At 42.7% G+C, this 68450-nt stretch overlaps 3 protein-coding genes across 5 annotated transcripts in view; 1 reads left to right on the forward strand and 2 right to left on the reverse strand.

Moving 5' to 3' along the window:
• dsg2l (desmoglein 2 like) overlaps positions 1 to 8751 on the forward strand; it is a 9907-nt gene extending 1156 nt beyond the window's left edge. Inside the window, exons 2-15 of one of the 3 annotated variants that reach the window (XM_052087820.1) lie at positions 190 to 303; positions 1078 to 1233; positions 1325 to 1466; positions 1552 to 1715; positions 2959 to 3093; positions 3165 to 3350; positions 3605 to 3879; positions 3967 to 4109; positions 4343 to 4564; positions 4836 to 5066; positions 5376 to 5497; positions 5582 to 5890; positions 6259 to 6846; positions 6907 to 8751. In XM_052087820.1, the coding sequence (XP_051943780.1) occupies positions 190 to 303; positions 1078 to 1233; positions 1325 to 1466; positions 1552 to 1715; positions 2959 to 3093; positions 3165 to 3350; positions 3605 to 3879; positions 3967 to 4109; positions 4343 to 4564; positions 4836 to 5066; positions 5376 to 5497; positions 5582 to 5890; positions 6259 to 6846; positions 6907 to 7386 (3267 nt within the window). In that variant the 3' untranslated portion in view covers positions 7387 to 8751. Of the gene's footprint in view, positions 1 to 189; positions 304 to 1077; positions 1234 to 1324; positions 1467 to 1551; positions 1716 to 2958; positions 3094 to 3164; positions 3351 to 3604; positions 3880 to 3966; positions 4110 to 4342; positions 4565 to 4835; positions 5067 to 5375; positions 5498 to 5581; positions 5891 to 6258 lie in introns of all 3 variants that reach the window. The other 2 variants (XM_052087819.1, XM_052087818.1) reach the window with 2 other exon arrangements.
• A 2509-nt stretch (positions 8752 to 11260) lies between these two features.
• On the reverse strand, positions 11261 to 17319 carry LOC127616315 (tubulin beta chain-like). The gene is made up of 4 exons (XM_052087839.1): positions 16954 to 17319; positions 15848 to 15956; positions 14197 to 14307; positions 11261 to 12850 (listed from the first exon to the last, which is right to left on the reverse strand). Exons 1-4 carry the CDS (start codon positions 17008 to 17010, stop codon positions 11778 to 11780), a joined length of 1350 nt encoding a protein of 449 aa, XP_051943799.1. The 5' UTR covers positions 17011 to 17319; the 3' UTR covers positions 11261 to 11777.
• Positions 17320 to 20402: 3083 nt separating this feature from the next.
• slc22a23 (solute carrier family 22 member 23) lies at positions 20403 to 60231 on the reverse strand. Its single transcript, XM_052087822.1, has 10 exons — positions 59129 to 60231; positions 47140 to 47243; positions 46884 to 47038; positions 37202 to 37370; positions 34068 to 34195; positions 31427 to 31529; positions 29557 to 29792; positions 28310 to 28342; positions 27918 to 28041; positions 20403 to 25166 (listed from the first exon to the last, which is right to left on the reverse strand). Exons 1-10 carry the CDS (start codon positions 59570 to 59572, stop codon positions 23993 to 23995), a joined length of 2670 nt encoding a protein of 889 aa, XP_051943782.1. The 5' UTR covers positions 59573 to 60231; the 3' UTR covers positions 20403 to 23992.
• Between the last annotated feature and the right edge of the window lie 8219 nt (positions 60232 to 68450).

Genomic DNA, 68450 nt, shown 5'->3' on the forward strand with positions numbered 1-68450 from the left:
CTAACTTAACATTTCACACACATGTATAGACTGTGATGCAAAGTAGTTATAATCAAGGCAGTGTATTTTTGTGGATTAAAATGTGATCTATTGCAGGCATTGTATTTGAAATACCACACTTGTGACACACATTTTATGAATTTTTCTTCCCACTCCCATCCCCTACCCCATGCTTGTGCATACCTGCAGGTTGTTGCCGTGCGGGCAGAGGGAAATGGGCTGCACAGGCAGAAAAGAGATTGGATTCGTCATCCTAGGCAGCTGAAGGAGAACCACGACTACTCCGGCATAAGCATTGGCAGAGTGAGTGCTACTTTTCAGACAGAAGCAAAAAAGTGCAAAAGGATTGTGGTCGTGTACCTCCTTAAGACTCGGGCTGCAATTTATGATTATTCTAATTAATTAATCTTTCAATTATGTTGATGAATCTGAAAAAAAGTGTTGATTTCCATCCCCGTATTTTCCTAAAATAGGGCATAATTTCAAATTAACGGTGTAGAAATTGAACAAACAAATTAATCATGACATATGTGTTATGTTAAAGTTGGTCATTGTCAAAGCAAATGATTTAACACAAAGTTGATCTAAAATAATCCATTACTTTGATAATCGATTCGTTGTCAATGAATCTTTGCAACTCCACTTAAGACAAAAGCTATTTTGTTCGAGCATCTTATTTGTATGTTGGGTTTGGGTAACTATAGTGTTGGCGCCAATGGTACTGAAAAGAGTGGCTAAAAAATTGGATGAAAGACGTGTATGTGGGGTTTGATGCTTAGTGGTCGGTTAATCATCGTCATCATGGTATAAATTGAAAACCACCGTAACCGCTTAGATACATTTAATGTCACATTTGCTCCCATTATGGCAACATAATAGCCACGGTGAACCTATATTTTAGTGTAAAGTTGGGCCGTAGCCTGTCAACCTCTTGGCTTTGTGTTAGCACTGAATGCTAATGGTACTTTTCAGAGTCGTCACCAAAGAAAGGAGCCGTCATATCTAACAACTGGCTCGCATTTGTTCATGTCATTGAGAAGAGTGAGCTTTCTTTAACGTATTGTGTTTTTATTACAGATTCGCTCCGATAAAGAGAACTTTACGACCATACTGTATTCGCTCAGGGGGCCCGGTGCTGACGAGCCTCCCATTCGCGTATTCGGGGTGGACCAAAGAACTGGCTTTTTGAAAGCCTATAAAGTCTTGGACCGAGAGGAGATCGCCTTTTATGATGTAAGATCGCTTCGACCTACGAGCTTTTTAATGCAAACCCAGACACTCTGTCAAGCCCAAGGTTTCTTTGTTTTTCTTTTGTTTGTTTCAGTTAAAAGGAGTGGCAAAATATGAAGACGGGACTCGTGCTGAAAAGGACGTCGACATCAGAATTACTGTGGTGGATGAAAATGACAATACACCTATAATTAAAATGGGACAAGTGGGATCTGTCAAAGAATCATGCGCCGCAGGTATCCAAACGACGTCTGCTTGCTTCAACTTATCGCAAAGTTTTTGGGTTTTTTTTTCTGAAACCATGGATCGGTCGGCTCGCAGGGACACTTGCCATGAGTGTGGTCGTCACCGACGCAGATCAAGAGGGCACCATCAACTCCCAGATCTTCTACAGCATCGTGGAGACGAGCAGCACTGCCGGCATGTTTGCCATCCACTCTCAGACCGGAGATGTGTCGGTTCTGCGAAACACACTGGACAGGGAGGTGAGGCGCTTCAGTGGAAATCCGCCAATGATTTTTGGCTGAGTTTGTTTCTTGTGTTACCAACATAACGAATGACCTCAGCTCATCGAAGCGCATGTTCTCTCACGGACATGAAAGACTTGGCTGCTGAGCCGAGTTGGAATCCCTTGGTAACTAAAACTGCAGCACTAAAGCTCCTAAACAGTTACCATGTGTTACAAAAAGTGGCTGGTTGGAATTAGCAGTACTTGCATGGCAGGTCAAATTTATAGGCACTTTCTGCCATGTATGCAGCAAGTGATTCTTGTAAATGCGCTCATTGTTGACTGAAGTGAAGCGTTAATGACTTTGGGTTAATTGGATTGTGATGACCGGGTAAAAATCACATCCACATGATGATGTTTTTTTTAGGGTTTTTTGTTTTTGTTTTCAATGTTCTGTAAATATTAATAGTCGAATGGTTAGCATATCGGCTTCACAGTGTAGAGGTATCGGGTTCAATTCCAGCTGCGGCCTCCCTGTGTGGAGTTTGCGTGTTCTCCTCATGCTTGCGTGGGTTTTCTCCGGATCCTCTGGTTTCCTCCCACATTCCAAAAACATGCATGGCAGGTTGATTGAACGCTCCAAATGGTCCCTAGGTGTGAGTGTGAGTGTGAGTGCGGACGGTTGTTGGTCTCTGTGTGCCTGCGGATTGTCTGGCAACCGGTTCAGGGTGTCCCCCGCCTACTGCCCGAAGACAGCTGGAATCGGCTCCAGCACAACCCCCCCCCCCCCCCCCCCCCCCCCCCCCCGCCACGACCCTTGTAAGGATAAGCGGATCAGAACATGGTTGGATGGATCCTCAACATGTCACTTGCAGTAACTCGTTGTGTGCGTATGGTACTCAGAGGGAAAGTGCTCTATAAATACTGTTGACTTACTTGACTTGACTTGACTTAATAAGCTCTGGATTGCTGATGATGTTTCTTCCAGCAGGTCAAATTTAGTGGAGAATAACTGAAGACCTTGTTGCTAAGTGCTGCACGATCAAGTTAAAGCGGTTTAGAAAATGAATGAATGAATGTTCTGTCAATGCCCGATGCTCTTTTACTATAGCTGAAACAGAAACGTATTCAAGGATCTTTAAAAGTCAACAAACACATTTCTATTTCGAATCAATTTCAGGAGAGTTAAATTACCGGTAACCCTGAGGATAAAAATAAAAATGTTTGGAACTTTCAAGCTTGCAAAAGTGTTTTTTAATGTATGCGCTGTATTCCTTCAGACACAAGATACATACAAAGTGGTCATCAGAGCTTCGGATTTGAACGGACAAGTTGGAGGAAACGTGGTAATGGGTGAAGTTGAGATCAAAATCCTGGACATAAATGACAACATCCCCACTCTGGAAAAAGAATCGGTACGTCAAGACAACATCACGATAGGTTTGAAACAATCCCTTGGGCGTACTTCAGTTCCTGTTGTGTGCAGTATGAAGGCAGGGTGGAGGAGAACACCATCAATGTGGAAGTGCTCAGGATCCAGGCCATCGACTTGGACCTGGAATACACGGACAACTGGCTGGCCGTCTTTCAAATCATCTCAGGGAACGAAGGAGGCTATTTTAGCATCACCACCGATGCGCAAACCAACCAGGGGATAATAATGATTCAAAAGGTAAGCAATGTGAAAGATGTACATTTCAAAACAAATAACACTGGGTAGGTTCAATTCCCACTTGGTTACAGTGTGAATGGTTGTCTTTTCTGTGTGCCTGACTGGCCACCAGTCCAGGATGAAGCCAGCTTTTCACTCAATGTCTGCCAGGATAGACTCCCACTCACCCAGGACCTTAACAGGATGAGCGGTTCAGAAAATAAATGGATCAAAACTGTAAAAATCAACCCTGTACTTATGCTTTGCCATTGCAGGAGCTGGACTACGAGGAGATAAAGTCCCTCAATTTGGGGGTGGTAGTTTCTAACAAGGCCAAGTATGATTTCGGAAGCTCGACCTCCACTTCCATAACCTCAAAGTCGTACTCTGTGAAGATCAACGTGATCAATCAGAAGGAGGGTCCCCGCTTCCAGCCGTCTGTCAAAGTGGTGACTCTGTCCGAGGATCACACCTCCATCTCCATCAACTCAATCATCACCACCTACACTGCCATTGACAGCGACACACACCAGACTGCCACCAACGTGAGGTCTGACTGACATCTTTTTGTCCAAACACACATCGCATGCAGTTGGAGCGCCTGACTAACACTCAGGAAAAAAATGTCTTGTTCTAGGTACGTTAAAATCCGCGACGACGACAACTGGCTGATCGTGAATGAGAAAACTGCCGAAATTAGGCTGAATAAACTTCCGGATCGAGAATCCAAGTTTTTAATCAACGGAACATACTACGCCCAGATCATATGCATTAGCGAGAGTGAGTTTCGTACAAATACGATGTTTTGTGTCTTCGTGTTTTGTGTGGAGGCACAAATATCAACCTAATTTTCTTCACTGAAGCCTCTAAATTGCCCCTAATTGTAGATGTGAGTGTATCTTTTTTTTTTTTGTCCCCAGTCTTGCTCAACCCACAATCATACAGCTAACGAAAAATTGGACAGAGAAATGTTTAACGATTGACTTTGAGCGTTATGCTTCCTTGCGTTGTAGAAGAGTCCTCAAAAACCGCCACGGGGACCATCGCCATTCAAGTGAAGGACTTCAACGATAACTGTCCCAGAGTGACCACCACAAGTCACACCATGTGCTTCGGCGAAAATGTCATCTACGTCACGGCCGTAGATAAAGACGAGTTCCCCAACTCGGCTCCGTTCGAGTTCACGGTGCATTCGACGAGCAGCCACGGGAAGTGGTCAGTGGAGCATCTCAATGGTAAGACCGAGTACCGAGACCACTTTTCGTTTGGCATTACAAGGGCCACATTTGCAGTGCTCAGTGCTCAGCCATTGATACAGCACAGTCGTTAAGATGGCCAAACACACATGCCAACATTAGCTTGCACTCTGACACTCGTTTGTGTAGACCAATGTTATGATGAGTGTTCCTTCACTGACAACTATCTTCGCTCCATCTCACGCCAGACAAAATATGTGATAGTAAAGTTTCGTGATTTTTCAAATGTGTTCGCTGTCTTCGATTTCAGAGACGACGGCAATTTTTCGAGATCAAGAGCACTTGTGGGCGGGCATGTACAAAGTGGCTGTTGAGATCAAGGACCAGCAAGGAAAGTCGTGCGCCGATGTTCAGATGCTCGACGTGGTTGTGTGCACGTGCGAGGCAAACACAAGAACGTGTACGGCCCACATCGAAAGGCGTTCGGGTTTTGGCGTTTCAGGAATTCTCCTTTTGCTGTTGGGGTTACTCCTACTGCTCTGTAAGTAGGTTTACCTCTTTTTGTTGACATTGAATGTGGATTATGGTTGTCTTTCCATCGAAATAATTTCAATGAAATGTCATAAACCTTTATTACCTGTACAGGCAATTAATAACATTTTAGTACTTTCCGTATAAGTCAAAGAATATTATTGAGGTGTAACAAATGCCTCTTAATGGAACCTGATCCATGATGGCTGTTTAAAATGAAAACAACCACAAATGCAACGTCATATGTTCAAACTAAGGCTTTGCTAGCACTCTCCTTCCAATGTGTACAAATGCATCACCTGTCCTGTTGTTGTCTTAGTGGTGCCTCTTCTGCTGCTGTTCTGCCTGTGTGGAGGAACCGCAGCAGATTTCAAGACCATTCCGTTTGATACCAAACAGGAGCTCATCTCCTATCACACAGAGTGCCAAGGAGAAGATCGGGTAATGGGATTTTTGTGGTTAGTCAATAACAACAAGAAAACAAAAAGCCTCACGTGTGACAGGTTTTGGGCTTTTATCCTGTAGGAAGTCCCACTTTTCCACATACCAGATGCTGGACAGGTGACTATTTCCAAGAACACCTTTGGAGGAAACGCCTACCTCGGGGGACTGGCTGAAGGGGGCGGAGCACTCATCTCTGGCAATGAAAACTGCATCTTAACAACAGACAATGTGCACCTGTACAATGAGTACAACCGGTTTTCTGGCCATGGAGGGATGAACAGCATGGATGGCGGGATGATGACGGGACAAGGTCACTTCTCCCAGTACAGAGGCGGGGCCTTTGACGACTTGGCGGTGTCTGATCACTTCCTGGAGGAATACTATTCCAGTGTGAGTACCATACAACCTCGGGAATTGCAACAGGGATGGAGTACCTTTTCCCTCTGACGACTACACTGAAGGTTTGACAAAATGTAATATGCCAGTCACTAATAATAGTGCTACACATCGCTGTGAAGACCTTCTCGAAATGACTTTGCTTCTAACTTGTCCTAGAGACAGACAAAGACGAACTTGATTTTTAGCCTTATGCAAATTAGAACCTCACATTCCTTTATTTTTCACTGCACCACCTGGTCTGTTTTTGGAGTTGCACAGTGGGCCGGATATGGCCCACGAGCTTTCGCTTGCCTACCGTTGAAATAAAGCATGCTCAAGTTGAACTCAACTCTCTAAATGATTGTTGTGTTTCCTTGCAGAAGTCCAACCATGCTGCCCAGCAGTCCCAGGAGAAGGATGCCATACTAGTCTATGACTACGAAGGCGGAGAGTCTCTGTCGGGTTCGGTGGGTTGCTGCAGCCTCCACGAGAATGACAACGACTTCTCCTTTCTCGATGACCTGGACCCTAAATTCAAAACGTTGGCTGAGATTTGCAAGGGGTCAGCTCAAGTGGACGCAGGCATATGTATCCATCCTACAGTTAGACCCGTGTCTCCAGTCAGGCCCTCCACACAGAAGCAAGTCCAGACTCACACTGAAACCGTTAGAGACAGGGATCAAGTCCATGTCGACACTCTCACCACCTCCAAGGTAACGTCTGGAACGTCCACGATTGTCCAAGAGGGTTCATCCACACTCTCCAAGGTGCATGTCCAAGACAACGTCGTGATTCCCAGTCAAACGCTGCTCGTGCAACAACCTGCCTTGTACTATGCCGCCGCGCCCATGTATGTCGTTGAGCCCCAGTCCCAAATGGTGCTTGTTGCCGGAGGCACGCAGCAGGGAGTGGGGCAGGTTGGACTGACACAAGGTCTGGTCCAAGTCGGGCAGCAGGGAGTGGGGCAGGTGGGGCAGGTTGGACTGACGCAAGGTCTGGTCCAAGTCGGGCAGCAGGGAGTGGGCCAGGTGGGGCTGACGCAAGGCCTGGTTCAAGTCGGTGGCCTCCAGGGATCTCAAGGCATGGTGCTTGTGGAAGGGCAGGCGGCTCAAGGAACCTTACCAAGACAAGTATTGGTGGTGGAAAATGCGTCTACTGGTGGGGGTCACAGTGCACAGGTGGCCCTTGTCCAGACCGGTCAGGGATCTCACGGGCAAGCAACCTTATCTAGACAAGTTGTGGTGGTGGAAAAGGGGTCTTCAGGCGGGGGTGCGCAGGCAGCCTTTGTCCAGACGGGTCGGGGATCAAGTGAGCAAGGATTGGACGTCAGGGGTCAAAGTGTACAGGCTAAGAGTTTCTCACTGCCTTCTCAAGATTCCACAGGGTCAAAGGAGGACTTTGTCCCGAAAGCCACACCCAAGTCGCAAGTCGGCCAGAGAGTGGTGGTGCAGCAGCGGAAGAAGGTGTCGGTCACAGAGAGAAATATAGAATCTTCATCGAGAGCTTAAACTTCATGTTTGCTATCGGCATTTTCACTGGAAACACTCTAATTCACTGTATTCATTCTTGTACACCCTACTGCACATGTCAGTCCATGTCCTCCATTCTTGATGATTAAAATGCGTCTTTGGGAACGTAAAAAAAAACATGAACATGCACTAGGGATCTTACGCAGTTCCAGTGTTGATATTTTTGGTCTTGAACTAGTTATCTCGTGACTCGATATATTGAAAGAAATATTGGATACATTGGAAGAAACCATCAAGATTACATTTATTGTACGCAGTCAATAAGGGAAAATCTATAGAAATAATTTGGGGTGGGGGGGGTTGCACCTCCAGCTAAAACCAAGAAATGGGCTTTGTCTCATTTCACAGCAAAGCTAGCTAGCTAACGCCTCCCTCAAATCGACACCTTCTTTTTTTGTATCAGTGGAAAGAAGATTAGGTAGTTTCTTCATGGGCAGACAATTGCTGAGCCCTTTTTGAACCCTGATGATAGTCAAGCAGCACTGAAACCCGGTCACAGGTCAATTAAAACGCATCGTGGAACGAGTTCTCTGCACAGTATTCTGATCCTCCATTCTGCGGAGACGGTGACTTTGTCACTGTGGTTGCTCCATAGTATTGTGTGCATCCGTGTTTACATTGCTGATTTAGTTTTAAACTCCAGTTTCACCCAACATCCATTTTGAAAGACAATTGTTTAAAATAATAATCATATTTTGAAAAATCCTTTTCCAATACACATTGTAAGGCCATTTAGCACAGCACAGTAGGATGAAAATAATGTGCTTGGTTTTTTTGATTCGTTTTTTTTTTTTGTTCTGAATTCTGAAAGGCTTTGAAGCAGAATCACCCCTGTGCTGCAATTGCGTTTTCAGCTTGAAATACTCACCACCCCAGATTCTGTTAACTGCGCCTTTGTCCACTGTCACTGGTTTGGTGTGATTCTGAAAAACGATCAATTTGTAATAGATCAACTTCCTGGAGTTGACCTTGTGCGTATTGAGCGGTAGTTATAGTGCAACTAATCACTTGCGGTAAAATACTGGAATAACTGAACTGTATTAACACAAGCACTTTTGCAAACAAAACAAAAAAACGTTTTAAAAACAAATGATTAATCAAGCAATTAAACCTGAGTAATGAATGCAGTACATTTAGTTTTCTTTTGCACTCCTTCCTAGTTTTATGCTGTTTAAAGTTTGTATGTGTTTTGGTTTAATTGTTTTTCCCAGCGATGGAGAAATATTTCTCTCCTTGCTTTTGATACGCAAATATTTGATACAAGTTCTAACATTCTAAATGTAAATAGCCTGTATTGCGATAAAAACCTGCAATTTCTGTCATAATAAAATTGAATGGACAGCAGTTTGTTCCCTCGGCCTCTTCATTTCTGACGCATGAGAGACTATGCAGCAATGCTTTGTTCTTACAAGTGTCTAAGGTTGAAATGTGGAAATATGTAGTGGACAACTGCTTCCTTGTCTGAAGTAGAACATGGGCAGGCGGCCATGCCATAAAGCAAAAGAAAGGTTGAGGAGATGAAATCAGATTGTTCATTCATTTCTCCCGTTGAATTGATCGTGCAGCACTTAGCAACAAGCTCTTCAGTTATTCTCCACTAAATTTGACCTGCTGGAAGAAATATCATCAGCAAGCCTGAGCTTGTGGCACAACAATGCATTATTTCCCTCGAAGTACCATACGCACACAACGAGTTATTGCAAGTGACATCTTGAGGATCCATCCATCCATTTTCTGGGCCGCTTTATTCTCACAAGGGTCGTGGGAGGGGGTTTGGGGGTGGGAGGGGTGGCTATCCCAGCTATCTTCGGGCAGTCGGTGGGGGACACTCTGAACTGGTTGCCAGCCAATCGTGGGTCAGAGACAAACAGCCATCCGCACTCAAACTCACATCGAGGGACAATTTAGAAGGTTCAATCAGCCTGGCATGCATGTTTTTGGAATGTAGGAGGAAACCAGATAAAACCCACGCAGGCACGGGGAGAACATGCAAGCTCAAAACAGGGAGGGAGGAGCTGGAATCGAACCTGGTACCTCTTCACTGTGATGTCGACCACACCAACCATTGGATCACCGGGCCGCCCTTTGCAACAATCCGTTCCAATCATTTTATTTCCAATTATCATAGAAAAGAACGGATCCGTTTCTACTTCCTTGTTGACAAGTCTCACGCCTCAAATGTTTTAAATGAAAGGCGTCCTCGCTTCTTGAGGTAACCTGACGTACAAGGTTTCGAGCAGGGGTGCTCAAACCTTTTGGACCGAAGATCGATCAAGCAACCTCCCGCGTTCAACACGTTCCCGCGCACATGCACGCACATACCCACGCACACCATGATGAGCAACAGCCTGACACGGAGGCATACGACACACTTTTGCAGCCTGTTAACTAACGTAGCTCTCACACGTACCGTTTTGCAGTGCTTCCCTCGGCCCTCCAGATTCCTATTCTTTGCCCGTGCCCGCGGTGAATTGTACACGAAACAAACTTTGAATGAGAATAATGATCACGATAAAAGATATAGCGTAACAGCTCTGATCACAAGCTGCAATTGCAGACTGCTGAGCGCTAACAACTTCCGGTGACGCAGGTCACGCGCCACCCAAGGTTGATTTTTTTCCTCATACTTTTTGTGAAAATGAGACTGACGGGATGCAGTATACATTAACACAAAAAATATATTATTAACATGCACAAAGACACACAAATTGTCTTTTCTCCTCTACACACCTCGCGATCGACTTGGGACCAGTCCCCGATCTTCCGGTCGATCGCGATCTACATAATGAGCACACCTGGTTTCGAGGATACTTAATGACCTAGCTTGCGCAGCGGCATGAGAATCCACAGTCGCAAGGAGGCACGCTCAGGTATTGTAGAACGAAGGGTTTTTCACTCGATTGTTCCACATAACTACTACCCTCTTGCCAGCATTCTGACCTGCATACAAATTTGCGTTATGCCACCACTTGTTTGAGTCTATTAGCATGTTTGGAGTCAGAAAAAGAAGCCAAACCAAGTCACATACACGTGGAGAATTCCGACTTGTGCAACGTCATCGGTGTTCCGCTGTACTTCAAATGCGTCACCAACACACACTCCTACCTTCTGATCTACAAAAGATCAACAATGAGTCAGAGAGGTGACCCGTTGCTACTTCATCAACTCTCAAGATTCCGCTGAAATTTGCATGTGTCACACAATCAATTATACAATTCATCAGATTGTGTTGGAGTAGTTTTAAAAAAAAATTCACTTCCTTTGAACAAAGATTTGCTCATGATTTGACCAAAAAGGACTCGTGTACTCGCACTCACACCTCTCCACTTCTCTGTGTGGGTGTGACGTCATCAATCATGTTAAAGCAAATATGTTCATCATGAGGCGTTCGTCCCTGGCTGACAGACCGAAGAGGGTGTGGCCGCATTTCAAGAGTGTTCGTGCTCATCACGTCTGCTGATAGCGCTGATGCAGCCTTTGCAAACTTGTCGATGAGTAACTGCTTCAGAACGTTTCGGCTCCTCCCAATTTCATGTTGGTATGACAAAAACAAGAATAGAAATATTTGTGTATTAGTGGGGGTTTCTTTACGTTATTCAGATTGGGCTTCACCACCATTAATGAATAACACATTAGGATTCAATGTTTTGGTGTTGCTAGTGTCAGCCACCCTCTTCCTGGAACACTTCCCTTCAAAGTAAATAGGCGGACCGCACTCCCACTGCTGTATGCTATCATATTCGACCTCATTACTGTAAAGTGTCGGTAATGACCTTTATTTAGTTGCTCTTTCCCAGAATTAGATTTTTTGCAGGCATTTTATTTCTGCTTTAAAATAAGACAGTTGCCGAAATGGATGTGTAGCCTTTATTTGCAATTCTAAATCTAAATTTTGATCACACAACCAGCAATGTCAGCTTTAATCAGCGTTTAGAATGGGTCACATGTACTATTGAGAAGCTCTATGTTGACATCTGTTCTTGTTCTCATTCTGCAGGTTTGTGTATTTTCTCATTAATCGCATTTCTTGCTCGTGGCATTGAATCGATCGCAGCCGGACTGCTCTGATTGTCTAAGATGTTTTACCTCCTGGCATCAGAGAAGGATTCATCAGTTCATGCAACAAGGCTTGGTGAGGACGGACCAGTCTGAGTTGGTGTGGAAAACTCAAATTTGATGCTCCAAGTTGGAGGCAAATTGCACCAGAAATAATTGGCTTTTCCACATTAGCATTAAATGATGAATCCTTTTCAGATGAGAAGCGGAACGTCCAAAACAAACAGAGCAGTCCAGTGGCGATCGATTCACCGCCCAGGGAAGAAAAAAGTATACTGCAGAGGTCGGTTTACATTTCTCAAGGCAGCACCTCCTCAATGGCGGCCATCATCATCGTCCTCCATTTCATCTTCGTCGTACTCCCCCATCTCATCCGCGGTGGCATCCTGGTACTGTTGGTACTCGGACACCAAGTCGTTCATGTTGCTCTCGGCCTCGGTGAACTCCATCTCGTCCATGCCCTCGCCGGTGTACCAATGCAGGAAAGCCTTCCTGCGGAACATGGCGGTGAACTGCTCTGAGATTCTCCTGAAAAGCTCCTGGATGGCCGTGTTGTTGCCGATGAAGGTGGCCGACATCTTGAGCCCGCGCGGTGGGATGTCGCACACAGCCGTCTTGACATTGTTGGGGATCCACTCCACGAAGTAGCTGCTGTTCTTGTTCTGCACGCTCAGCATCTGCTCGTCCACCTCCTTCATGGACATGCGGCCGCGGAAGATGGCCGCCACGGTCAAGTAGCGGCCGTGGCGCGGGTCACACGCTGCCATCATGTTCTTGGCGTCGAACATCTGCTGCGTGAGCTCGGGGACTGACAGGGCGCGGTACTGCTGGCTTCCCCTGCTGGTGAGGGGGGCGAAACCCGGCATGAAGAAGTGCAGGCGGGGGAAGGGCACCATGTTGACGGCCAGTTTACGCAGGTCGGCGTTGAGCTGACCGGGGAAGCGCAGGCACGTGGTGACCCCGCTCATGGTGGCGGACACCAGGTGGTTGAGGTCCCCGTAGGTGGGCGTGGTGAGCTTCAGAGTGCGGAAGCAGATGTCGTAGAGTGCTTCGTTGTCAATGCTGAAGGTCTCGTCCGTGTTTTCCACCAGTTGGTGCACGGACAGCGTGGCGTTATACGGCTCCACCACCGTGTCGGACACTTTGGGCGATGGCATGACGCTGAACGTGTTCATAATGCGGTCGGGGTACTCCTCGCGGATCTTGCTGATTAGCAGGGTGCCCATCCCGGAGCCGGTGCCACCGCCCAGCGAGTGGGTCAGCTGGAAGCCCTGTAGGCAGTCGCAGTTCTCAGACTCTTTCCTCACTACGTCCATAACCGAGTCCACTAGCTCGGCTCCCTCCGTGTAGTGACCCTTGGCCCAGTTGTTTCCCGCTCCACTTTGACCTGCGAGACGCATGTTCCATCACAAATAAGATTACTGTAAAAGGTTTGTGTCCGTCCTCAATGCCTAAATCTAGCCACCGAACCCTAACACTACCCCCTAAGCCATAAATGTAAACCCTAAACCGAAACCCTAACTCCCTAACCGTAACCTTAAACATAAACCCTAACCCTGACCTTAAACCACATCCCCCTTGTCCTAACATTAACCAGAACCCACATATCTCTAACATTAACCAAAATAAGAATCCAGAACCCCCTAACCACAACCTTTACCGCTAACCCCAACATTAACCCTCAACCTAACCCAAACCCTAAACCCTACCCCCGCTAACCCTTATCCTCCTAACCCTAATTCCCCTAACAATAACCATAACTCTTAACCTAACCACTAACTCTAAACCTTATCCACCCTATCCTCATCCCTAAAGTCTGGGGTGTTATCTTCACAGACTGTGCACATGCGTTCAGCGTAAAAACTGGTGCATCTTGATTTTCGTGTTGGGGCAAGTCTAATTTACCATGCTGGATATGACATTTGATCTCACAATTCATTCATTCATTCATCTTCTGTACCGCTTGATCCTCACTAGGGTCGCGGGGGGTGCTGGAGCCCATCCCAGCCGTCTCCGGGCAGTAGGCGGGGGACACCCTGTATCGGTTGCCAGCCAATCGCAGGGCACACATAGACTAACAACCATCCACACTCACACTCACACCTAGGGACAATTTAGAGTCTTCAATCGGCCTGCCATGCATATTTTTGGAATGTGGGAGGAAACCGGAGCACCCAGAGAAAACCCACGCAGGCCCGGGGAGAACATGCAAACTCCACACAAGGAGGCCGGAGCTGGAATCGAACCCGGTACCTCTGCACTGTGAAGCCGACGTGCTAACCACTGGACTACCGGGCCGCCCATGATCTCACAATTGACATCAATAATCATGCCAAAACATTAAAAAACACTTACAGTCATTGCTTTCTGTGGGCGTAAAAAGCAGGATTACAGGATTTCTCATTCAATAATTTTAAGCAAAAACTAGGCTGAGCTAGAAATAGTTCCTGTCTCACAGTTTCCTTTTCGCCATGATGAGAATCAAGACAACGTGCCAGTGGCTTCGGGCCCGGACTTGTTGCTGATGATATTGGCAGCCCTTCCCTTGTGACCACCAGGAGAGTTGACAGCGTGTCACCTAGCGCCACGCCAACAATGCATCACTCCACTCGCACAATACCGTGAAGGGTCGCGGAATGTGTCGGGTGCTCTCGGGAGACTCACACTGTTACTGTGTGTGTGTTTGACTCAGGGGAGAGGAGGGTGTGGGGGGGGGGTCATAATTCTACTCACCAAAGACAAAGTTGTCAGGCCTGAACAGCTGGCCAAATGGACCCGAGCGAACCGAATCCATGGTCCCGGGCTCCAGGTCCACCAGAATGGCCCGGGGGACAAATTTGCTGTCTTTGGGATGACAATAAGGAGAGAGCAACTGAGTGATATCATTCCTCACTTAGTGACTAAATGTCTCTCCATCTGTCTCTGACTTATTAAATTGCTCATGTTGTTGTTGGGGTTTTTTTTTTCTTCCTGATACGCCCTTTTCGTTGAGCGTGCCAGCAAAGGGCTGCAACACACTGCTTCTTCCAGACCACTGGGCCTCTTAAAGTGCTGAGGTCGGCATTGTCAGTTCAAGCAAGGCCCTTCCCAAAAATGTGTCTTCCTTTCAAGCCTTGTCTTTGTTGGAACAATGAGCCCCTGTGCTCTGCAGTCACCAGTAACAGCTTTTTGTCCCCCATCGCAACTTTATGACTTTTCGCAGAAAAATGACTTTATTTTCAGAACATCGCCAGTTTTTTTTTTTTTTGTGGGGTGTCTTATAAAATATGTCGTGACTACTATTACCAAAAAATATATATTTTTTAGTATTCTATTCTTCATAACAAAATGAAAAATTGGACTTTATTCATGTAACTTTAAAAGTATGTCTCAAACATTTTGTCTGAAAATTGTAATGGGCACTTTTCTGTTGAAAACCTGTAGTTGTCTGCTAGTCATGTTTAAATAAATTACTTTTTTTCTCACAAGTCACTATTTTCATGTTTTGTTTTTACTTATTTCTTTTGAAAGCAATATTACCTATTTCATGTATCGTTGCTACTTATTTGTCACCAAAAAACATTGCCTCACTTACATACTATTGTTACTTGTTTGATATTTGTTTTAGCCTCAATAGTACTTTTAGTTCATGTATTGTAATTATTATGAAAAATTGTAGTTTAATAGTAGTAAATATGATGCATTTTATTCTTATTCCTTTAGGGTGGCATTTGACATCCATCTTGCGACTGCAGATGACAAATGCAAATGTATTGGCTAACTGACGTACTTATTCATGTGTAATGTCCATGATATAAATAAATAAAATTAACATCTCAACCCTGTAACATTAAGACTATTTCAATTAAGAAAAAAACCCTAAAAGTTTAAAATATTTGATAATCTGGACATTTTTACGGTGTGCAACATGCAATAAGCATTTCTGACAGCATCGCAACAATGAGTATGGACTTCAATGTGAACTCTCAGGATGGATATATGAATGGATAGAGAGATAGATAGACAGACAGACAGACAGGCCAACAGCTAGCTACCTAGCTAGTGAGAGACAGACAGATAAACAGACAGCTCAATAGATGGATGGATGGATGGAGAGAGAGTTTGATAGACAGTGATTGACTGCCGCTGCCAGCTGAGTGAGTTGTGACCTAAGGTAACCCCACTGCAGCAAGTGCAGGAGGCAGCAAGATGAGATGCGAGTGAAGATACCTGTGCTTCCTATGGACACACGGGTGGAGGTGGACATGGGAAATGGAGACAAAAGAAGAAGGGAAGATTTTTTTTTTTAGCTGCCGTTTACTCTCCTTGATTGCGTTCATTTGTGTCAGGACCTACTTTCTCGTGAGGGAAGGTCATGCGTTTATAATTTGGGGTTGTTGTGTACCTGAAGCCTCGTTGTAGTACACGCTGATCCTCTCCAGTTGCAGGTCACTGTCGCCTTGGTAACTGCCCGACGGGTCGATGCCGTGCTCGTCGCTTATCACCTCCCAGAACTAGAAGACAACAGTTTTGTGCAAGTCTCACATTTTCCTTTCCTGGACGTGTCCCAGAACTTTTGTCCACACTCCACATTCGAGTCACGTCTTGGAGGTGTCCCAAAATCTTTGCACAATCTCCACATTTTCACAATGACACGTCCCCAAAACCCCACATGACCATGACTGACATTTCCAGAAGCCGCTCCAATACGTTGGTCCCCATTTTCTGTGCAGGATCTGAGAAAAACATTCACAGCTGAATGAAATTTGCCGTCTTTAATTATTTGGTTTGGTCTCACGTTATATTGTTTTTGTTTTAATTAGTCCAACGTGCATATTTTAAATAACATACCAGCTTTTGCGAATAAGCGATGTAACATTCACATATTTATAATGTAGCATACATGTTTATTTTGTCATTAATGAATGTAAAAAAAGGTCTACAACCCAACAGATTTTTTTTGTTTATATTCCTTGACATACCATCCATGTTTTTGAGCTCAATTCGTTTGTTTGACGTATGTACAGGTACATGTTTTTCCCCCTCCTGTCGTAAATCTAAAATATGATTGGAATGGGAGGAGGGGTGAGGGTGAGCCAGGAAAACACACAAACTCCACACAGGAAGAAAATTCAAACCTGAACCTGAAAACTGTAAGGCAGCTGTGATAACCAATTAACCGAGTTGCCGATATGTTTCAGATAACAACAACACCCCTCAAAAATAAAGAAATAAATTAAAAACGGAAATGTTTTGGGACAGAAAGAGCAGGACACCCATATCCAGGATTCTGCACCCAAACAGAACATCCAAGAAACAAAAGCCACGCCCTTGGCGAGACCTCTATTCAGCAAGTCCGCATCTGCTTGGTGTCAAAATCACATGAAACGTTCATTTCTTCATAGATTACCGAACCCGAACTTGACTTGATTACAACTGAATTGTTGAAACATGCAAAATCGTCCCATAAGAGTGAAAGTGACAACCCTCAGCATTAGATGAGTTGAGTACCTTGGCACCGATCTGATTGCCACATTGTCCGGCCTGGATGTGCACGATCTCCCTCATGGTCACGCTGCGTCGATGGACGATGGCTGACTGGGTGGGTCTTGTGGTGGGTGGATCCGCTCCGGTGGCGCCTCGGCCGATTTGTGCTCGTCAGTGTCGTGGGGCTGCGCCGCGGCTCGGAGTCAGCGCTTCCCTTCGGACACGTTATTAACGGTGCCGGATGGAGGATGACGACGCAGCATCTTCAGCATCCCCGGCAGCCAATGGCAGAGCTCTGCTGTGACGCAGCGGACCCCGAGCGGCAAATGTGCTGCATCATCTTCATCAGCATCAGCCTGCCTCAGGAGCAAAATGAGGACGTTCTATGTCGAGCAGGTGGAACATGAGAGAGTGAGAGTGAATTTCCAGCTGCACATGTCGATAACATGACTTGATCTGCTACGTAATGTGCACTCATCATATTTTCTTTGGATGATGTCACATCAAATCACCTCACTTCCTGCGTGAATCAGCTCTTTATATCAACACACTCGGGACAAATAATCCAGTATAAGGCAAAACTAAATAAAAGAAAAACTTATGTGTTAGCGCATCACTCGGCACTATTTTAGCCACTCCCTGAAAGCTAATGTATGATATTAATTGACGACTTAAACAAGGGACATTTTGGCTTTAATTATAGTTTTTTAAAACTCATTCACTCCCAAAGACGTTTTTAAACGTCTTTTCAGACTTGGTCTAGAATTGGATGGTCCTGGATGAGTTAAGCATTTTCATTTCGATTTTGTGAATGAAAATCCATTTTAGTTATGTCAATGACCACGCCCACAACAGCGCATCACTCTTTCTGCTGGCCTTGCGTCCTTCTTTGACGAACAGTAGAGATAATAAATAAAATGATCTTTTATTAACCACACGGAGGGGATTAGTGAAAAAAAATCAATATATGTGATGAAACTTCAACGGGCGGAAAGGCGGTCGACTGGTGAGCATGTCTGCCTCACACTGCAGAGGTACAGGGTTCGATTCCCGCTCTGGCCTTCCTGTGTGAATTGGGCATGTCTCCCCATGCCTGCGTGGGTTTTCTCCGGGTACTCCGGTTTCCTCCCACATTCCCAAAACATGCATGGTTGGCTAATGGAACACTCTAAATTGTCCTTCGGAGGGTTTGTGAATGCGAATGGTTGTTCGTCTCTGAGTGCCCGGCGATTGACTGTCAACCAGCTCAGAGTGTATCCACCTGATGCCCGAAGACACCTGGGATAGGCCCAGGCACACCCGCGTCCGTCATGAGGATAAGCGGATTAGAAAATGAATGAACAGATGGATGGATGGATAAAACAACAACAACCATTACTCATCGCACAGTGGAGAACTTTGCAAAGCATTCAATGAACCCAGCATGCTTTTGTTTCTTAAAGTGGAAGGAAGCTGGAGGACCAACTCCTTACAGGAAGGCCGCGGCTACGTTCCGAATCTCAAATCTCAGGCCTGCGGGGTGGCTGCCCCAACCACAAGAGCACCTTGCTGCCGCTATGACAAACTAATAAAAATTGACTGATATAGTTGAGCCAAACTGAAGAAGGAGATGCAAGTCAAAGTTCTTTTGTCTCACATCCTGTTTGGCTGGGGATTAAATGGCGGCCTTCAAAGCATGTTTACTCCGTTCTCTTTCCCCCAGCGTGCGTGCACACACACACACACACACACACACACACACACACACACACACACACACACACACACACACACACACACACACACACACACACACACACGCGCACACACACACACACACAGCTACTTTTTTTACTGTTCCGGCTAGTTACTCATTAAGCTGCACTTTGTCCTCTACGAGCCAAGCAGAGGTTGTAATCCTGTTGTTGCGTTTTGGGGGAAGTCTTAATCATGCTATGTGTGTGTGTGTGTAAGGATTGATAGCACTGCTGAAAGATCCATCACGATGCAGTCAAGAGCCGGCTACAGTGGAAAGCAAAAAGACAGGGCATGTTCACAGCGGGGGCATTCTTCCTGCACGGCGGCCGGTTGCCAAGCAACTTCATTGTGTTCCCTGCAAGGAAATTGTCCAGACAGGATTTAGAGTTTAGAGCAGGATTTGGTTACACGGAGTCACACAGTCAGAGTGCGACTCATTCTTACTGCGCCTTGCTGATGCAGCAAGGCAACACACAGCCTTAGGTCTTCGGCTCCCTTCGACGTATTCGGGACACCCGCCCACGATGAATGCTGAGTTTGGTGGGCGTGAATTGGGTTTCTCATTTGCGGTCGAGTCGTTCTTGCATTTCTGATATATTTGGTTGAAAGAACAAAATAAAAAATGAAATGGAAAATCTCAATTGGAGCCTTTTTAATGATGTGAGATTAGAATTATTAGATCGAGAATACATTAATCCATAAAAATGCGAAATGTTATATTATAGTGCAGTTTTAAGTGATGTTCATTTGACAATGTTTACCCCTGTGGTTGTGTATTATTAAATCTTAAACAAACACAACAAAAAGCTGTTACTACAGTACTATTTTTGATGAGCCCGTACAGCTACAGTGGACACACTTCTGTTCAAATGCAGTTTTGGTGGCGTTTAAAATAATATATATATATATATATATATATATATATATATATATATATATATATATTATGCGCGTCGTCCCGCACGCGGTCTGTCCTTCCGTCTGTCCCTTTTCAAAACGTACCGGTACCTACTTCACCAAGCATTGCAATGAAATTGTTAGTTATTTAGTAGAGCTAAACATCTCTTTATTTTCGCTATAAGCAATGAAGATGAACAAAAAGTTGAACTAAGCAACAACACTTTTGTGGGCCGAAGGCCCACCTTACCAGCCTTCCGCAGGAACTAGCTGATGAGCCGCCCGGAGGGCGGCGAACCAGCTAGTATATATATATATATATATATAAAATACTCCACCAACAATGTATGATATGATATGATGGATGAATAATAAACAGCTGAAGTAATAAAGTTGCACAAGTGTGCAAACCAAGGTTATTATAGTTCACGAAAATGGGCAAAATTATGAAAACTAATGAAAAAAATTCTGTTTACCTACTAAAATAAAACCAAAAATGCCTTTAAAATAATGAAAAGTGACATTTTTCATCATGTATTTTTTTTCATTTCTGTACACCCGTATTAAAGGAACGTCAATCTTTTGAGAGTTGTCGATTAATATTATTATTACTCAATGCTGAGTGACTTTTTTTAATATCTTGTACTCGACACTCCATATATAAAAAAAAATTCAACGAAAATGAAGTGTCTTGAAAAAAAATGTTCAAAAAGATGTTTCAGTCAGCTTTTCTTGACCTTTTTTGTTGTTGAACCTTGATGGTTTCGTGCTCAAACTGAAGTTCCACCATTACACATTTTCGTACATGAGGTTTTTGGTAAAACAAAGTGAACAGCAGATCAATAAATAGTAGTTTATTCTGACAAGACGTTTGCCTTATATACAGATGCGTGGAAGAATTGGGAATCAACGTCAAACCGAACATTCAGAAATCATACTGGAAATGGTACAATCCGTTTTTTTTTTTTTACATTCATTCAAATCTCTCTTCAAGAGAGGAAGGAAGCAGAACCTGAACACTTGATCACTTTTTAAATGTTTATCCTTCATGTTTACATTCACTGTTCCAACGATCAGTGCTTCCACCGATGTTTCATTGTACTTGTTATATTTCAGATGCACCGTGCAAAAGCTTGATGAGATTTGACACGGGTGTCTCGTTTACTATTTTAATATGGCCGCTGTGTTTGCAACATATGCGCGCGCGCACACACACACACACACACACGCGCACACACACACACACACGCACACACCAAAACGGAAGTAAGCAAAGGTGAAGCAAAATGTCTGCAGCATATGTCCCCCGTTCTACTGTTCAGCTCTGCATCATCAATTGTTCAAAGAAAGCTCCGCCTTCCCTTTTATACTCTTATTTTTTCCTGTTTGGGAAAAGCTCCATTGAATGGACAAAGTATTAGAGCCACAAGAACGTAAAAAAAAAACCTGATAATTTTATGAGAATTTGAGATGAAAAAACATTCAAATTTTGAGGGGAGAAAAAAGTGATTTTGCACAATACGACATTATTGTACAAGAACAAATATTGTAATATTTGGGGGGTTATTTTCCAAGATGAATGTATACATGTTTACATTTTTATTTAAAAAAATATCTCAGTCGGTCAAACAGGCAGGAAAAAAATTACCTGTTGATTTTTTTAAAGCCACATTTTGGTTTGAATTCAAAGAGAGCTGTCTTTTAAGAGTAAAGTCCATGTTACAGGTATAATTTTCAAATTTACAAACTTCAAGTGCAAGCTGAAAAAAAGTCATCAGGAGAATATTCAAACTCTTGAGCATGTCAGTGTGCCGAGTTTAAAATCTTCCCTTTACGATGCTGTGCATGTTAATCGAGATCTTATTCAAAGAAAGGAAAAGGCTTATTCCGAAAAAATACAAATGGTACAGTTTTGAGAAAACGTCATTAAATATGAAAAAAGTTGAAATATTAGGGAGTAAACTCCCACTCAAGCGTTCATCTCAGAACTTTTTATTTTGTCTGAAAATGTCTTTTTAGAATTCTAATATCTAATTACATATTTCCCCTATTATTCATTTATTTTGGGATGAAATTACAACTATTTCTATAAAAATAGTTTTTTTAAATTATTGGTATTAATCATATAACTTTATTCCTTTCTAAAATGACGTTTCTGTAAACTTCTATTATTTTCAGATTATGACTTTCTCATTGTGTCACCGGAAAAAAAAAATTATCTTGTTTTTCCGGTAACACACACATAAAATAATAATAATCCTGAAAATGTCAACTTTTTTTCCTGATACCATTGAATATTTTCTCATGACAATTCATTTTCCTTTGCACAACTTAAGCATGTTTTTTTTTCTTTGTAGCAGGTAAAAACTATCGCACAATGTTGGCGTGCGCCTTATTGATTTCGTCTCCATGCGGCTCTAATACTCCGCCACTGTGACGTCACATGATTGCAGGGAATTTGTGCTTTTGAGGTGTATAGCAGCATCAGACACTGGCATTAATATTTCACAACTTGATCATCCGCCACGTATGGCCACCTTGAAAAACAACAACAACGTTTGACCACTGTTGTACTTTGACCCAAGCTGCATTACATCATTCACAGGAAGGAAAGAGGGGTGAAAAAAAGCACAATCTTGTTATTAGTGCACATGGAGGAAGAATGTTGTTGGAAAGTACCTGTGATTTTTTTTTCTCTTTTTTTTTTTTTGTTGTGCATGGTTGAATAAAAACGCACCACGAGAACTTTCGAGAGTGCCACTTTCTGTTCCTCCCTGGGCAAATTCCACGCGAGACAATGAGTCACATTTTTAAAACAAACCAAAACAAAACTAAAGAAAGAAAAATATTTGTCTGGCTTTGGAGTTTTCTCTTTTTTTATGGTTGTAAACGTCTCTGCAAGACTGTCAAGTATCGACGAAAGAGTCAAGTCTTTCATAAAGCAGTTTAACTGTCCGTGGGTGTAAAAGGGGGAAAAAACTCCGCACTCAAAGCATTCATTAAAAAAAAAAAAAAAATTAAAAAAAAAAAAAAAAACGCTTTTTGTCTTTGCCGACTCTTTTGCTTCCGGTGTGAGGCGTCACCAATATTGCAAGGATGAAGAGCTTTGTACATTAATCAGGTCAATCATAGTTTTCAATTTGGTTTACACACACGCACACGGAATTATGCACTTATTGACAATATCAATACAAAATGACAACATTTTTACCCAACGTACCTTTGTATGTAGCTCCTTCCAATGAACGACATTCCGATTGCCTCCTTTGATCTGATTCCCACCGTCCACATTCAGTCTATGGCAGGGGTGGGGGTGGTGTGGGGGAGGCTGCACCAAACAAGCCCCACCAAAACACGCAATACTAATTTTTGGCACCATTTGAACATTTTCATTTTGGTTTTTACGGGGTTGGGGGTTATTTTGTGCCGTTTCTTGTGATTGTTAACTCGGGTACACGGCCCCAAAACAAGTCTTATTCTTCCATACAGTGCATAAGAAATCCAAAATGAACAGCTTTAGTCATGACCAAAACCGCTGTTTCACTTTCTGTCACGGATGATATAGGAAGGACCATGAAAAACCTCAAATGTTCTGAAAATTATTCATCATTGACTACAACGAGGGGGGTAGTGCTTCAGCGCCATTTTGGGCCATTAACGGGTGGTAAACCACTTCAAGGGAGATGTCAATTATGCGGGTGTTCTTGCTATTTGCGGGTTTCACTGCATATACAGTGCCGGCCATTATTACTGGCACTCCTGGTTAAGATGTGTCGAAAGCCTTCAAATTAATTCCTTTTTTTATTTTTTATTTTTTGCAGACGCATCCTCGTATACTGAAAATGATATAAGCGGTTGACCAGAGAGAGGATCAAGCTCCTCCCCCATGGCCAACTTCATCCCCAGATTCCAACTCATTGAAAATCTGCGGAGAAAAAAAAAATGTAATTATGAGAAGTTAAAGAACACATCGTAACCAGGCGTGCCAGCGATTATGGAGGGCAGTGGGCTTTTTTTGGGACGCGTTTTCGGTGGTCTGCTGCCAGATTTTTCACCTGGCCTCACTGAAGCTGAAGAAACTACTTTCGGGGAATGTGGCCTCATAAAACGTGTTCAGTACTGCATGTCTGACGAACATTGAGTCGTGTGCATTTCTCAGCAGTATTTGCCATCACGTTCTGTCGCTTCTTTCTGATTGATTCTTGAAAAGTCGTTTTTTTTTTAATTCCATCAATGCAGTTCAAAGGCTGGTGATTTTTTTTCTTTTTTCCAGTTAACTGACCTTTAAAAAAACAAAACAAAACAGCGCTGTCATAAAGCGGTCTCTTGTGCAGGAAAAGGAAAGGGATTATGTTCAAAGACCACCCCAACTCCAGGCTGGGATGGTCTTTTCTAAATGCGAGGGGATTTATTTGCTGCATCATCATCATCATGATGATGACGTCACGCCGGTGAGGACGTTGTTTTCTGTGCTGGCGCTGATTGACAGCACGCCAGAGTCGATGGGGGAGGAAACTGTACAGACCAGCAGAGAGGGGGGAGACGCTCCTGAAGGGTTGGAATCGGAGTCTGAGTCTAGGGATTCCCGTAAAGGATGATCAGTCACTGAGGTCGCCGCAGCAGCGGCGGGTTCTGTGATAGGGGCAATGCTGAGGGGAGGAGACGCGGAAGGGGATCGGGGCGGTGGCGTATGGCTTGACGAGGGCAAAACAGAGTCTGGAGTGGGGGAAGGAGGGAGAGAAAGATCATGGCCACAAGGGGGGTCCGGCGGAGGTGACGATGACGTTGATCCGTCCTCTATTCCCAAGTGGATGTCTGTGTCTGAGCAGAAAGAGGCTGAGTTCGAGGGAGAGGGCGCCGGCAACGGCGGGTCGGTGTCAATGTACTCTGACGACGGCGGTCCCGATTCCTTGGACGGAAGGTCCGCGTCCAGATGCTCGGGGGATTCCGGCGGGGGCTCCTCAGAGGCCGGGTCCGAAAGAGCTTCCTGCGTATGGGACGGATGCAGAGTGTCGTCCATTTGGAGGACAACGGCCTGAGTGAGGGGCTCGATAGAGGCAAGGACAACCTCTGAAGGCTTGTCCTCGTCCGACAACAGGGGGTGCGAGTGGACAGGCGTAGACGACCTCAGGAGGCGCTCTGCGCTAGCATGTTTGATGTCATCTTCAGTCAGTGCCGCGCGCGCTCCGTCGTCGTCGTCATCGGGCAGTTCGGCCTTGGCGAGGGCAGTCAAGTCGATGGCGGACGAGGCGGCGGAGTCCATGGTGGAGACGGCGGTGGCAGCCGCCTCATGCAGCGGCGTATCGTGCACGCGGGTGTAATCCCGGGCGCTCTCGGAGGGCGCCAGCAGGAGGCGCTGCTCGCCGGGCTTGCGCGGAGGCAGCAGAGGCTGGCGCGTGTAGCTCTCGCCCTCGGCCAGCGTCTCGGGCAGCGGGTGGTAGCGGGTCTCCGGCAGCAGCAGAATGCAAATGATGCAGATGAGCGTGCAGCAGGCGAAGATGATGTGGTGCAGGAAGTAGCCCTTCTGGTTGTGCAGCTCCATGATGGGCGCCGTCAGCATGCCAAAGCCGGCGCTCGCCAGGACCAGGCCCAAGCCGCCGCCCCTAAACGGACATCAGCGATTGATACATATTAGGGCTGGGCTTTGATTGATATTGAAATCACAATTAATCAACACAATTATTTCAAGACATTGTATATATTGATCCCAAATTCAACTTGAAATTGAACTTACACCACCCAGAAAATACATTTCTAACAAGTTTTAATTCTATTTTTGAAATTGAATTCTATTTTTGAAATTGAATTGAAAATATCCATCCGTCCATTTTTCAATCCGCTTACCCGAAGGATCGCGCGCGTGCTGGAGCCTATTTCAGCCATCATCGGGCAGTAGGCGGGGGACACCCTGAACCGGTTGGCAACCAATCGCAGGGCACACATAGACAAACAACCATTCACACTCACATTCACACCTAGGGACAATTTAGAGGAGGGGTGTCAAACTCACTTTTGTCGCGGGCCACTTTTGGGGTCACAACTTCACTCAGAGGACCGTTATGACAGTAAAACTAGATTAAAGTTGATATTATTACTTGCACACAACAAATCGATGGCTTATCAGTTTTGGACTCAGCAAAATTAACTATAATAGTTTGTTCATTTATTGTTTGAGTGAGTGTGAACAGGGTAACAAAATTAGTGCAAAAACTCACCGTTATTTATTACACATGACAATTTGACATTTCGGTACGGACAAGCCGCATGGAAGTTGACACATCGGGCCACATAAAATGATAAGGCAGGCCGCATCTGGCTGGGGCCTTGAGTTTGACACCTGTGATTTAGAGTGTTCCGTTAACCTGCCATGCATGTTTTTGGAATGTGGGAGGAAACCGGAGTACGCAGAGAAAATCCAGGCACGGGGAGAACATGCAAACTCCACACAGGGAGGCCAGAGCCGGGAACGAACCCACGGCCTATGCACTGTGAGGTCAACGTGCTTACCAGTCGCCCACCGTTCCACCTAAATATATTAAAACAATTTCAACAATAAGGGGCGAATAAATACCGGTTGTTCCTGCTGTGAATTCCTTTGGCCTCTTAAGGGCAATGTGGTACATTAAATAGTAGAAGAAGAAAGTTGCAATTGAAGCCAACGTATTTTTTTTATTTTATGGGAATGGGTGGAGAAAGCTCTTGGGCAACTGTGGTTTGATCATTAAGCTGGAGAAGTAATAAAACAAGAACAAATAAAAGTAACTAGAGCCAGCAGATGGCAGCATTGGATCTCTTTTGGAGAGCTAACGTGTCACAACATCAACTCCTAAAACCTGGAGGAGCCTTGGAAATGCGACAAATGTTTGTCACGTTTAAATCTATGACAAAGAGCATCACAAAAGAGAGAAAAAAATGAAGAAGATTATTTATGTTTAGAAGTACAGGTGATGGCATAATGTACGTACAAACACACATAAGGGTGGCGCACATGCACGAGTGTGCGTGTGTGTGCAGTTTTGTGCGTGTAAGCTCTGTCTCTAAGATTTGTGGCTATTTCGGTGTAAAGGCTCACCACACAGAGAGACCAATAAACACAGTCACAAACTGTAAATTCTTGGATAAAAACAGCAAGAACATCAATAATGGGTCATGAGCCTTCCACGATGAAAATGTACCAAAGCACATTTGCATGTTGCCAAGGCAACAAAGGACTGACCGAAGGAGAAAAACATTAAGGTCACGGAGTGACCGAGTCAGTCTAGAGCAGGGGTGCCCAAACTTTTTGGATCAAAGATCTACTTTTTGATCAACTAACCTCACAGGATCTACCCTTACCGGCGCGCGCACGCACACACACACACACATTTAAGATTTACCTGCTTTATTTTATTTTTTAAATATTTTTTTTGTGAAAATGAGACTGATTAGTTTGCAGTGTATATTAACACAAAAAATATATTACTAACATGTACAAAGACACACAGATGGTTGTTTGTTTTTTTTCTTCTCGACACTCCTCGGATCTACTTGGGACCTGTCTTAGATCTACCGGTAGATCAGGATCTACCTAATGGGCACCCTTGGTCTAGAGCATTCAACCAGGAGGAAACCTGTGGAAGGAAGTCGAGCTTTGATTTTCCAAGGCGGAGTCTAGAAATAAAATGATTTCAAAAGAGGCTCTACCCACATAATTAATAAACAAGCTACACATATTACAGCCTATTTATTGCTTTGTGATTTATCAAGTGATTATTTGATCCCCTGCTGGATTGGAGTCCGTTGTGACATATTTTCAAGCCCGTTCTAGACAACAAAAGAGTGCTGCAGCACCACTTCATTTTCCAGGCGGCGCGACTTGCAATGCAGCAGGTGGCGCCCTTCACGCACATTTGGAAAAAGACAGCACACTTTCAGTCAGGCCACATACAGTCAAGCTCATGCAGTGCTCAGAGGGGATTTGTCCAAGCTGTCGCCTTCATGTGACAACGATGAGGACAAAAGAGGATTCTCGGGGAACGTGCTCAATTATGCCAGCCCAGTGAGCAGCAAATCCATTCAAGAGGGCTGAAGTCACTTTTGCATCTCACTCGTGTTGCTTGTCCTTGATTTACACTGGAGGAATTGTGTTCCATCTGTACCCAAGTGGCAATGTGACTAAGCTATGCTAATGCAGAAGAAAAGTCCTAACTACACAACCAAACTGTATTTCTGGGCCACACATAGAAAGAATTTCAATGAAAATAAATGCCTTCTGAAGGGTCAACAGGTCTATGAAAAAAAATATGTAACATACTCAGGACGTAGACCCCGTCGGTTTCACAATGCTGTGGTGGTCTGGTCCCAAGGGGCTTTACCTGATAACGGTGGGTGTGATCTCAGCACAGAAGAAGATGCTCAGGTTGCTGACGGCATGGGACGAGAACATCCCGATGATGGAGAAGGCGATGGAGAAATTCTTCTTGAGAGTGCCTGAGCTATCTAAACACATATTCAAGCATGTGTGTTAGTTCGGTCTCATTTTATTTTTTTTACATGCATCACTACAACAAAACTACCAATTTTCTGTAGATAGCACTGGAGTGGAGTATTTTTAGACTGTGGCAGCACATCAAGCCTCTAGGGGCGCTCATGCACCACAAATGGATTTGGGCCTATTTTGTTTTTCTGTGACGTGAAGTGCAATGAGTCCAGTCAGATGTTACTTCAGCGATCATAACTTGATTATAATCACACAAAATAAGCTTACCAATATTGAGATGGGTGCTGTACTTTCCGAGCACTGAAAGACACATCAGGAGAAAGGGTGCATCAGTCGTAAGGCGCGCGCTCGCGCGCACACACACACACACACACACACACACACACACACACAAAATATAAATACGAAAAAATGACTACCTCATGATTATCATGTCAATCAACAACGAGAAAAGCTTGTCACAACACAAATGTGCACTGCAACACAATGATGTGTCGACACGGGCTGAACATTAAGTCACCTGTAACTGAATAAACTGATTCATGTCTTGTTGGTACACATTGACCACCCGAACCGTTTGCGGTGGTGTCCAAGCGCTCATTATGAGCAGCTGACATGAGCACAAGACACGCCTCGTTGTGCAAGCACTGGACATTTCATTCGCTAAGCCTGCATAATCACATTTTAAAACGACTAAAAATAGGAAAAACTGAAAGCCAATTATCGACAATCATAAAAACAAACCTACCATACGTCGTCAAAACTCGGCCTGCTGTAGAATGGACTATGAATACTCATAATCTTTCGATAATTTAATATTTACGGCACAACAATCTGACAATAAACAGTATACTGCTCCATATTTTATATCGCTATCATTGCATGTAATACAATTTGAGTTGCAAATAACATTTTTGTTAGTTGTTTTCTTTTTAAATGAAATACATATATTTTTAAATGTATCAATAAATAACATTTACAACAAAAAAAAAGTCACTAACTGGGTTGGAATGGACAATAAGGAATACATTTGACTAGATCGTTCCATTGTTATTTTTTTAAATTATTGTTACGTCAAATTCATATCAAGCAAAACTTATTGAGTTTTTCAATAGGCAAAGAAAACATGAAAAATGAAGACAATAAAATATATTAGTACCCTCAAACAATGCCAAAACCATTCACTAATTTCAGTGTCACTTATTTGTGTACACCCCCCTCATATTTATTCAGTCGCACTTTCTGCAACTGAATAAATAATTGAGGAAAAGATCGTACAGTTAAATGAATATAGAGTCAAAAAGGTAAAAAAATCTAATACAGTCCCAGTTATTATTTGGGATCTCACTATAGAGAGTATTTATAATTACCATGATTAAAAACACTGGGGGGAGGGAGGGGGTGGGGTCAATTTATCACAAAAACCTCTTACAATATAAGACCCATTGTTGAATCAAGTGTCAAAACAGCAAAAGCATTTGATTGATTGAACGTGATCCTCGGTGAGAACTCACAATTGGGTAGGCCGAGCTGCAGTAACGATGCCAAGGCGGTGATGATCATGAACATGAGGAGACCGCCGCGCCGACCCATCAGACCCACCGCTGGGCACAGCGCCAGGCAGGACGCCACCGCAATGCCCGCCATGGTGTAATAGTCGGCGTAGAAGTCGTGAAACATGGTGGTTTCCTGGGCCTCCGGGTCCATCATGCTGCGAGCGAAGCAGTGGTGGATCCCGTAGCCTGTTAGCCTGCACACATTGGAAAATAAATACAGTGAAACTCCTCTACAACAAAACATATATGGGCGAAAATACCCCCTAATGTAAAAACATCTTCATGCATTAACACCATTCCCACTCTCCTGCCCCCCATAAAGCTTAATAGTAGCTAAGACAAGAAGAGCTCTGATGCTGGATGAGAGGGTAAAAGTGATCAAAATGAAAGACATTGTCCAGGAAATTGGTGTAAGTGAAAGTGAATGCTGATCGTAAATTTCACAATTTATTTCCCTTTTTTTCTTTCTAGACTGACTATATGAAGTGTCAAAGTGTCAAACAAGTGTATGCTCATACTTATGCAGTATTGGAATAAAAATAAAGAGAACACGTGTGTGTGTGTGTGTGTGTGTGTGTGTGTGTGTGTGTGTGTGTGTGTGTGTGTCTGTGTGTGTGTGTGTGTGAGTTTACATCTAAGATCAAATTTGCGACAGTGAAAAACCCCTGTTGTGATTTTTTTGCTGCAAACATGATTTCGTTGTAGAGGAGTTTCACTGTATGTACAATACAGTACATGAATAAAAAAACCCAATTAAAAATACAGATTGTAAGTGACCCTAAAACTTGCAATAGGAAACACACGCGATGTTGCGCAAGATGTGTCGATTCAACTCGATCTAATAAGATATCCTTTATTTGTCCCACACTGGGGGAAGTTACATAAAAGGACATTTCAAAGTCCACTGCGCTTCTGTGTTATCCGACGCAATCCACAATGTACTCTGTCAACACGGACATGTTGACACACAAGCAAACACATCCTGCGCAACAGGACACACAAAAGCAAAAGCGGTGCTCCCACCTTGCCTGTCTGCGTTTGTGTGTGTGTGCGCGTGTGTGACTAAAGTTTCATAAGGACGGCCGCTCATGTAAAATTTACGCTGACTTCAGGAGTCAGTGACGCGATACGCCGTGGTGAGTATCCGTACGTGCTCAAGAGCAGGTCAGGGATGGAGGGAAGAGCAGATAGGTGGATAAAAATGGAAAGAAAGTGCTTTTCTTGAAAGACAAAATAGAATTGAGGAGCAGTGATAAATGGGTATACGTACAGGGGGATTGAATTTGCGAGTGAATTGTGGAATCCAAGATAGATCGAGATTTGCCCCACCAACGCAAACTCGTCACCGTTAAAAACTGGTGACATATACACACGCCCATGTCTGCTCCGACAACTAAACACATTCAAAAATAATTACACCACAGAGAAAGACCGTGAGATAGGGTAGAAATTTGCTATTAGTGACGTGCCTGTCAGTAAATAAGCAAAATAATTTCCGATGCTAGCCAGTGGAGTCTATGCAGCGGTTACAAAAGATTCAGGACCACATAAATGCAACGTAACATGACCCATTATATATGTGCTGGTATAATTGCTTACTTCTGCTTAATGCTAGTATGTATTGAATGTAAAGACCGTCATATGGATACTATATGTGACTCAAAATGTACATGAACATCAACTGTTCAAAACAAACAAAAAAAATCTGACATATTATAGCTCTTAAATGGAAATTGGCGAACCAAATTTACAGTGTTAATCTCGCCTAAATTGAGTGAGTGTGTAACACGGACCCCACACGGCCTACCCACAAAAAACCCCCACTTACGAGTTGACGCAGAGCACAACAATATTCTTCCACAGGTTCCTCGTTCGGGCCATTTTCACGATGCACGTCTTTTTGGGCTTGCGTTGAAGAGCTCTCTGCAATTCTGGGAACACAAAAGTTCAAATCACAGAGCAGTCAGATGAAATCTTGACATGAAAAATTAATACGTTGGACTGAAAACCGGTTTACTTCACTGTATTTCACTCAGCTCTTTTCAATTAGGTTGGGACTCAAAGGAAACTACAAAGAAACAACTTTATAATCCATCTGGACCACAGTAAGCAAGTGTAGCAAGAGTAGCAAGGCGACCTTGCAGAACACAATGTGTGTAATTTTGTTGCATGCTTTAAATGGGGGGAAAATGCCCCAGACTGTGGTCATAGAATACTCGGGATGCAACATTACCACTTTTTTTTCCTGAATTAATAAGACTCGAATTTACTGACATTGCAGTACTTGCAGATACAGAGTACCTGACAATGCCTCCAAGGTGTCATGAGCAGCGCGGAGCACAATAGGCGAGACAACTTGTGGCGAGTTAAGAACACAATAAACATTTTGAAATGCTTCACTTCCATTCGACTGCGAAGTCTTGTCACCTGTGTTACCCTGAAAGTATCTCTATACGGCTCACGTGGCATGGCAGGCTGGGGAAGTGGTATCGGTGTCATAGCATCACAGTACTTGAATGAATCGAATGGAGTACAAGCATAGAGTACTGCCATTACCATAGGTATTACGTAGGTGCATCCCAATACAAAACAAAATTTAAATCCAGTGTCAGTGCAGACTAATTCAAGAACCAGAGATGATGTGTTTTCAAACGCACATGCGCACGCGCACACACACACACACACGTCCGAGTTGTTCCCAAACAGTATCGTGCCACCCCGTAATAGAGAGTGCGAAGTTCCCAATACAAACTACCAATACAAAATGAGCATGTGTGCTCGCACCGGTGCTGCTTTGAAAGACAGGTGTGATATTTCACTGAGCAGTTTCTAAGAAAAGGTACCACCCAGGAGGGGTTATTAAAGAAGAAATGGCACCTACGCGATGTGTTTGGTTGCCGGTGAAACACACGTCACACTTTGCGCTTCGGCGTTACCATGCATGTGAACTTGGGGCATGTGACAACATTCCAGAAACCAGTGCCTGCACGGTTATCGCTGACCGGATCGCTCAGCTTTTACATTGATCCCCTGGCCAAGCTGCAAACTTCCCAGCGTGACGCTCGAGGCTAAAGATCAGTGCGTCATTGACTGCACTCTTCAATTGATTGTTCCGCATTTGGCTGCATCAGAGCTTTTTAAAAGGCTACAATGAAATGCAGTATCCAAGGACGTCAGAAGAAAACACGAGTCTAAAGGTCCAGAAATCAACATACAGTTGGTGGAAATATTCCTCTACAACGCCAATATTTTTTTAATATCACGTATGATGTACAAAATGGAACGCTTTCGGCTGAAATTTTCAGATGAACCCAACATCCACTTTCACCTTTAAACTGAAACCCACTTTGCATTTAATGCATATTATCAGTATGATTTTGAAAATCCAAAAGCCAATCAGAGATCAATGTAAAACTACAGGGTTAAATTCAGGGAACTATTTAAATTTTTACCTTCACTTTAAAAAAAGCCGTTTGTTGTTGCTGACAGTGGGAACTGTTTGAAATCAAAAGAAAAATAATAAAAGAAAAATAAGAATGTTTCATTAAATTGACATGGGGGTGAGGGGGGTATTTGCTGTGTAAAGCCTGAAGGGAGCGATTTTTCATTTTTCATTGAACATCCTGGTGAGAGATGCTGATGACCCTGGCGGAGCCCAACATTTTGTTGACATTTTAAAACTAAGCCTGTCTGATCTCTACACGTCTGAAATTAAATGAAAAACTGAAATTTGAAAAGTTATTTGAACAAGCATTTTTTATAGCATTTCAACAAACTTATGAGGGTGAGTTTGTATTCATTTTTATTATTAATCTATAAGACCACTAATAAATGGTTTCAGACCTGAAAAAAAAAACCCTATCATGTCGACCACCATTCAAAACATTTCTAGGCCACAAATATTAAAAAACAAACAAACAAATAAATAAATAAAATTTAAAAAAAAGAAAAAAATTGCACAAAAATCAAGGCTTCAGAGTGCGCTTTTTTTTCTAGTATTCTTATGCTGCTGCGCAAAACTTGTTACTTTTGGCACCATTATTCGTAATCTGGAAATGTCTGGTCCATGGTAAAACGAGCGCTCCCCAAAGTTGGATGTCAAACAGAAACAATATTGCAACCTGTTGTTGGTGCAACCATCCTGTGAATTTCTGCTGACGAACCAAATCAGCATCAAAATAAGTTGCAAAGAAGTATGAAACATCGATAGCACACTTTGTTGTGGGTTCAAGGGTTCGACCCCTCACCCGTCTGCCCACCTGAGCTGTAATAAAACGAAGCTCGTGTGGCAATAATATAGTTTCAGCATCTTCTTCTACCTGAGGAGTGGTCCATTGCCATGGCAACCAGACAGGAAACTGATCCAATGGTCTCACTTGGGCCTTTTTGCAGGAAAGCGCCGCTGCAATGCACCTCTCTGCTGATTTCTGTTCAATATTTCATTTCACTTATTTATTTATTTCGTTTACCTGCGAGGATGTTGTCCGGGTCCTGCTGCATGTTGACGCAGTTCTTCTTAGCGATGTGTCCCATGATCCACTTGGAGCGGCAATACTGCTGCGTGGCCAGCAGCCAACGCAGTGACTCAGGGAAGATCCTGACCAGCAGAATAGAGTGAAATCCTCGCTCATCAGTCGCGACAAATGAGTCTGAAACCTCATTTTCAAGCGGGATGAGGTTACTCACTGAGAGGATGGACTATTCAACCTCATTTATCATATCTCCAGCGGCAGATTTAGCTCAAAATGAAAAGGGGGAGGAAATCTTTCCTTGTGCAGTCGGTTGGAAAACATTCTACGTGCATTCCTCCGTCCCATCTACACCATTTTTTTTCTGCTTTGAGCTGCCATGTTCTGCTTTAGCTCACATATGATGACAGTAATGTGCAGCGGAGGCAGAAGTAGCTTATTGTTTGATGTAGAATACTAGATCTAAATCTACATTTTAAGCTTTTTTTCTATGTATGCCTTTGTAAAGGATTTATTCGTCTTGCACAGAACCTGTATTATGTGAATTATCGTATTTTCCCGACTATAAATCGCAGTATTTTTTCATAGTTTGGTCGGGGGTGCGATTTATACTCTGGTGCGATTTATGTGTTAAATTATTAACACATTATTTTGTCATTTCACATGTTATTTTCACATTAAACGACAAGAGGGCGCTTTCGGCAAGTGTTGATAAATCGATGATGATTCTGACTTAAGCGACGTAAAAGAGGAAGCGCCGCATCGCATCTTCTATCGCAGTAGTTGGCGGAGTTGCTTAAAAGTGACACGGAGGATGAAGATTTCTTTGGATTTAGTGATTAGGAGTGGCAGTGATGGTTTGGTAAACTTGTTAGAATGTTCTTTATGCTATAGTTATCTGGATAACTCTGAATATGTGACATGAATATACCAGGCATATTCTCAGTTCGATGTTTATGCGTTATGTAACGCTAGCATATAGTGCACTCATTCAGGGTGTTGTTCCCTTTATCATTTTTGTTTTAAATTGCCTTTCACGATGACATGTCTGTTCTTGGTGTCGGATTTTATCAAATAAATGTCCCCAAAAACGCGACTTACACTCCAGTGCGACTTGGACTCCAGTATTTTTTTTCTTCTTTATTATGCATTTTATTGCTGGTGCGACCTATTCTCGGGAGCGATTTATAATTTATCGTAATTATAATCCAAAAAATAGAAACATATTCCAAATAACAACTCTGCAAGGCTGTGGAGTCATCGACGTTGGGAATAAACCTTGAATGTATCGTCAGTGAGGTGCTTCTGTTTTGGTTAGAAACGCAGCTCAAATAGGGCCAGTGTGCACATAATAGTGCCTTGAAACTGAAATAATTACAATTGGTCCCTATTTTTTTAGTGATGGAAACAAGGAGCTGTCTATTGGAGCGAGGTGTTTATTAGCCCTAAGTGGCTGGCACAGCAACAGTCGAACAATATTTGCCTGACGCCCGCAGTACATCATCCCTCCTCTGAAGACGAAAGCCCCTGCAGTCAGCTGAGCCCACTCGTGTGCATTAAGATCTCCAATATTGATATTTGATCAGATTAGCCCTTTCAAGAGCTACTGAGTGTAACCACCTCTAGTTGCACAGGTAGGCCTTGGAGGAACGCCAAATGTCAGCATACGCACGACCATAAAATCTAATTCCCTCTAAGTATGTCGACCTCAGCAGTGTACATATAGTACAAGACGGAGTGCGCTGATGGATGGCGGTTCCAGTCTCGGGGAAGGTCACTAGAAAGTGAACAAATTCGTGTAACGTTGAATTACCCACAAGAACATGTCTCCTTTTTATTTTTAAGTATTTGTAGTCTGAACTGCGAGGGACCGAACATAACATTAAAGACCAAAACGAAGCAGCACGAGTTTGCCAATGCGTCCGGGCTGCCACATGTAGGGGTCCCCCTAACAATCGACAAGTATTATTCTCCGGTTTGGGGGAAAAATAGAATCCATGCTGCTTTGTGAGGGCTCATGTGCGCTTCTCATTTTGCAGTGAATTTTTTTGGCTTTAGTGGTTTGAATTGCAGCCACCCATAGCTCTGTCACTAGTCATCATGACATTAAAATACATACTTTGCAGTACAGTGAAACTCCTCTACAACATAACCTACATGGGCGAAAATACTCCCTAGTCTGAAAAAATGTTTATGCATGAAAGCCATTCCCACTTTTCTGCCCCCCCCACAACGAAAAATCCCACTGTACCGTTATACGAAATCTTTTTCTCTGCTCTTGCCTCGCAACGAGATTCACTACAACAAAAACAAGCCTGCCGCAAAAGTCTAATCCAACCTCAGCATGCCAAAGCGACCTCTACTGCTTCATTCGGAAGTGGCAACAGCAACCACTACACTGGTTTAAACATGTACAGTAGTACAGGAAGTATTTGTTTCAGACGCAGCACGAACGTTGCATTGCTAAAATGGCGAAAAAAAATGAACCTTTGCCTACCAAGGAGTTAAGAAAAGAAAAGCCTTAACGCTTGAAGACAGGATAAAGGTCATAAAAATGAAAGATGGAGGAAGCAAAATAAAAGACATTATGCAGGAAATTAATGTAATTGAAAGTAAATGCTGATCGTAAATTTCGCAATTTCTTTCCCTTTTATCATTTCTACACTGGCAATATGAAGTGTCAAATAAGTGTATGCTTATGCACTATTGAAATAAAAATAAAAAGTACAGATGCACATTTTTTGTGTGTGTTCGTATTTACATCTGATATAAAATTTGCTACAGTGAAAAGTCCCTTGTTGTGAAAGATTTCTTGCTGTAAAGATAATTTCATTGTAGAGGAGTTTCACAGTATATGGAATGAGGAGCCAAACTCTCAAATAGGTGAATTTCCACAAGAAAAGAAATAAGGTCTGTACAGGTTAGACCCATGAGGTAACCTATGTCAGAGATTTGTTATGAAGACGCCTTGGGACCATATTAAATGGTGAAACGTAAACATTAACATAGCCATGAATTCACATGACATTGTTTCACTCAGGTCGTATAATGGCCCACTCGTGCCTCCACACGAAAAGGAAAAAAAATTATCAATGAACTGAAAATTTGCAGCGAGGACCTGGGTCACAACTTACCAGATGTAGGACAGCATAAGCAGCAGGGGGCAGATGATGACGGCCTGGAGCACCTGCCAATCACGGCACAGGTAAGCCACACCTGGCATCAGCAACTGGCCGCCCAGCATGACGAAACTGGCCACCATGGTCATGGAGAAGCGCCAACCTGGCAGGCACAGCTCGATCCCTGCTCGGAGGGAGGGGGACAAAACAAAACAAGGAAACACCGTGAATATGTGAGTGAGTACAACAGCGAATGGTAACCATGGGCTCAGGTTGATGAGTCATGCTACAAAACAATAAACACTGTTGATCATCGCAGGCTCACAGGTACTGACATGAATTTTCAAGATGATGTCATTCTTAGGACAACATCTCGAAATCGAAGGGATGATACATTGATTGCCCGGCCTTTTTATGACTTCAACTGAGTTTTTACCATGACTCCCAGGTAACATTTGCATTCTGACAAAACTAGCACAGACCCTAGTTTTAAAAACAAAACACCCGTGCCAAGCAGCCCTGAAAGCCAACAATAGGACGATAATACTTTAATTATCCCCAATAAATCAGCAGTGAGACTGAACATAGCAGCACAGTGCACTGTTGTGAGGGGATGAAGGAAAAAAAAAAGTGTCCTTGTGCTCATTTGTCCACTATTAGAATGGCACCAATTCATTCCAGCATTTGCATTCACACCACACAGGCTGCGAGTCACCACAGACAGCGAAATCCTTTAGTGGCCGCAGTAGGATGGCTTCAAAACACAGCCCAGAGGGCGAACGGTACAGTATCAGCGGTGTTCATCCATCCATCTTTTTAAACGTCACTTTCACTGCTCACCCAGAATGTGAACTCTCTCCAAAACGGGCTTTGTAAGGTGACAGAGGTCAGCGTAAGAAGGTGGGTGTCCATTCCAGCATAAAAGGACTGGAATTTCAATTAGGATGTCCCCCGCCTTCGGCGGGCACGAATTATGCTCTCTGTTGGCGGACAGCGTCACAGCTAGAATGACGGGGCCAATGAGAGGCGAGCGGGCCGATGGGTCCGGGACCCGCCGAGTCTGACCCGACTCAAGACGGTTCACTGCTCGCGGCCTGCATGGGATTAGAATTCCTCATCTTGGTGGAGGGCGTCATGTGCAAAAAACGGGCCAGACAGCGCACACAGAAGCAAGAATATACACGCGTCACTTTGGTATGAAATCGTACGATGATGACCGAATGTTCAAAAGACAAACGCAAAAACAGTGAAAACAAAAGCAGCCTTAAGCGCCTTACACTTCACGTTGACCCTAATCTTCGGATCGCTGGGTCAGCATTCGCACAATGTTGAGCTTGAGCTAGTGCCCAACTGACATAAATCCCTTGCTAACCAATATTACCATATCTCACGCCACAAACTCGAAAGACTTGCCTGCAAGTTTTCCAGAACGACAAACCAATCAGCGCACTCTGCCTTGTTACATGAAAGGAAATGAATACGTCTCGATCATGGGCTTCATCTAATTGGTTCTATTTTGGGCGGAAAGGAAAGGAAACGTTTCATTCAAGAAAATGGTTTTACAAACTTTTAGATCTTGCATCTGAGTGGTGATGGTGCAAAACACAGTCAGTATACTGTATTTGTATGTATACTGTAGTACAGTACTGTTTATACTGTATGTATATTTATATGTAACCTCTAAATACAGTATACTGTATTTATATTTACTTCTAGTCTCCCTTTAAATAATGAATCAAATAAAATGGATAGTGATTAGAAAGACTAACAAACTAACTCAGTTCAAAGACATCCCACATGGGCAGAGCCCAGCTACTAACCAAAAAAGCAGCACGAAGCAAGGCATGTAAAGTCCTTCGGTTTAATTGAAGTGTCGCAAATACGCCCGCACATGCATGTTGTTGATGAGTGCAAAGCATTAAACGTAATTTTATTTTCTGCGGACACTTTATTATCAATTAGACTTGACTTGCTCACACCACCGTGTCTCCATTCTGAGGTGCTACATTATTTGTTTGTTCCCAAATATTTGTCTCGGTTTATTTTAATATAGAGTACCGGTATTTGTGCCCCCCCCCCCTCCCCGAGAAAGGGAGGGAAACAAGCTCTTCCCCTATAAGACAACATCCAACACGTCAACAATTCAGTTCATTCACGAAAATAAATGTTGTTATTTTTGCAGTCACATGACAATTACAGTGTCACCAATACTGCATTTCGATGCTTTATGTTCGTAAAAGGGAACAATTGTGAATATGAACAATTCGAAGCGCAAACTGCCTTTAGGAACATCCATGTCCTCAACTTTCCAAATTCTGCTGTCCTGTAATTTTCCGTCCAACAATGATGTAATCAACTCTACTTCAGAGCCAATTAGCGACGACGATAATCCTAAAAGAAGCTTTGACTGATTTGCTGACTGGCCAAAGCAGAAAACGAATCGGATACAAGCCACGGCAGACGTCTAGCACGGCTCAACCGCCGAAACTTTTTGTTTGACTCCGCTGACCACGACAAGCGCTCAGTGCCGCCACTTCCTGTACCCACGGTAACCTTTAACTGTTACATCACGGCCTTTTGGCCATGCAGCTTGTCAGGTTCATTCATCTAACTTTTTGGTCTTTGCCACAAATGTTTGCAGAGATACGTGTCCTTATCTTGAGCCCCACGTGTTGTCGTTGGGCCTTGGAGATAAAATGAGCGAACAGAAAGAAGGCAGTTGTCCGCCTGTGTCTAACTGCAAAAACACTGGCACGTGGATACACTCGGTAGCTTTAAAAGAGTGACGCTTTCAGGGGTTGGGCAGTGTGACAAACATTAGCTAAGACACAGCTTGTTGAATCCTTACGGCTCGTCTTTTGTTTGATCACAAAACCAATGTTTGTCCTCTAAAATGCAACTTAGTCAATCATTAGGTGGAACGAAACAACGTGGGCTGATTGTCCTGCATGTTTGCGGTGGCTATCACACTTAAATAACATCGAAACAAAATGTGCGTGACATGACATGAAGTGAACTAAAACTCAATTTAACCAAACAACGCGAATGATAAAACCAAATGATAAACTAAAACATGACACAGCAAAACATGACAAACACAGGACATAATGTAACTTAAAAACAAAGTGGTGTTTAGTAACATGATTTCAAAAATATCATGAAACACAATGACACTTAACAAGGTCAGAGCACCACGAGGGACATAAACTGAACCAAAAATAATCTGACAAAAAAGGTCATTTAACAGGTGCGCATGAATTCAAACGAAAATAATCCACCAAAAGCGACATCCTATTACTGTATTGGCCCGAATATAAGACGGCCCTGATGATAAGACGACCCCGTCTTTTTCAAGACTCAACTCAACTCAACTGTATTTATAGAGCACTTTCAAACAGACTCAAGTTGAGAAAAGACTTTTTGAACACCAAATTAATTTTGATACAGAAAATAATTACAGTACAACAAATCAAACATGATTATAACAATATATTTGAGAGAAAAAGCATGTTATTTTGCCTCATTCAAATCTTAATATTTGAACATTTAAATATGTAAACTAAAGTGCAATCACATTCGTCAATGAATGGGTTATGGTTTTTGAAGTCTGCGATTGGCTGGCAACCGATTCAGGGTGTCCCCCGCCTACTGCCCGAAGACAGCTGGGATTGGCTCCAGCACCCCTGCGACTCTAGTGAGGATCAAGCGGCTCGGAAGATGAATGAATGGATGAATGAATGGTTTTTGAAGTGTAAATTACATCACAACTTCTCCTCAGCTGTCGGTTCACCTGGCCGATCTTCGACCCACTTTTCTCCAGCTTGTCACTACGTTTCTCAATTTTCTGTTATCTCTTCTATTATTTTGTTCTCTTTTATTTCTAACCACAATTTTTTATTTTTCTTCTTCTACTGCTATATTTATTTTTATTCTTCGTGATGGGTTCACGTTGGCCTGGGGAGCCAAGTTAAGCATTCACTTCAATGATATCTGGCGCCATCTAGCGTCGCGAATAGATATAATTATTATACATTATTATACTATAATGTCAAGACCCCGAATATAAGATGGCCCCATTTTTTTCAGTCTTATTTCAATGCAAAAAACACTGTCTTATATTTGGTCCAATACAGTACTTTCCCAAGCCATATACTGTATTTAATTTACCGATATAGTCTTTTGTACAGTCACCAAATCTCGGTTTTCGATCATAATCTGTTCCAGAAGGTTGTTCAAAATGCGATTGGTTTGAAATCCGAAACTATTTTATTAGCCCATGATTAGGGGCGAATACACGATGCAGAAATAACATAAAAACAGTCAGATTTGCGTAAATCACAACAAACACATCTGCTCACAATGAACGCTGCACGAGGAAGCGTCACTTCCTTGTGTAAGGAAGCCGAGAGGAGTCAAGTGGCGTATTCGGGTTTGCTCAATTTGGTCGAAACACAGTTTTCGGTTGTAATCCGAGTCGTAAAAGTCTCGAATTTCCTATTCGAATACCGATTTGGTAGAGAACAGAGACATTCGTAAACTAGAGGTTTGACTGTATTTGATTGTGCAACTACGATTAAAGACCGGCTCTTCTTTAAGGCTCAAGTAATTGTCGGAAGTGCTCGTCTGCACCAAAGCGAGCTCAGTCATGTGCAATGCTGCTGATGAGTTTTGGCTCGCTGTGATGACAGGCCAGTGCAGCATTGTCAGCACGGTGCATATTCCTGATCTGCAGCCACCCACCCAGCCAGCCAGCCCTGCTGCTCGACTGGACGGCCAACAGATGGAGGAGCTTTTGTGCTTTGTCAGTGCGAGGAGGGGCTCGGGGAAGAGCCACGTAATTTAAATGACGTTAAAAGTATGCACGCTCCGTTTTCCCTTAATGTTAATTCTTCGTCTTATCAATACATTTGGCATCGTTCTAGGCTTCCAACTTTGTGGTTTGGAGGAAGGCCCTTTTCTATTTAACAGTGGCTAATTCATTTGTACACTTTTAATATGGCTTTATAACTAAACAAAATTGAAAGTTGGTGACTGTTTGCCACATTAGGAAATCCCGTTTATAGCAGCTCAGTGGCATATATCATAAAGCATCTCAATTTGACTTAATGTGTCTGGTAAATCTCTGAAAGGCTTTTCCGCAACAGTCTTTCACCTTTCAAGATTACCTACAATACAAGGGAAACTCGTTTAGACTTGGCACACAAGTAACCCGAGGCACTGTCGATACAGAGGAGTAATGAAAGGGAGCTATTGACGATTAATAAGGCCATAGCCATTGATCAAGAACGTGAGCGATACTGCCAAAAAGCCGCAGGTCACCATCTTTTTAATTCATGTGCTTGAAAGAGTTAGCCATTAAAAAGTGCAGTCAAACACTCAGCTTGGGTGAGTGTTTCCTTTTGAGCGTATTTGTCTCTTTGGACTTTAACCCCCTTCCTCCCACACAAACACTTGTTCAATCAGCACAAAAACAAGGTCATCGGCTTTGCAGGAGTCACCGATACAGAACATTGACCCCCCCCCCCCCCATTCCCCCGCCCCAAAATAACGTTTTGGAATTTTTTTTCCAATGTGAACAGAGCCTTGACTTCTTTCATTTTTTACAATAGCGAAATTAAGATTGTCCGCGTTGATGTGGTCAATCAGTGGATTTCACTCAAGAATTTGAGAGCTAGCATGAGGTTACATGACACGCTCACAAACAGGAAAGTGTTTTTTTTCCAGCCAGACAGATGAAAGCTGAAGTAGAGTCATAGCAGAAGCAGCTGTGTTGAGCTTGCACGGGCCAAACGCTCGCACGGAAAGGAACTTTAACCCTCCTTGATAGGGAGAGATCGGCACCTTGACCCATTTATCAAGATGATGACTGAAGAAAAGATTGTAAAGGGTGCCGGGGTGGGGGTGGGGGGGGGGGGGGGTTTAAAGGACATGGCAAAGTATATTTGTGTATGATTTCAACCACTTCGCCTGAAAAAGACAATTTTAATGAATTATGGCTTTTTTTTCCTTTTAACATGTATTACATGTGAAAATGTGACTTCAGACATTGGTTGAACAAAGTTCATTAAAAATGCAGTCTGTGTGTATCTTTCCAAAAAGAAAAGGGAAAAAAAGCACAACTACCCATCCAGTGCAATTGCTCCAATTTCAACCCTCAAAATTGAAATCTAAATACATTTTGCTCTCAAGTTGTGTCGTAAACACAACACAACACACACACACACACACACAAACACACAACGTGAACATGTTTGAACAGTTGTTCCAGGTCAATCACGCCTACGCGTGTCGCTTAATTATCCAAGCTAAAACGAGTACATACAGTATCATGACACCTGTCTGCTCTCATTCAGCAACCACAAAGGAAGCTACCTGTGTGGACAAACAATCATGAAGCCTTATCGCTGCGAGATATCAATTGGTGTGTTAACTTTTCCGCCAGGATGTCCTCAAGCTGCCTGACAACGTGAAAATAACACACACATAATTAAACAGCAGAAGCACTGACATGAGCATTTTTTTTCCCATGGACCTTGCCCATGGACATGCAATGACTCACTATTTAGCAATCAGTCGTATTTCTTTCTTTATTATAGCTGACGGTACTCTACAAAAGCAAACATCTCTTCGTCGGTAAAGGAAAAAAAAGCCCGTCATGACACATCCACGCAGATTTGTCTGCATTTTCTTCATCCTTCTCACGCACACACACACACACACACACTCGTGTACGAGAGCGAGCGTGTGCACAAGTGTGCTCGTTCCGACACGCAAAACAGCCAAGGAGAAATATCGCTTCTGGCGGCCAAGCGACTACACAGACTGCTCGCAGAGCGTAAAACATTCTAAACAAGTGTTTTTTGCTTAATTAAGGGAGGGTTTATCACGCACAGGCCCCACGAGTGCACACTTTGAGCACGAAATGGATCATCATCCGCATGGGTGAATTTCCATCCATCGGCGATTTCTTTTTAGACGCTTCATAGCATAAGAAAATTGTTGATTTTATTGTTACGTTTTGAATTCACTGGAGGTTGAGTGAAATAATATTGGTACCTCATAAGATCGCAGGGCTACCCATTCGTGGTTGGAAGTTTGCAATTATTTTTGGTTTGTTTATTTGAATAGAGAGTTTTTACATTCTACTTTTATGCTTGGCCATTCATGGAGACTACTTGGGAATCTGGGATTGTTCTGGGCGAGGAATGTGAAGTGCTGGATGATGCCCGCCCAAAAAAGTGGTGCAGTCTGAGGAGGGCCTGCACACTTCAGTGGCTAACTGCTTAGGCTAGCACACATTGGCGGGTAAGGATAAAAAAATAAAATAAATGGAAAGCTCGCATTAATTCTATAATAAATGTCTGCTTCTTCCTTGCAGCGAACATTTAAAAAAATCTGCAGCATGACATTTGATTTCATCACCTTAACGGATACAAAATAAGTGCAAATCACAGGTGTGAAACCTCGTCAGCTATGCCGAGCCTCCACATTCCTTCAACCACTCTTTATTCAAAGAGGCTGCTTTGGCCGGTTCCTTCTTTTCCCCGTTCATTCTTTTCCCTGCGTGGCAGATAGTGTCAGGAGCTGTACAAGTGTCACATCGTATCAACGATGTTTGAACTTGTTCTAAAGCCTCAGCACGGCAGGCAAGTCGGACGCAAATTGTGTGTTCACATTGTCTTGCAGCAGCTGTTTTTTTTAACCGCCATACATAATGAGTTAACATTCTGTTTCCTACATTTTCTTCTTTTTTTTTAAACTTTCTATGGGGGCACTACAGCATCAGGATTTGCGTTCTGAGAGCTCTATAATATGATGCATGTTTTTAAATGCAGCGAGGCCTTAAGATATGACAATCGTGAACGGACTTGCGAGTTGTCATTTGTCAAACTTCAAGATGTTTTTTGCCACTTTCAGTTTACTGAAGTAAACATAAAATAAAGAGAACTATACATGTGTATTTAAGGAAATGATTGGCATCTATGTGGCTTAGTTAAAACCCTTTGAGCAGAGAATCCAGTACAACAGTACTCACATACTGTATTTTTTATCCTCTGCAAGGAGCGATTACATGAATCTCACTTTGGTTTGAGGCAGGACACACCCCACATCATGGTGCCATTATGAATCCCACTTGAGGGTTAGATTGAGATCTGACCTTGTGGAGTTGAGTTCATCGAGTTTTGTGTTTTTGGGGTGTGCAAACTTTGACACTGTGTGCTAAAATCATACTCTACATATTTGAATTTTGCCCATCTCTCAAGTACAGTGCAAATGGCTCAAATTTGGACTGCGACAAATAATTTAAAGCGAGTTACGCACATACCGATGGGCCCAATTTGAGCATGTCCGGTTAAACTCAGATAGCTCATTTCCTGCGTGCCTTGTTTTCAGGCATAGCTTCTTTAGGCTTTCTCATGAGTCTTTTTATGACAAACTTATCGATCAAATTTCCCATCCACTGGATATATGTGACTCATGTCAAGGACTACTTTTTTTTTTTGCCCCAACTTTGAGGTGGATGTTACTGAACAGCTTTTTGGAGAGCATGTTCAAAGCGCCACATACTCGGTCCTTGAATACTCACTGCCTGTTTGGGATGACGTAAAAGGATAAAGTGCAGCATGATAACATGAAGGAGACTTAACTGCACGTGGATTGATGATCAAGGAAGGAAGGGGATTAGTGTTTACATCTCTGCTGTGCACAAACCAACGCCGGGCGATCGCAAACAAATCCAGCCAGAAAAGACGGTGGCATATCTTTTACCCAGCCATAACCTCCTAAAACTGTGACACTTTTTGCAAACTGTGTTGTTTATGGCTACTGTCAACGTTAGTTTTTCAGCAAATGCTTAAAAGGGGAACGCGTGGAGGTCAGACAGGATTGATTCTCCCTACTAATGTGTTATTGAATGACCATCCCTTCGTCTCAGAGTGCTCGCGGCGTTTTGTCAATACAGATTGGCTCCAGAGTAAATATCAAGTGTCACACAAAAACACATCAGAAATACAGGTAGGCCCACATGGAAAAGACAAAAGCTCATACAAAAAACAAATAAATAAAAAGCTTCAACAAGCATGAACAGGTGTGATTCACACTCAAAGGTTAGTCCCAACAATAAAATTGCTTCTGTTGAAAAACAAAACAGCATATGGACATCAAGAAACATTTTTTATACCATTATAAATCAAAATATATGAAGATGTTCAACCCTCTTTACAGCTACAAGCAGCTTTCAAAGTCCTGAGAAGACTTTCTACAACTACAAAAATATCTGTCCACCAAACTGCGGTACGTGAAAGTATGGAGGTCTGGCATAAAACGTGCGCAGTTACATTGTTGCTGTTGACAAGGGTTTGATATGGACATTCCTTGTATGGCAGGGATTCCCCCAACAGGATGCATAATTAATCATGTTGCCTTGCCTGTAAGTGGGCTTTGGTGTTTTGTTATATTTTAAGTGAGTGTTTGGCATGGGGGACTCGGAGGGGGCACTTTTGTTAGGATGTTGAAGAGGGGGGGCGCCTGGCTTAAAAATGTTCACAAAACTATAATTTCATTGCTTATACTGTAAACTGCTTTGGGTTTTGGAACTTGCCTCATACTAACAGATCGCCCGTGAGAACATTTAATCCTGGCCGCCACCCAGTTCTAAAATCAAATACTTTGTAAAACCTCAAGAAGAAGTACTTACGTAGGACGTAGAGTGACAGTGTGATGCCAGACAGGCAAAAACCTTCGAAGAATCGCAGCGTGCTGAACATGGGAACGTTGACTGAAAAGGCCACAGTGAGGCCGAACACCAGCATAAACAGCACAGATATGATCAGCACTGGGTGACGGCCAAACCTACACAATAAGAAACAGTGAGAAAATATTTACAGTACCATCTTAAAACATCTTGAATGTCAAACTATTGTAGTGGGTGTTACGTTCTTGGGATGTCTTACCAGTCTGCGAGGATTCCGAACACCAGGTATCCAAAGATGGAGCCGACCAAGAGTGAGAATTTTGCAATGTGGACTTTCCATGCTGAGTTACACACCAGACTCCACTGAAGACACATTAAAACACAGCTGTTAGAAATGTATGTCAAGTTAAAAAAATACCCACTTTATATTCTGTCTTGTTTTTTGACATTTATAAGTGGCATGTTCCCTTTTTGACAGACTTGGATGGAAATTTCCCAAGCTAGTGATCAGTGGTGGTCAATGACCACACGAGCTGTGCCCAAAATGCTGGCCATTAATGATCATGACATCTCATGAAGGATGGTGGGACGTGAGCAGGGTGACTGCGTCATATAAGTGAAAGAATGTCTGCCACGTTTAACTTAGCTATGCGCTCCTTTTACTTGTTGTTTTTACTGAACTTTCCAAACATATAAGATGCAGATGAAATCAATATCCCAGATTATTTTCCAATCGCCGTTTGTTACTTTTGAGTGGTTAAATTGATTTTTTTTTTCCACGAGCATGCTAGTAGAGAAATGGTAATTAAGCATTGCCTGTACAGTGCATAAAGACGTTATCCTGCCAAGAGTTAACCCTGGAGCTGAACAGATCATTTCTGTTTACATAATTTCTGGTGGGTAGAAAATAGGTTAGAATCACTCTGTCCGAAATTGACTGTGTTCAACCATTATGTCTCCACTACAGCTGGTATCGATTATATCATTTAGTTTCAGTCGAGGGACATTTTCAAAATAGTTTCAAAATAGTGCCCATTCTCCATGTTGTTAGAATATAAACATCTTACATGATGTTTCTCAATGATCTCTATTTTTCTTTTTTTTTTAGGATGTCATGGTGCTAGGGGCGCTTGCTTCAACCTGACATGACCTCTATCACAGCGACTTGCTTCCAATGGAACGCTCCAGGATTACACAGAATCACTCAGTTATCACATGATCCAGGAATGCCACTCATTCACACTTTTGGTATCGCTGTCACTCGAAGGGAAAAAAAAAGAGGGTCACAAAACAAGTTCCTGTTGTGCAATCGCTTCACAGCGGAGAGACGGAATGAAAACAGAAAGGTTTGTTGGAAGACTGAAACTATTCTGAGGCTAGATGAGCTGGTATGTGGCAACCTTTGTGGCCCAGTGCAACTGGATGACGAGTATCAAATGCTACCAAACTGTACAGCACAAAAATTAGGGGAGCTTGTCAACATGTCATGAGCATGATTTTCTGCAGAAGGTATTGTCAATACACATTTATTATTAACTAGATCTCTCACTGACCGAGGTTGTGAATTATTTGATGGGAACTACATGCTTCAAATAGAGCTAGCAGCTCTCACGAGCAAAAACGGCAGGACACAGGTTCCTCTCTCTACAGTCATGGAGAAAATATTAGACCACTCTTGTTTCTTCAATTTCTTGTTTATTTTAAATGCCCAATACAGCACCACTTATACTGAACTGGGGAGAGAGGTTGCTAGAGCAAATCTTAACTGACTTTGGGCAAAAGGCGGAATACACCCTGAACTGGTCGCCAGTCAGTCACAGACCACACACATAGACAAACCATTCACACTCACACCGTCACTGAGTGGGAACCGATCCCACGCTGCTCGCACACAAGTCAGGCGAGTGTACCGCTATGCTATCAGCAAAGAACAAACATAATACAATATAATAGCTCAGAGTTTAATTAAGGAGCCGATTATCTAACTGTTGATAATTTTCATAATGATAACCAAAATCACTGAAGTTCTGAATCACTGAATAGTGATGGCACTGTACTAGCAAAAATCAGTGCTCCGAGGCATTCAAAATGCATTGCAATGTGTCACTAACCTATGCTAACATAATAGTAAAGTCACATTTCCAGTTCATATTTGTGTGGAAAAACAGTTCCACACCATAGATATTAAACATTCAAATAAAAAACAATGAGTGCAGGAGGAACAGAGTTCTTTCGTGTGCCATAAGTTCATGTGTTTTGATACTGCTGGGCTATTCGTAACCATACTTTCCCATCTATTATTGCCATATTGTGATATCACAGTTGCCAGAGAGGGGCAGAGAGGTTGAGAAATGTTTTTCAATGGACGGATTAAGGAAGGATGAAGTGGGTTTTCATCCGTCCCTTTAATCGTCCCTAATCAGGTTGAGTCAGTGGTGTCGGGAGGCAAAATAACAAACCAAAGTGTAGCGAAACACTGCATTTTCCTATTAGGCTTTTAACAGCACAATACTAGTTCGTACGACTCGCTTAGTCGTCATTACATTACTCCTCTCCTTCCTTTTTCATCTCAACAGTATTTGAGAACGTACTGTAAGACAACATCAAGTGCCTACGGACATCCATTTCACAAATGATCAATCCAGACGATTTAAGAAAGGGGACGGAGGTCGATTAATTATATGATTATGGATGGAGGGACGATGACGGAAGCATACCCAGGTCGCAGACGGAGGACGGACTGGCAAAATAGAGTCAAGTGCCCATCTCTGACAGTTACCATCGACATACTGAATGGTGACATCTGAAGGTTCTACTCAAGGGACTATTTTTCTTTGTGGGCTATGTTGTAGTTAGGGTCGCACTCAGGAGGCCAGTGATTATGGTGAAAACACAGGAAAGGCTAATCGCTTGAGGTGGAACCATAAAGAACAACAACAAAAACAAAAACGTCCATATGATGAATACCTTGGTTTTAACGTCGTGGTTCAGTTCATGTTTGGTAAAGCTAGGGAACAAAAATGCTCAAGAAACTGATGACTAAACTTCACAGATTAAATGCTTTAACAAAGAAACTTAAATTTCCCATTAAATCTACAAGCCGGAAGCTGAGCTGCATTTTGTTTGTTTACAGACAAGGTGTGTTCTAGATTCATCCTTTAAGGTTCTACCCGACGAATATGGATGGATTCTCAGCAAGAATTCCAAACAATCAGGTTCAGTCCGAGTCCCATCATGCGCAGTTGGTCCGTGAGGCAGCCCATTCCGCCTGTGTTCCGTTGCCTTGCTATTGTGTTGCTCATTAGAGAATAATGAATTGAAGGCAGTGTGCAGAGTTGGGCGAGACGCATGGATAAACCTATTAGCGGACAGAAATGCGAAGCGTGAAGAGCGGGGCGGGGAGACAGAAAATCTGTCAATATCCTCGAAGCGTCTGCTGACTTCTCTTAAATGACTGCGACTGCAGTGGAACAATGGTTATGTCAGACACCTAACGTGGATTCATGCTGCTCAATTGCGGCCTTTGCTGTGTGAAGAAACAATGTTGAATTGGGGGGGGGTGCTAACAGAGCGTGATTTGGGAAATAAACCCTACCTAAAGATAAAATGGCGCTGCTGGAATTTGACCCATTTTTTTCCCAGAAACTATGCTGGAGTTACACAAAGACCTCAGTTCAATGTGCGTCAAAGCATGCAATCTGATTTTTGGTTAGAATGTTGTTTTATTTTTTTCGAATTAACAAGAAAAACGAGAAGGTGAAGCTGTGGTGCAATATGTGCAGCATTCCAGTTGAAGTTTGATTTCTGAAAATTTACAGCAATTACAATTATTTTTCCATTTACTGATACGAAAATACTACTTTACATAATGTACTCGTATGTAAACTTATAAGGTTTAATTGAGGAAACCCCCCAAAACAAGCTAAGATATTTTAAGCGTTTTTGTTGTTGTTTTTTAAAATGAAGATACTTCGCACTAAATTGAATACAAAAATAATGGCACATCAAAGCACACCCCCCCCCCCCACACACACACACACACTAACAAACGGAAGCCCACTTTTATGTAAAATTTTGTCACGGAAAACCAAGCAAAAATTCGACCGCGATTAATCAATGATCAAAGTCATAATGAAAGAGCACATTCAAAGCTTAGCCAAGTGCTTTCCAGTTGGAGCTGGAGCTGCTCTTTTCTGAACCTGCTGAACTTTAAAGCCGTGGGTGGGATACTTCAAAGGAGTAGGTGGGGGGAACGAGAAACACTTAGAGAGTTGCAAAGGCGAAAAAAATAATAAAAGAAATAATATTAATACACGCAATACATGTGAACGGCAGATCTAAAAAAGAAGAAAAGGAATGCATGAGTAAAAAGAGAAGGTAGAAAAATAGCACTCCGAGAAAGATACAGTGAAAAGGCGAGACTGCTGCATAGTTACTGCCTAGCAACAGAGATAATCAGACCCTTCCAAGTTGTACCTCACCCATGGTTAGAAAACACTGCAAAGTGGTAGGCGTGCAGAGTGGGGGCTTTAAGACAATATCACGTCAAAAAAGAAAGCCAGTGAGCGGATGAGAATATGCTTTCACTTTGCTGTCCATCTGCAGTGAGGAAAAAACTCTGGAGAGTAGGAGACGCTCACTGGTCACTTCATCGGGTCCATCGACATGACCCATCCAATAATTCTCATTCCCACTTCTTTACTAATTAGGTTCACTGCTAAGATGGTTTTTTTTTTGGTTTTTTTTGGTGAAGGCCCTTTTCCCATGTCATTTTTTTTTAAACAAACACAAGCAATAAATTAATCTGTCCATTTGACACCATAACATTTCATTAATGTTTCGGTGTTCCAGCTCAGGCTCACGCGAACGTAATTGCAAATGAACCGTGAATTAATATAAACACAAGTTTATTTTCCTACTTCAAGTGGTAATTCGGTAACTTCGGTAATCATGAGTCGATTACCACAATAATGCAAACAAACCCGTGGCTTTATCACTTCCATTTTTCATGCTGCATTAAGCAATGAGACTCCATGGAATATACAGACATATACTGTATATATATACATTTTTTTAATACGTACAGTACATGAAATAAGGCCCGCTGACAAAACCGAAATGAAGCAGGTTTTGTTTTCACATTTCATCCTCTGCGTTTTGAAATTTCATTCTACTTCATGTCAATGTCCAATTTTCATTCGATTCATTGTTCATGCATGTAGGTACTTGAAATGTGGGAGGAAGCCAGACCACAAGAACATTCGGGCAAGCAAGAGGGGAAGACACAAACGCTAAATAAAACCAAGGCTGTCTCCACGCCGCCAGGACAAGGCCACAAACAATATTGACACCCCACACAATTAATATGCAGAAAGACAAAACTTGTGTCTCATTTAGCTCCATGATGTATCTGTTTCGTTGACTTGACCACAGCCAACAATCATCCCTGCAAAGCAGCATGACATTGTACAAAGAATGAATTTGACGAAGAGGGGTATGGCATGCTCTTTGTACATGTTCATTCCAACAAAAAGACCCGCTTTGTTTGATAAACAGCGCCTTTTGTCTCCTTCTCATTCCAGTCCAGCTGTCACAAGGAAGTGACGCTCCCTCTGACAACCAATCAGCAAACTGCATTGGGTCATGCTCCACCCAGAAAGTAGCAGAATGTAAAGATGCAAATCGTGACACGGTCACTGTTGGGCAAGTGACTTCCATCATGTCAAATATTACATCGTACTAGTTCATGCATTTGAAAGTAAAACGTTTCTTTACATGATTACTGTGTGTAGAGCACAGGTGTCAAAATCAAGGCCTGGGGGCCAGATCCGGCACCCCCAAATCATTTTATGTGGCCAGCGGGAGCAAATCAACTATCATGATTCTTGCTGAAATCTGTACCGAATTGTCATGGGTAATAAATCATGTTGAGATTTTGCACAGGCCCAAGAAAAAAAATGAGTTTGACTCCCCCGGTGCAGAGTAATGAGTTACTCACGCTTACATTACCTTTAAGTTGCTGTTTTTGTAATTGGGGACTCATTTATTGAATCATGATTTTCACACTTGAAAAGGAAAATGTAAAACTTGCAACCATACTGGAGCTGGTGAAGTTAACTTGTAATGAGGTTGTTTCGAAGATACTCTAGCGAAATTGATTTTAAGTTATGCAACAGCATTTCACAAACACCAATAGTTTACCAGGAAGCTCAAGCCTGGCAACTTCAAGCCAGTCCACCAGAAAAACAAAATCAAAATGATGTATTATTGAGCGCTTGGCAATGATAATGACCGCACAGCTATTAAAAAAAACTCACTAATAAAATAACTGCAATATCGCGGCACAATGTCACTGTCACTGGTCAGTCTTGGTCATATGACAGAACTCTGATATGAGGAAGGAGAGTCGGAGTCTATGTCGATACGGTTACACATGTCGTTTTCTGCCTTGTAAGGCTGTCCAACGTAATCCATCAATCGACAAATCGATTATCAAATTAATCAACATTTATTTTAAAGATTAAGCATTTCAAGCCATTGTTTAACTTGAAAATTAATTAATTTCACAAAATTGGCAATCTTTTTGTCATATTTAATTTTCTGACTATTCGATTAATCGGTGAGATAACCTATTCTAAAATTATTTGCCTGTGACAGCGCTACTGTGTTGACCAACTCAAGTACACCGCACACTAAAAGAGCACTTAGTAGACATGCCTATTTTTTGAGTGGAGGTTTCTTACATTTAAAATTGGCTAATCAATATGGCTAGCTAACATTAGCATATATATTTTTTTCGTAGCCGTGTACCCTGAAATGTCGCAGTGATGAAATGACAAATCTGCAGTTCATGTCCCCACCCCTTGCGCCAAACTTTAGTGATGATTGATGTAACTGAACCCCGCCTCTCCAAATTTTCACTGCATTTATCAGAGACAAAGCTGACACTCAGGTTCCTCGTCTTAAGTTTTATCTGTGGCGAACACCGGTGTCTTTCGTCCCCCGGGTGACGCTCACGCGTGCACCCTGAGTGGCTGCACTGCTGGGCTGATGGGGCGAGTGGGCGGAGGTCACCTCCTTTTTACAGCTGAGTGTCCTACACTGATCAGCAGCAGGCAGAGAGGGGGGAGTTGAACAGCTGGCTAAACAGAATAAGGTGCACTCGGTGCAGTGAGGGCCTCTTCACGTCATGGGTGTTCATCCTACAGTCTCATCTTTCACATCTGAGGCCCGGCCGCTTTTTACGTAACGGCCTCCCTTATCACACCCACCTACACCGTTGTCGGACCGGCGATGCTCTTGGGTCTCGCTCTAATGTTTCAGACTCCAAGTGTGAGCCGAGAAGTGTCAGTTCCACAAGAGGGTAATGATACATTCTCACTTCAGAGGCTCAGTCCAATTAAGACGGACCCTGAGGAGGGCTTTGACTCAATTAGAGCGGGTCTCCACATGAACCACTTTGGATCCTTTGCCACCTTTTGTAAATGCTACTTTCAGTGCCAGCAAGGAAGGGACTTAAGCTTAGCAAGCCACGCTCATGAATCATGGCGCCGACGACGAGTGGTAAACCCAGAAAAGGACTAAAGCTAAAATAAATTGAATAAATAAAACAGACTGCGGGATCGTATTTCATCCCATATCATGCGGAAGTGTGTGGTAATGTGTTGGAATTCTTTGAAAACTCAATGGTAATTATAACTTCAAAGAACAACCCAAAAATTTGAATCAACAGTAAAATAAGAATATAGTCAAATCAAAGCAATAAAAAATAAAATCAATAATACACAGCAGCTCTTCCTGCAATACATGTATTGATTGGCAAAGCATACAAAAATGCACTTAAGTGTCGAATAGAAAACAACAGTTGCAATTGTGCTCTGTTACTATCACTTATTTTTCATAAATTTGTGATATTGTTATGACTCACAAAGCCAATGGTAATTTCTATTTGCTTGTCAATAGGATTTGACTTTAGCATTAGCATTAGCACTAATCGATATAGTAACAACGAAACACGTCTCATATTTAAATATACAACGTGTGTAATTCTTCCAGTTATTTAGTTTTACAGTAAACTCCAACCAGGGTGTCATTAAACAGCCGAGAGCACACTCGCGGGAGAGCAGAATCACCCAACGCTTGCAGCACAAGCAACATGGTGCATTTCGGGTTCTTTGGCAACATCAGGAATTGGCAAACGTGCCACGCCGTTCTGCACATTCATCGTTTTTCTTCGATTTAAATGGTTGTTGTGAGAAGCATAAATCGAAATCACATTCAGATTTTGGTCAATTACCCAGCCCCATCTGCCAGGCACCCTTGTAAGTAGGTACGAGAAATAGTACCACACCCTACCAACTGAAAAGCATCTATCCGGAATAGAGCTCATGAATTGAATCGTGCAAACTGAAAACAGAACAATTGACCAGACTGACAATTCTCCAAATGTTTTCAGGGCCTCTTAGGGAGTATTGTCCTGTATCTCAAGGAATTTAATTCTGTTTGAATGGTCTCATTTCAGCACTTCGCCGTTTGAAACTTTCGAGGCAGCTTTCCTCCCAGCTGAAGAGTGAGAACTCAATGCAGAGTACAGTGTGGCCTCATGTTATTCACACATGATCATAAGGGTCCAGTCACATGGGTGTGCGTGCGTGCGTTAGGCCGGTGTTGACACTTGCCTTACTTACACAGTATCATGGGAAGCTGAACTCAATTGTGTCCACGCTGTCCAAACACAGGCGCAAACGCAGAGTCATCAGTTCCTGCTGCTCTGCCACATCCTATTTTATCTACTTGGAGACAGGAACATGTGGCAATGCACACGAGGTGGAGCCCATGTGGGAGAGGCGCCGCATTCGACGCAAATTCAGAAGCCTCCAAAGCGTCTATCTTTTTGCTTTTATTGTCAAGTAAATGTGCAGGAAAAAGTCTTATCTGTAGTGCTTTTTGGCGAAAATATATTTACCACTCCTGGTTCTGCTGGTCTTTTACCAAATAGCCCTGTGGGCAAAACTGGCATGTGCCTTTTGTGTGTGTGTGTGTGTGTGTGTGTGTGTGTGTGTGTGTGTGTGTGTGTGTGTGTGTGTGTGCGTGTGTGTGTGTGTGTGTGTGTGTGTTTGTGTGTGTGGTTTATGCCGGGCACAAATGACTGCTCTACAGATTTTTGGGGGTGGGGGTGCTTTTTGTAATTTTCTGACTACTTCCGACCATCTGTGCGCTGCTATGATGGCAACAAAAGTAGGTTGGCTGGCATGGCATGTGACATTTATCACATAATCTTCAAACAGCTCAGTGGCAATGACTGGCATGGACTATTTTTTTTTCCTGTTGCAGTTCAATGACTTTGTCAATTCTGCCTAGCAACAAAAGGCCGTCCAAAAATGTGGGACACAGCCAGGAACAAGAGAGGTTTTGGCATTTTTTTTTTACTACTGGAGAACAACATTGAAGCCATGCAAATACAGTATCTCACATGACAAGGACAAAGAATTAAAAACAAAATGAGTTCACAATTGTTCATTTTCGGGTCGTCGTCTTTGTGTTCCTTCGTATTGCTACAGATTTTCTGCTACAGATGTCATTGAAACAGCCCAGTGGGCAGAACAGTAGAGCTGGCTTAAAAAAGACACATTTTTGATGAATCGAATTGAATCAATTTCATTTTCATTGCCCAATATCGATTCATACAATCCATAAATTGATCCTTCTAATGTCTTTTTTCAATAAATTCATGTGACTTGTCGAGTCGCGCAAGTTCTCGTCAAGACTAAGTAAGAGAAGCGTATCAAAACCACATGGCAAAAGCACTGAAATCAGTGCTCACCGGCTTGAAGGTAGATACCTGGAAGTACTGGGGTTTCAAAAACAATTTTTAAAAAGGATGAGCGCAAAAAAATTAGCTTCTTGGAAGTGAGGTATTGTGGAAACACAACAAATCTTTGAACGAGACGCAATCCGACACAAAAACAGTCCTCATCAGCCCTGAGGCAGTTGCAGTTGGAGATGCTTTGATTGGGTACATTGAAATCGTTATTGTTTGTTTTGATCAGGTCATGCTCAATGAAAAATACATGATTAATGCAACTGCATCGCGATGAATTCTTAAACTAAATATTCAGCGAGAGCAAGATGCTTCGACTATTGGCAGCATTGCTTCTTCTGAATGTTTTCCAAATGGAAATAAATTGGGACTTTATAAAATCCTGAATTAAATGGAAAATCAATCAAAGTGAATTGAATCAGGCCCTTGTGAATCGAATCAATGTTGGAAATCTGAATCCATACCCATCGTTGCATAAGTACGGTGTCGCTTTTTTTCCGTGGGCAAAACGCGAGCGTGATCTACAAATTCTGGCAAGCAAGAAAAGTGTAGCGAGACCAGAGCTGCGTAGCAAAATGCATAGAAAGCATCCAGAGAGTAGACTAGTACTGCCTCTGATTCAATCCCTGCCCGTGGTGACCTTGCCACCAGGTTGACAAGGTTGCATGGTTTTACTACCCATTCAAGCATGCTGTGGCATCAACACAACATTCTCAGTGTTTATGCAAAGGCAACACAAATACAGAATGCACAGAGGTGACACCAGCATGAGAGGATGAGCCACTGTTTTAATATCGAAAGAAAAAAAAACGGACTCACTTGCAAGATATTTTACCACTTAAGCTGGGTAAACTTAATTCATTCCACCATTCAGCCCAAATCCCTTTTCATTAAAAGCAGTAAGGGCCTGATTGTCAGACATCTCTAAAAGATCATCACCATCATTATGCTGATTATTATTCGCTGGCGGTGAAGTGGTACACTCGCCTGACTTGTGTGCAAGCATGGTGTGATTGGTTCCCACTCAGTGACTGTGTGGATGTGGGCGTTAATGGTCATTTGTCTCTATATGTGCCCTGCGACTGACTGGCGACCAGTTCAGGGTGTACTCTGCCTTCCACCCAAAGTCAGCTGCGATAGGCTCCAGAAACTCCCCTTGATTTTCTTCAGGATAGGCAGTGTTGAAAATGGATGGATGGATAATTATTATTACTCATTCACTCCCAAAGACGTTTTTAAACGTCTTTTCAGACTTGGTCTAGAATTGGCTGGTTCTGAATGAGTTCATATATTGCAGTCAATTGCCTACGGTCCAGACTTTCAGGGCACCTAAGCAACAGGAATAACATTGCTTTAGGGCTGTCTTTCAGGTTTAAATTTTGGTTACAAAATTAAAAATTAAAATTAAAAAAACTGTGTGTGCGTGCCTTGTTGAAGCCGTAAAACATTTCCTGCATTATGAATAAATCGATCTTTCTGACCAGAAGATGTAATCGATTACTGTACTGATTAATTTAGTCCCGAGTCGCTGTGTTTTGTTTGCTGTATTTAAATCAGACATTATTGGAGATAAGCAGATGGGCTGTTGGCACCGTAGCGGACACGAGCCCAGGGTGCCCCAACCACCATGAGAGCGGAGACGCTTCAAAGCTTGGCTTAAAATCAGACTGCGTGTGTGCTGATAAGCCGGCAAAACTCAACCGGCATTCATTTGCGGAATCTGGATAAGTTCCTCTTGTCTGCTTGCAGCTGCGAGCTAATCAAATTGCACTTTCATCTCCATTGATTCTCCTTGTCGGGCGCGTGCCGAAGATTTGATTACATTATCTGATCGTGGTCATTTTACACACAATTTGGCAAGATTTTTAATTGTTGTGCAAATATGAGAAAATTAAGGCAATGCGAGGTTATTCGATCAATAACATGAAGCGACATGAAAAAGCCCCCCCCCCCCCCCACCAATGAGCCGCGCAGGAATAATGTATGTTGCTAAATCACAGGGCAGCTGATGGGCAGAGGTGGTGGGGGTGATGTTTGGTCAGGAGTTGTATTATTCCAGAGCGCGCGTACTAAAGACCTTTGCCCCAAATCGAACGGCTCTTGTCTATTATGTTTTCTTGGTGTGCAGCCACCACCGGCAAATTCCACCAGGCCTGACAGTAAGGTGACGCCAAGGGTCCGGATAATAAATGTGGACTGTTGTCAAAGAGGGCAGAGTAGAAATTGTGTAATGGCAATCATATAGACATGCTTTGGGGGACACTCATGGGGCAAAACATTGAAATGGAGCAGGTGGTCAGGCACAGAATCCCCTGCAGGAATTCCCCCCACCCCCATCCTCCATCACCACTCCTCCCTTCATTCATTCATTCATTCATTGAATGGATGAATGAATGAATGTGTAAATAGGAGTAAAACAAAAGCTTACCTTCGTGACAACGTTCTGCACAAGGCCGGTGTGCAGCTCAAAGGTCCATGCGCTGCACAGGCACTGCGTGTCGTCGCCCGTGTCGTTGTGGACGCCAGCAGCCAGCCCGCTCGCGTTCTGGGGGCCACCTGACGTCCAGGAGCGGGCCCACGTCACGTTTCCAGCGGCAGTCGTAGTGGCGGTGGTGGAAGCAGTGGTGTTCGCCAAAGGCTGGATGCATGTGTTGTTGGGCTGGGCGAGTAGGAAATTGTCAGAGTGCTGGCTGAATCCGATGAAGAGCGCAGGGATCCATGTGAGCAGGATCAGCTGTTTCTGGTACTTCCCAAAGCCACCAAGAAACGGGAGGACGGCACAGTCGATGCGCGTCAGCGGACCGGGTGACGACGACGAGCTCTCGGGGGACACGAAGCCGTTCTCCGGTTGATGGTCGTCGGTGTCGGCCATCGCGCTTCCGCCGGTGGATGTCTCCGCGGTTTGTGTTCGGGAAGGAGGGGTTGCAGCGCGCGCCCCCCTCCAACACCACCACTACGAACACCACCTCCGCCTCCTCCTCCCCCGCCTCCTCCTCCGCCGCCTCCACCTCAACTCCCCCCACCCTGTCGACTCCACATTACGTCAATGCGCTCAGTTACAGCGGGGAGCCACACCGAATGGACAGGAAGTAAGACTCTTCTGTTGTAGGCAAACACTTCTTCTTGTGCCACCACTGTGTATGGCCGATGCGCACGCAGCGGTCCACCAGCTATATGACGACTCTCCTCCCCGTCGTCCGGTTCATTGTGTCGGTGCCGGCGAGCTCCCGGAAGTGACAGGCTGGTAACACACCTGAGCTGAGCATGAAGTCCCGTGCAAACGCGGACTCACCTAACATGGCTCCAGGCAAGGGACGTCATCTCCAATCAAACAACCAAATTCATTTGTTACATTAATATGCGTATTCGTGGTCATCAAATATAATCAAAATAAACACAATTTTATATTTAAAACACGTCGACTAAAGCTGGTGTTTTTGGAGGAAGGGGAGGGGTGGCCATTTGCGTTCCGTTTCCGTATATTATGCTAAATTTTTTCCACATAAAGTGAACCCCCGCTATCCGCGTGATATGGGGGACCGGGCCTTCCCGCGAATAACGATAATTCCTGTGTAATTGACGCCTATATATATATATATATATATATATATATATATATATATATATATATATATATATATATATATTAGTAATCCCTCGTTTATCGCAGTTAATGGGGACTCAAACCACCAGTGGTAAAAGAAAATCCGCGAAGTAGCGATCAATTAATTACCATATACAGGTTAAAAAATATTTTTTTAAGTCCACAAACAGTCCAGGGAAGCTGCCAAACAACAATGAGTCACATAGATATATATAGCTATATATCAATCGATAGATAGAGATACATGTCGATATACAGTAGATATATTCCTTAAATACAAAGGGTGTGTACTTGTAACACCTTTGCTTTTGGACAAAAGTGAAATACTGCACTGCAACAGTTAGTCATTTCCTCTGCGTCCCTATTCCTTCTCACTGTCCAGTGGACAAGACAAATGACATTAATTCATCAGGCTTCGGCGCACCATTGATTGCTCAGCAAATTCTGCCTAGCAACAAGAGACCATTGAAACATGTCACATGGGCAGGAACCATACTCTGACTTGAATTTGTTTTGTAATTCTTACAGCGTGTTTTCGGAGCAATTTCCTGAGTGATCTGGTTCCTCCTGACTGGCTCTCTTCTGCTTGGCAACAAGAGGTCATGTGTGACATGACCACTATGAATGAAAATCGGACATTAACTGGTTTCATAATTCTGTAATATATTTGTCTGTATGTCTTTCTCTCCATTGTCGGTACAAAAAAAAACCCAAGCAGGCATGGCTGGTTTATGCAAAGATTTCATTATTTACATTTTATTCCAAGCAACAAGAGGCCACCCAAACGAACGGCATTACCAGGAACTATTGTAGAATCGCAGCCAGTTTGCCATTTGATCGGCTCGAATTTAACTTCAGTTTTTCAGTCAAGTTATAGAATTAATGTTGACTGTTGTTTCTCCGTGCTGTTTAGTAAAGTTGAACCTCAAAGGCGGAACCCCAATTCATTGCAGGACACTCAAACCAATTAGTTTCCCATTTCTAAACATAAAAAATGTAAACGTGTTAAAAACTCACTCTAGTACAAATTGCCTTTTATAGCATTAACTGTATAAAACAGTCTGCTGTGTGTGTGGGAGAGGGGGTCAGTTAAATAAGTAAGAAATAACTAAGTTTGTATTTTGGTGTGTTCTTATTCACTATGCTACTCTTATATGCTGCTTTAAACACACAAAAACTATTAACTATGATTATACGTACATTGTTTTGCTGTTGACAGTCCCAGATTATTATTTGGAAAATCACACCCAATGACAGACAGCAATTTTTAGTTTTGAGAAACACTATAAGAGAGACAGTAACTTACCAATATCTTTATTACTGCAGATATGTGCAGCAAAATGAGAAATAATTTCCTCTCGCAGCTGGCAGATATACAGCAAATGCTGTGTGGTCGTGCAATGGCGCATACCACAACCACGTTGTTAAATTAATATATTTCTGCCAGTGTCACTCAAAATAGAGCGACGTTATCTTTGTCAAGGCACAATATTGTATCTGACATTATTATGAGATGAATGTGTCACCAAATATATGGATACTCTGTGTAGAAGAAGACACTGAAAACTATTCATCTTCCCTGGGTGACAACAAATCAAACTTGTGGTTGAACATGTCAAGTACATTGTTTATGTATTTTTTAAAATAAAGTCCTGAATGAAGCAATACATTTATTGTACATGTGCATAATTCATTTGAGGTTTGTCTTCCATCGTGGACCGAATAAAAAGGAGGAGAGTGCACATTAGTTTACGTTTTATGACATGTAGCTTGTGGCTATGTACAAGGTTGCCAAATCATAATGTTTGGGCTCATTAAGTTTGCATTGGTAATAAAAAAAAGCATAAATTGCGCATACGTTTTATTACATTTAAGCCTTGCTTAAAACGAAATGGACTTATTTACAGGGGTGATACATCAAACAATAAAAACAGTAATTGAGAGATTGAAGTAAATATGCTGGAAGACATAACTCGTGAATGGTGTATAAAGCATGCAAACAAGCTCCAGTTGCGGGTATTTTCATCCATTAGTATAATAACTATAACGTAAATAAAACATACGGCAGAGTAAAAAGGCAATCAACTTCTCATACAATGCTGATATTTTACCCAACCACAGTTATCCAATGAAATATATTGAAGAAACCCTCTGAGAGCGTGTTACTATGTGTGCGACAATGCTACATCCTGGTGGTCATAACTTGTCATTACATGCAAAGATCACCTTTTTGTGGAAGCTTTTAAGGCTGTAACTGTTCTAACAGATTAATGTTAACGTGTGGAGTTTACAGAATTTTATATCACAATTTTAATTAACTTTCGGGCTGAAACAGGGTGAAGAAATATGAGGTTGCTCAGTGAGGGGAAAAAATGTGATGAGTGGTTTCTTACATATTAGTGCTCCCTGCAGGAAGTTTGGAGTAACTGACTGGGAAAAAAATGTGATGAGTGGTTTCTTACATATTAGTGCTCCCTGCAGGAAGTTTGGAGTAACTGACTTCTCTTTTTTCGTATTCGTACAGTTAGTAGTAGTATATTTGGGAACAGAGTGGGGTATTTGGCACTTTTGAGCATATACTATACACGATCTTGTGTGCGATCATTCAATCAGACCCAAACATTTTAAACTGCTCTCTAACTGCCTTTGAAGTGAAGAAACAATTAAAAAGGCATCATGACTTTCCTTTATGCAAACACACCCTTCAAACATAGCAGCGGGTGCACATAACTTAAAACTAAGACACCTGGCTGTGCTCCAACAGAAACCAGTCAACAGTCGTTCCTGCATTTACGTCCCGCTTGTGTGCTGTTTGTTGACGTTCAAACCTGGATTGTTCTCCTCCCTGGCAACTAATGCAGGTGTGTCAGCAGCCGCCCTGGCCAGCGCCAGGTAGTGACTCAGTGTGTGTGTGTGTGTGTGTGTGTGTGAGCGTGTTTGTGTGTGTGTGGGGGTGGCAGAGAGAGAGAGAGAGAGAGAGAGTCTGGTTAGTACCCTTAAACCGGCTCGACACGTGTAATACACAAAAGAGTGGGGAAAAAACCCTCTAGGGTGTGTCTGTAGTGTGAATGGTATTAGGAAGCAAACAGCAATGCTGGTACTCACATTTGCTTCTGACTGTCCATGTTAATATGAGATAAACACAGGAAAATACGTAGGCCCTATTTTCGTAGACAGGCGGTGGTGCAGCTTCATTTGCATGCCAAGGCAAGTCTAGTTTTACTGCGTTTAAGAATTTGGCAGAGAGCATTGCGCCTTGCTGGGTAGTGCAAGGGCGTTTTCTATTTCAAGCCACCGGCGTGCCTGACAATTTGGTGACAGAAAGTAGACTAGACTTTAGACCAGGTGAAAACAGGTCTAAATTTTGGCACAGGTCATCTAATGCTGATTTTAAACGGAATGAAGGGAGCCGCTTCGATTGGCCGCAAATCATGTCAGCTGTGTTCATTCCCACAACGGCGCAAACGCCTATAGCTACCTGAGGGCGGTTGATGTAAATGCCAAAAGAACTAAAACTCCACCCATGCACACTATTAGATTGCACCTTGAACTAGGCATGAAATAAGGGATTCAAAGTTCAACTGATATACTCATAAGCTATTATGAAATGCATTGCCTTGGCGAGTTCATGTAAGCCTCGTTTGTATATTCTGTGTGTGCTGTGTGTGTGTGTTTTACAAGCATGTAATTAAATTCATACCATTGTTATCTTCTCTGAGATGAAGAGAAAATAAACCGATTTTTTTTCTGCGACTTTTCTGCATTTTTTAGTTGCATGAGAGGAATTATACTTGGAATTATTGTGATGCAAAGTAGCATCATGGCCATCAAATGGACCAAAATGCAGACTTGAAAATCTAAATTTGTGAGGTTTTATGAAGACAATGGACAAGTAAAAGTTATCTTCTATCTCAGTACTACAATAGAGAAAATTTATTATGTTGCAATGAGTCATTTTCACTTCTCTAGTTATAGTCACGGGTGATTCCCGTGCCAGCCTTCCTGTGTGGTGTTTGCATGTTCTCCACAGAGCCTGTTTGGGTTTTCTATCAGCACTCCAGTTTCCTCCCACATTTCAAAAACATGCACGGCAGGTTGATTGGGAACTCCAAATTTTTCATAGGTGTGATTGTGAGCACGAATGGTTGTTTGTCTATGCGTGCTCTGCGATTTGCTGGTAACCAGTTCAGGGTGTACCCGGCCTTGTGCCCGAAGACAGCTGGGATAGACTCCAGCACGCCCCCTTTGTGAAGATACGGGATTAGAAGATGAATAGATAGAAAAAGTCATAGTCACATGTTTCACAAAAGAAAGCCAAGGAAAAAGCCAAACATAAAGAATACATTCGTACCTAAATATGTTGTGCAACTATATAAGAAGGGATGGGCGACTACTGATATTACTATTGAGGTTATCGGTATCAGGCCTACTATATATGGGCGTTATTTTATGGTATGAGATAGTTGCGGAGGCTACCGATATCCATCCACTTATACTTATCAGGCAAAAAAAAAAAATCGGATATCCTTCTCAGTAGGTGTCGCTATACTGTGGACCCTGGCACATTTGTAAATCATCTTCATCATTGTGTGAATTCCAATCTGAATTATCCAAAATACAAGCGGTGTCTTCACTGAACCTGAAAGTAGAAAGTGAGATTTAAATACATCACATATCAACTGTGAGGCATATTGTCTAACCACCGCTCTAACCACCATTCTTATGTGCTGCCGTAATCCAAAGTTAAGTCAGCCTTGAGAGCAAGGATTCAAATCCCGAACGACAGAAATGTAACAAGCGTGCTAACCGCTAGGTCACCGTGCTGCCGACTCGCAGAAAACAACACATTCATCAGTGGTCCTGGAAAGAGGGTGATTTCTCATTACTGAGACATTTGGGCTCGTCCAGTGAAATGAGAACATGCTTGCTCATAACAAAAGAGTGGGCGTCAGTCCAGTTCTTCTTATTTTTTTTTTTCTAAACTGAATGTATAGTTTTTGTCTACTCAGCAGATCATGTCAACACTAGTGTCTGGAAATGAGGTCACACTGTCTCACAAGGTGGTGTCACAGTCAGTGCAAATTGTAACATGGAGGAGTCAAGCAAGTGTTGCGTTGGACACAGCAAATGTCACTGCGCTCTGTCATTATTCCTCACCGGCTTGCAAAACAGGAGTGAGCCATGCAAACACCGTGTTAAATATTTACGCCCCACCAGTTGAAACCTTTTCCCCCCCGCATTTGCAACCTTAAATTCATGACTCAAACAATATTTTTATCTTCTGTTCTTCAAAACCGATTCTTAACATGGCATGAGGAAAGAGCTTCAACTTTCACTCGTGAGTCTTTACATGGAAATTTTGTGATGTACGCTTTCATTCCCGGCAACACAAGCCCTGAAAAATGCAGCAAAGTTCACTGGCCTCGCTGCTGTTGTTCATTCCAAGTTTGCCAGAGTTCTCATACGAGTTCAGTCAAGTTTAGTTTGAAGCATTTGGAGAGGGAGGAAAAAAAAAAAACACCTGAGCTCAGAAAGGGAAAAATGTTGGGTGTGTCTCAACCGGTGGGTGTGTTCAGCTTGAGACCGGCCTTTCCAGAAATGGGGGTTTATAACAGACTGTCATCAATTATTTGGAAATGGAGGATACGCTGTAGCTGAGAGGAAATACACACACACCCACGCACACACACACATGCGCACACGCACACACACACACACACGTTGGAGGAAGAGTAGGGCAGAATTCCACCTCCGGGTGTTGGTTTTGTTGAGAACATAAGAGTCTGAGTTGACTTCTTATGCACAGCCATGCCTCCCCTCCTTTTTTTCCCACACGTTTACGACAAGACGCTCCACTTTGCAATAGATCAGCAATTGTTAAGCCACAGGGCACATTGTCTCTTCCTCTCACTGGAGACATTTTATAGTGACAAGGAGGGGTTGAAAACGCTCGCCTGAAACGCTCTCATGGGCAATCAGAGATGCAGGCTAATTTATGTAGATAATTTTTTTGAGCTAATTCAGTTTTACTTCATATATCAACAATTAAAATAAAGTAGTATTTAATATAGTCAGAGACCACATAAAAATGTCGGCATAGTCCAAAGGTTGTTTGTTGTCTTGCAGGTGTTATGCCTTTGCTTGTGTGAAGTACATTGATTTACCTTGTGTATGAAATGTGCTACACAAATAATAATAATAATGATAATAATAATAATAATAAGACTCTGAAATACTCTCAGACACTACTGAAAGAGCCTGATCACATTGGAGAAAAAATTTCCCTCATACATTATTAATTCAAGCACTCTCAACACACCACATATTTCTTCCCGTCATCCGAAAACTGTTTTACGCTTGCTACTGAAATGCACTCATTGCACACTACCGAAACACCCATTCACAAAAAAGGAAATCCTCTCACAGTGCTTTTTTTCTTCTCAGACACACAACTGACACACTGTGACACACTACCTCAGTTAGTAATTTTAGTAAGGTACTTTGATTTCTTTCCTTTGCTTTTAAATGTCTTTAACTTTTCTTTGATAAAGCATTTAAAAGTCCTTGATATCAAGCACGTTGAGCTATCTAGTGTATGAAATGTGCTATTTTAATAAAGCCTCCTCCTGTTTTTTTTCCACACACTACTAAAATGTTTCACTCACATTCACTACTATCTATAGTATATGATACCATACAGATGACTAAAATGCACATTTTAGTATGACAGCATTACAATATGCTTTGTGGGCGCATTTTAGTTGTGTGTATGAGCTAATTCTGAATTGCACCCTAGCCGGCCCCTCACACTACGCATCCGTGCTTACATTAACACACACGCGTGTGCGGCAATTGGTTACTTTCTCTACACGTTTGTTGCATGCATTCGGACCCACCCTTGGAACTCCTCACTGCCTTTCACTGGGGCCGACACGCCTACCTGCATGTGGCCGCATGCAAACGGTGCAATTAGACAGCGTGAGAGCGCAGAGCTTGTCGTCAGGGAAGGGCTGCTTGCAAGTGTCACTGGCTTTTCAACAAACTTTCTCAAATGGAACTCCTGGTCACCTCAACAATGTTGAACCGGGAACAACACATTCTTTACGCAACCACAGCTATTAGTTTGGTTATTGATTTCAACTTGCTAGTGTTGCAAGATTTCTTGTCATTTTCTTAAAGAGGGGACATCAGCAACCCAGATCAGAGGCATGTTTGCTCATTTTTAAGGGTGCTCAAGCACCCGAAAAGTGAATGAAAGCATCCCAAAAAAATTGAGATATTTTGAGATCTACCAGCACCCTTAAATCTCACATTCCAGATTTGCCCCTGCAGAGGGGCGCAAACCATGCAGGGGGCATCCATGGCCCCAATTAAGAAATGTGTTGGATTTTATTGGCCTCAAGAAAAATTAAACATTTCTGAAAAATACATAAACAGGCAAGGGGATTTGTTTTACTACTTTTTGCTGATTTAGCACTTATGTTGTTTTGTTTTGCTCTTGCAGGACTTTTTTTGGGTCATTTCAGTCAAGATTAACCACTTGCAGCAAATTGTCTATTCAGTGATTTTTTTTCCTTGTCAGGAAAACCACTATATAAAATAAGAAAAGGGGAAAACTATTTTGTGCGCTAAGAAGTCGTTCAGGATTTTGGGGGGCGGGGGGGAATTGTATTGGATTCACTTGGGGATTTTTTTTCCTGAGTACTTTACTAGTGTTTTGGGTGTTTCATTTTTTAAAAACTATTTTTAGATCACTTTTTTGTTTGTTTTATGGCATATTTTTTTCTGTTTTTTCTTAATATTCTTTCTGGGGGGGTTTCTGAATGTTTTTGTTGTTCGGGAATTTTCAGGGATTTTTTTTCAGGAAAAAAAATACCTGCTATTTTGAATCGTTTTCCTGTTTTTCAGATTTAATTTTTTTCTTGATGACCAAAAATGATATTCTGAAAAACCAGTATAAAGAAATCTGACCCCACTCCAAAAAAAAGAGTCTCTTTCTTTTTTTTTTTAAACCAGCATAGTTAATTCTACGTAAAGTGTAAATTCTTTTGCCACCTGTCCTTAAAACAAACATTGATAACAAGTTGTTAACCTATTAAAATGTACATTTGGTGCATTACCAACGCAATGCACTCTTGCAATTCCC

Source organism: Hippocampus zosterae, chromosome 15, assembly GCF_025434085.1.
Source record: "Hippocampus zosterae strain Florida chromosome 15, ASM2543408v3, whole genome shotgun sequence".
Taxonomy (NCBI): domain Eukaryota; kingdom Metazoa; phylum Chordata; class Actinopteri; order Syngnathiformes; family Syngnathidae; genus Hippocampus; species Hippocampus zosterae.

Excerpts from the sequence above, each read along its gene's own strand:
- LOC127616315 (XM_052087839.1), bottom strand. The coding sequence starts at position 17,010 with ATGAGGGAGATCGTGCACATCCAGGCCGGACAATGTGGCAATCAGATC. Across the intron at positions 15,957-16,953 it reads GCAATCAGATCGGTGCCAAG|TTCTGGGAGGTGATAAGCGA; the intron begins GTACTCAACTCA and ends GTTGTCTTCTAG. Across the intron at positions 12,851-14,196 it reads GCCTGACAACTTTGTCTTTG|GTCAAAGTGGAGCGGGAAAC; the intron begins GTGAGTAGAATT and ends TGCGTCTCGCAG.
- slc22a23 (XM_052087822.1), bottom strand. The coding sequence starts at position 59,572 with ATGGCCGACACCGACGACCATCAACCGGAGAACGGCTTCGTGTCCCCC. Across the intron at positions 37,371-46,883 it reads ACTGTCACTCTACGTCCTAC|GGATCGAGCTGTGCCTGCCA; the intron begins GTAAGTACTTCT and ends CCCTCCGAGCAG. Across the intron at positions 29,793-31,426 it reads GTTGTGCTCTGCGTCAACTC|GCTAACAGGCTACGGGATCC; the intron begins GTAAGTGGGGGT and ends CAATGTGTGCAG.